Genomic DNA, 54765 nt, shown 5'->3' with positions numbered 1-54765 from the left:
GCAGGCCCTAATTACCCAGTCATTTTATTGTAGTAATTCTAGTAATTTCTCAAGAATAAGGTGGTCATTATTTAGTCATGAGTTGGCATTTACCAAGTAATATCTCATAAGTATGGAAACTATCAGAACATGTGCATAGTAATATTGTCTTAGTTACCAAGTCAGTCTTTGTGATGTTGTGGCAGTTCTGTGGTTGTTAGGTGATATTTTAACCTGACCCTAACCCACATTTATTCAGGAAGGACTCACTTTAATTTAGTTGGTCTAGATCAGTGGATCTCAACCTTTTCAGCCCATGACCCCCAAAATAAAGGCGCCAGAGACCAGGGACCCCCACGGTACCTGGAGGTGGTCGAACACAGCCATGAACATTCAAGAATAGTGCAGACAAGGCTGTCTGGGGGGGGGGGGGATCTGGGACCCAGCCAAACCGGGGGACCATGGAGGTCTGCAAAATCAGGCTCTATTGTGAAGTTAAGCTGTGAAAACCATATTTTATGTTTGACCTGAATAATAACCACTCTGATCAAAGAAACAAACCTCTTTATTTATTTATTTGTGTAATAAAAAGCCTTCTTTAAATGAAAAAATGTGTGAAAACATTGTTAAAATGGTTAAAAATTACTAAAATTGGTTAATAATGGCAAAAATGGTAGAAAAGGTGGTGAAATTAGATTTCTAAAGAATATATTTGGGTTAAAGTGGCAAAAACGGGCACAAAAAGGGATAAGAGGGGATTAAAGTGGCTAAAATGGCTTTTAAGTGCAAAAACTGGGGGAAATCAGGTGGAATGGGATGAAAATTTGATATAAACTGGCAAAATGGTTTTGAAATGGGCAAAAAGTAGTTGTAAAAAGTGGTTGATAGAGGCAAGGTTAGGCAGAAAGTGGCAAGAATTGGTTTTGAAGTGGCAAAAACAGGCAGAAAAAAAAGTGATGGAAAGAGTTTAAAATAGACAAAAATGGGTTTTAAGTGGCAAAAATGTTCTAAAATGAGCCAAACTGGTGTTAAAAATGATGAAAATGCGTTAAAATTTGGTAAAATTGATGAAAGTGGCAACAATGTCATTTAAAAAATATTCTTAGTGTCTTTGGAGCCACTGGTTTAGATAAACAGATAACTTTGGAATTATTGAGACATTTTTTATCTTATATCTAAGAATTTACTTGGTAAAATTCCAGCTAATTACTACAGAACTGCCACAGTGTCATGAGCATTTACATACGTTTGTGAAAATGACTTTGACTGTTTTTTGCTTTGCACATGCATAGAACTGGACAGCTGTTTCTATAACCAGCCAACGAGTGAGGTTTAAAAGTGTTACTAACACTGAATGAGGCAGCTGTCTGAGGTTATCAGCACCGCTGCAAGGCTCATGTCTTTACCAATAAAGCAGAAAGTGCTGCTCATGATCTCCTCCCAGTAAGAAGTTGACTTAACAGTGTCATTCAGTGCTGGCTGGGATGTCACAGACTAGTCTGGTGAGCCTAGATGTTGTTGCTAACTGCTAATTTGCCTGGCGTATGGATTGACTAAGATTTGTGTTGCTGCAGTGTTTTACCTAGTTTACTGCACAGCCTACATGACTCATGTCCAACTCCTGACTTCCTGGTCTTTGAAGGAGATATCTTACCGTGCTGATTCTTTTGGCCTCAACAGTTAGAGCGCCTTATTTCTTGTCTTTTGTCTTGTTTCTTGTCTTTTGTCTGGGTTGTTTTTGAAAGTGCTATACAAATAAAGTTAATATAATTATTATTTATATCGTAATGATGCGTAACCATAAAACCCCGAAGGCTAACTTCTCGTGTCTTTACAGGATGATGTTGGAGGGCAGATGACTCTCCAAAAGAAGTGGACGTCCTTCGCCAAAGCCCCCCTGCTCTGTCAGTCTCCTAAACGCCTCCCCTTCAATGTCCTCCAGGATGTGTTCACCCTCCAGCCAGCAGAGGGCGATAATGCCTCGGACACTCTGTTCTACGGAATCTTCAGCTCCCAGTGGTAGGGGAAACCACAAACAGAGCTAAAACTCCTTAGTGGTTCTAAATGATAGCATTTATTTGATCTTTTCATGTCTCTTTCAGGTCCTCAGGTCCAGAGTCTGCTGTCTGTGTCTTTTCGCTCCAGGATGTCAGAAACGTGTTCAGTGGGAACTACATGACCCTCAACGCACAGACCATGGTCTGGAGTCAGAGACCAGGGAGACAGATCCAGGGAAAGGTGAGAGTCCGTCTTAGCTAACAATGTTAAGGTGACTTTAGATGACTGATGAAAAGAAGTTTGAATGTTAGCTCGCTACACTTTGTACACACTTCATACACTCTGGGTTAGTACCAAGGACTCTACCGGCTGTGCTCCAGGCCTGAGTAATCCCCACTGCCCCGCTGGTCTGCTTTGACATCAGTAACATCCATCTCAGAATCATTTCAAACATCAATGTTTTATCAGCTTGAAGGATGACATCATCAAAGGCAGAGGATGGAATGTTTTATCAGCTTAAAGGTTGACATCATCAAATGCAGAGGATGGAATGTTTTATCAGCTTATAGGTTGACATCATCAAAGGCAGAGGATGGAATGTTTTATCAGCTTACATGTTAACATCATCAAAGGCAGAGGAAAGAATGTATTATCAGCTTATAGGTTGACATCATCAAAGGCAGAGGACGGAATGTTTTATCTGCTTAATGGCTGACATCATCAAAGGCAGAGGATGGAATGTTTTATCAGCTTAAAGGTTGACATCATCAAAGGCAGAGGATGGAATGTTTTATCAGCTTAAAGGTTGACATCATCAAAGGCAGAGGATGGAATGTTTTATCAACTTACATGTTAACATCATCAAAGGCAGAGGATGGAATTTTTTATCAGCTTAATGGTTAACATCATCAAAGGCAGAGGATGGAATGTTTTATCAGCTTCTAGGTTGACATCATCAAAGGCAGAGGATGGAATGTTTTATCAACTTACATGTTAACATCATCAAAGGCAGAGGATGGAATGTTTTATCAGCTTAATGGTTAACATCATCAAAGGCGAAGATGGAATGTTTTATCAGCTTACAGGTTAACATCATCAAAGGCAGAGGATGGAATGTTATATCAGCTTACAGGTTAACATCATCAAAGGCAGAGGACGGAATGTTTTATCAGCTTACAGGTTGACATCATCAAAGGCAGAGGATGGAATGTTTTATCAGCTTATAGGTTGACATCATCAAAGGCAGAGGATGGAATGTTTTATCAGCTTCTAGGTTGACATCATCAAAGGCAGAGGATGGAATGTTTTATCAACTTACATGTTAACATCATCAAAGGCAGAGGATGGAATGTATTATCAGCTTACATGTTAACATCATCAAAGGCAGAGGATGGAATGTTTTATCAGCTTACATGTTAACATCATCAAAGGCAGAGGATGGAATTTTTTATCAGCTTAATGGTTAACAGCATCAAAGGCAGAGGAAAGAATGTATTATCAGCTTATAGGTTAACATCATCAAAGGCAGAGGATGGAATTTTTTATCAGCTTAATGGTTAACATCATCAAAGGCAGAGGAAAGAATGTATTATCAGCTTACAGGTTGACATCATCAAAGGCAGAGGAAAGAATGTTTTATCTGCTTAATGGTTGACATCATCAAAGGCAGAGGATGGAATGTTTTATCAGCTTACATGTTAACATCATCAAAGGCAGAGGATGGAATGTTTTATCAGCTTAATGGTTAACATCATCAAAGGCAGAGGAAAGAATGTATTATCAGCTTATAGGTTGACATCATCAAAGGCAGAGGAAGGAATGTTTTATCTGCTTAATGGTTGACATCATCAAAGGCAGAGGATGGAATGTTTTATCAGCTTAAAGGTTGACATCATCAAAGGCAGAGGATGGAATGTTTTATCACCTTAAAGGTTGGCATCATCAAAGGCAGAGGATGGAATGTTTTATCAGCTTACAGGTTAACATCATCAAAGGCAGAGGATGGAATGTTTTATCAGCTTACAGGTTAACATCATCAAAGGCAGAGGATGGAATGTTTTATCAGCTTACAGGTTAACATCATCAAAGGCAGAGGATGGAATGTTTTATCAGCTTACAGGTTAACATCATCAAAGGCAGAGGATGGAATGTTTTATCAGCTTAAAGGTTGACATCATCAAAGGCAGAGGATGGAATGTTTTATCAGCTTTAAGGTTGACATCATCAAAGGCAGAGGACAAAATGTTTTATCAGCTTTAAGGTTGACATCATCAAAGGCAGAGGATGGAATGTTTTATCAGCTTTAAGGTTGACATCATCAAAGGCAGAGGATGGAATGTATTATCAGCTTACAGGTTAACATCATCAAAGGCAGAGGATGGAATGTTTTATCAACTTAAAGGTTGACATCATCAAAGGCAGAGGATGGAATGTTTTATCAGCTTCAAATTCTAACATTAAATGCAAAGTATGGAATGTTTGTGAACCTGTGTTGTTGAGACCTTTTTCATCTATTTTTGCCAAATAGCAGGGCTTTTTGGAAAAATGCTTTGAACTCAACCCATTCCTCTATAATGCTTTATATAAGATAAGTGTTTCCATCTTTGGATTTGAGGGAATGTCAGGTTTATTAAATGTAGTCTAAGTACCCATTTAGTAGCCTTTTTATTCTGCAGTTTAATAGAAATTAAATATTCTGTCTTTTTATTGATGAAATCAACCAGACTTTAGGTCAAGTACACTTGACTTTGTGAGGGCTGTAAACGACGGCATAAATTGATATAAAATATTTGTTGCTTTGACAGTGGCTGGCCCCCAGAAAGCTCTCCCCTATATCCCCCCTTATGAGTGGTCTTTTCCGGGGTCCCTAAAGTGAAACCACTGTTAAAAATCCCAACACTTGTGTCAGAATTTAAAATCTACAAATAAAAGAAAAGTAAAAGTGTATGAGCTCAGGAAGCAGTGGTAGAAAACCAAAGGAATGAGAGAGATGTTTCTGTTACAGAGGGATATGGCGCTCCTCAAGGTTCCAGTCTTGGCCCACTTTTATAGTCCTAAATAATCTCTGACTCTGGTTCTGATTTATTCAAATCATGAATAAATAAATGGTCGTCATGATCGTCTGAAGCTCCTCTTCCTTTATGTCAGTGCGGACTGGAACATGCCTCAGACTCGGACTTAGAGGAAGTGAAGAACAGTTTCCTGACCAGTCAGAGCGTAACACCTGTAGGAAACGCTCCAGTCGTCATCTCTTCAGGGCAGCAGTACAGTCGAGTCGCTGCAATGAAGACGACGGCAGCCAACGGCGACCAGCACACACTCCTGTTCCTTCTAACAGGTGAGACGTCTGAGCCGGGTATACACCAGACAGTTTTAGACTGGATTTACCAACATGGTCTCGCCTCAGCTGATTTTCATCCACGTGATCCTAAAGTGTGTGGTGTCATGGTTATTTATTTTTCATAAAATACATTATTATATATTTATATTTTAAAAAGTCCAAGAATGAACAAAACAACCACTAGATTTAACTCACATGCTGCCACGTGAACTGGTGTCATGGTTAAACTGGTGTTGGATTAACTGGTGACATGAAAGGTTTTGAAATCCTCTCTTGTTCTGCTAGCCTGCTCTTACATTGTCCTTGTCTGCCATGTTTAAATCTGTTTTTTAATAAAGTCAGTGATCATCTCTCTCTGTGCAGAGTCTGGATTTCTACATAAACTGGTTTTGTCTGGCAGCGGCGGTGCCCGGGTCATTGAGGAGATTCAGGTCTTTGAAGAATCTCAGCCGCTGAAAAGCCTCGTCCTCTCCTCTGTGAAGGTAAACCTCACGCCTTTACAGAGCGACCGGATATTACCCTAGACCAGTGTTACTCAACTCTGCTCAAACAACGAGCCAAACTGTTAAAAAATACCTTTGCAAGAGCCAAAATCTAAGCTGTGAAATGTGAAGAAAATGGGTTAAAGTGGCAATAATATAAAGTGGTGAAATGGTCAAAAAAAAATTGGCAAAGTAGTGGCAAAAAATGGGTGAAAGTTGGTAAAAATTTATCAAGAAATAAATTACAGGTGGCAAAAATGGTCCAAAAAAAAAAAAAAAGAAACCTGTGAAAAATGTGGCAAAAAATGAGTAGCTAAAATGGGAAAAAGTGGCATTCAAAAGCAAAATGCAGCTTAAACATGCAAGAAGGGGCAAAAAAATGCAAAAAGGGGGAAACAATTGAAAAAAGCAAGGAAACAATGACAAAAGTGGAGAAAATGGCAAAAATGTATGACAAAAAGGAGTTACAGGTGGCAACATTGGTCAACAATGTGGCAAAAAAGTGAGTGAAAAGAGTAAAATTGACAAAAGTGAAAAAATGGTCAACAACTGGCTAAGAAGTGGCAAAAACAGGTGAAAATTGGCAAAAATCAGTGAAAAGAGAGTAAAATTGATTTAAAAAATGAGTTAGAGGTGACAAAAATGGTCAAAAAACTGTGAAAATGTGGCAAAAACGGGCATGAAAAGTGGCAAAATTGATGAAAAAATAAGTTACACGTGGCAAAAATGGTCAAAAAACTGTGAAAATGTTGCAAAAACTGAGTTAAAAAGACTTAAATGAAAAAAGTGGCAATAATTGGAAAAAGTTGCATTCAATGGAAAAAGGCAGCTTAAATGAGTGAGAAGGGGCAAAGCCTGGCAAAAACATGGAAAAAATACAAAAAGCACAAAGCAGGACAAAAAAGTAAAAAAGTGGTGAAAAGAGGCAAAAGAAGTGTCAAACTTGGGCCTGAAAAGCTTTAAAAACAGATTAAAGGAGGAAACATTTCAAATAGCAGTTATTGATATATAAAAGAAAATAAAGGTTGACAATTTAAGCCGAATGTACAAGAGTGGGAAACAAACTGATTAATGTGATTTGCATTGTGTAATTTCTGAGGTTAAAGTTGACCTTTATGAGGTTTTCTAGGGGGAAATATTTCAAATGCAGACATTAAAGAGACTGAGACCTATCCACTCAGACTCAGAGAATGAGACTGAGACCTATCCACAAAGACTCAGAGACTGAGACCTGAGACCTATCCACACAGACTCAGAGACTGAGACTGAGACCTATCCACTCAGACTCAGAGAATGAGACTGAGACCTATCCACTCAGACTCAGAGAATGAGACTGAGACCTATCCACACAGACTCAGAGACTGAGACTGAGACCTATCCACAAAGACTCAGAGACTGAGACTGAGACCTATCCACACAGACTCAGAGACTGAGACTGAGACCTATCCACACAGACTCAGAGACTGAGACTGAGACCTATCCACACAGACTCAGAGACTGAGACTGAGACCTATCCACTCAGACTCAGAGACTGAGACTGAGACCTATCCACACAGACTCAGAGACTGAGACCTATCCACTCAGACTCAGAGACTGAGACTGAGACCTATCCACAAAGACTCAGAGACTGAGACTGAGACCTATCCACACAGACTCAGAGACTGAGACCTATCCACTCAGACTCAGAGACTGAGACTGAGACCTATCCACAAAGACTCAGAGACTGAGACTGAGACCTATCCACACAGACTCAGAGACTGAGACCTATCCACTCAGACTCAGAGACTGAGACTGAGACCTATCCACTCAGACTCAGAGACTGAGACTGAGACCTATCCACTCAGACTCAGAGACTGAGACCTATCCACTCAGACTCAGAGACTGAGACTGAGACCTATCCACAAAGACTCAGAGACTGAGACCTATCCACTCAGACTCAGAGACTGAGACTGAGACCTATCCACAAAGACTCAGAGACTGAGACTGAGACTTATCCACAAAGACTCAGAGACTGAGACTGAGACCTATCCACTCAGACTCAGAGCTGAGACTGAGACCTATCCACTCAGACTCAGAGACTGAGACTGAGACCTATCCACAAAGACTCAGAGACTGAGACTGAGACCTATCCACTCAGACTCAGAGCTGAGACTGAGACCTATCCACTCAGACTCAGAGACTGAGACTGAGACCTATCCACTCAGACTCAGAGCTGAGACTGCAGACATAGGAGACTCTACTAAAGACTAGAAGGAGGAATATTTAAGCTCTCACTGATTCTACAGTACAGATTTTTATAAACTAACATGACGTTATAAATCTGTCTTTGTTTTGGCATTAAAAAGGTTTAAATGTATTTTTTGTGTCAAAAATCCAGATCTGACCATGACTGCTTTCTGGGTCTTTAGGGCGTTCTTTACGTGGGAACATCAGAGGGGGTGACCGCCGTACCTGTGGCCAGGTGTTCCGTCTACACCACATGCAGCCAGTGCATCCTCGCCAGAGATCCTCTGTGTGGGTGGAGTCGCCGGCGGCGGGTCTGCACGCGTGTTGAAGACGGCCATGATGACACGTGAGGAAAATGACTTTTGCTTTTATTTTGAAATACTAGGTTTATGACTTTTTAGCATGCTAGCAGCGTAGCCTCTGTACAGATTAAAGTCACGGTGCACAGACTGACCGACTGTCGGTTTCCCCCACAGAGCTCAAGACGTGGAGAATGGTGACGTTGGCGAGGCTTGTCTGGGACAAACCAAGACCAGTCCCATCACGGGTAATGGAGCTTGGACATGTTGACAATGATTTTGGACCCTTTAGACAGCATGCAGGAGTTTATCTGCAACCTTTGACGGATGTCTTCCTCTCCTGCACTTCTCTTTTATAAACTGGTTTAACTGGGGAGCTTTAAACCACAGGTGTAAAACTCAAGGCCCGGGGGCCAAATCCGGCCCATGGTACAGTTAAACCCGGCCCACCAGATCAGATCATATTTTGATTAAAACTGGCCCGCCAGTCTGAGGTCTGCAGATTTCCTCCAGTATAAAAATGTGAACTAAACCTGGATGATTTATAACATCCTTGTTGAGTCACAGAAGTTGTAAAAAGTAAAGAGAACAAATAATTAGAAAAAGTCAGGGGTGTGACAAACTAAATAATTTGTGTTTTCAGGTTTCAGGTTTCACAGTGATGACCTAAGCTTATGTTTGTGGCTTTCATTTAACATTTTGACCTTTCTATTCATAATTTTGACTTTTTACCTCATTTCTGACCTTAAAGATTCACAATTTTAAATTTTAGGTCATATTTGGACCTTTTTAAACATATTACTTTAAACTTCATGTCATATTTGGACCTTTTAGATTCACAAGTTAAAAATATAACCCATATTTAGTGGGGATGCTGAGTAAGCATTCACACTATTGATATTTGCGTCGGCCATTTTGTTTATTATTATTCCTCGCTGGCTATCTCCTCCTTCATACTTTGTCGTATCGACGCTGTTCAAACTTTATTATTCCACTATCACACTCTTCAGCTTCTTGTGCTCTTTTCAGCTATTTTAAATACTTTTTTATACTATTTATACTCTTTCACTTTTTGTGGCTCTTTTATGTCTGATTTTTTAATATTATTCCCCCAGAAAACCTTAACAAAGAGAAACTTTTTTGCCACTTTTCACCCATTTAGGCTACCTTTTGACATTAAATACCACCTTTTTCCTACTTTTGTACCCATTTTGACAATTTTTCACAACTTTTTACCCATTCATTGCCATTTCATCTACCCTTTGCTAATAAATTCCACTTGTTTCCTTTTTTTCCCCATTTTTGCCACTCTTGACTGCTTTTTGCCCATTTTAGTCACTTTTCACTCATTTTTGCCACATTTGGACCATTATATGTCACCTATAACTCATTTTTTGTCACTTCTTATCCATTTTTTGCTACTTTCTGACCTCTTTTCCACTGTTCTTCCCCATTCTAACCCCTTTCCCCCATTTTTGTTGCTATTTTAGGCTATTTTCAGCTTTTTTGTGCTATTTTCAGCTATTTCTATCCCTTTTTAGCTACTGAATGCCATTTTTCACCAATTTTAATGCCACTTTATGCTATTTTCACCAATTTTGTGCTTTTGTGGCTTTTTATGTCTGATTTTTGAATATTATTCCCCCAGAAAACCTTAAAAAGGGAAACGTTTTTGCCACTTTTCACCCATTTAAGCTACCTTTTGTCATGAAATACCATTTTTTCCTTGTTTTTGCCCATTTTAGCCACTTCTTGTTGCCATTATATCCCATTTTTGCCCTTTTTTCACCACTTTTTGCCCATTTCATCTACCTTTTGCTAATAATATTTTTATGCTATTTTCACCAGTTTTGTGCTTTTGTGGCTATTTTCAGCAGTTCTTCCACAGTTCAGCCCTCAGCATCGCCACGTGATTTCAGCTGAAATTGTGATTTTGATCTAGTCTTACCTGTTAAATTCTTGATGTCGACTTTTATTTCGTGTTTTGACCTCTAAAACTCATGATTTCAACTCTCTTTCTCATGCAGTTGCCTTTTAAAAACATTTGGACTTGTAATTTTGTGTTTTGGCATTCTGACCTTTTTACCTCAGATTTTGAGCCGTTAAACTCGTCACTTTGATTTCTTCTTTTATCTCAAATCATTTCTCATTATTGCAAACTTTGTTTCCGCTGTAAATTATTACTGGAGAAAATGAGGATGACAGTTTATGGGTAGATGTCGACCCTGTTAGACCCTCAGGTTAGACCTTTATTCAGAATCCGGTCCCTGCTGTAGTTGAGTTTGACACCCCTGCTTTATATGGTGGCCCTGAAGGTCAAATACAGGAACATTTCACTGAATGCAAAACACAAATTCAATTTATGATAATTAATATTTAACGTCACGCTAAAAGTGGACGTAAAGAATTATGGAATCAGAAGTATCAAATAGAATACAAACACTTTTTTAAGGCATGCCTTTCATATTTAGGTAATACAGAAATGTTTTATGGAGTTCATCAAAATGTTGTGAAACATCCTGAGAAATACAAAAATGATTCTGTGACAAACCTGACAGCATTTATAAAAAAATAAAAAAGTGAAATGCTAAAACATGAAATGAAAAATAAAACAAATGTAATGAAAACATGTTTATGTTTTAGCAGAGACTTTGAGGGTCACTGAGTTTCTGATTCTATTGATGGTTAAAAAATAAAAACAGCATTGACTGAAGATCATGGTACTGAAAATTGACCTGACCGACTAAACTCTCTCTCAGGGACGCCGTGATGCTTCAAACATGGATCCTACTGCAGCGTCGCCGTTTAATCTGATCTTCTCTGTCTTCTAGAAATGTCGGTAGAGATGAACACGGCGGTGAGTCTTTCATGTCAGAAACCCTCCAACCCGTCCACTCTGACCTGGACCTCCCCTCAATTTGAAGATCTGCCCCACAAACTCTTCATCCAGTCGTCTGACGGCAGCCTGCTGTTCCACGCCACTGAGGAAACCCAGGGGACCTACCGCTGTGCAGCACAGGAAGGCGGGCACAAGGAAGTGGTGGCCAGGTATCGCGTCAGTCTGACCCCTCCTCCTCGCTCCATGAGACCTTCGCCAAAGAACGACCAGGAACCTGTGCCTGATGATGAGAATTATGAGCTCACCGAGGATCCAGGCATCATTTCGAGAACACCCTCAGGAGACCTGGAGGACGCCACGGTAACGGTCAAGGCTGAAGAACGCGACCCAGCAGAAGAAAGGACTCAGAGCGAGGAAGATCCAAAGATGAGAGAGGACAGCTCGACAGGACCTGGTTCAGACTTCGACTTGGCCTCCACAAGCGACTCCCCGTCCTTTAAGGCGCCACGTGATGGCGCTCCCAAAGAGAAGAGTTACTACAGCGAGCTGGTCGCCGTTTCCCTCCTGTTTTCCTTCATCTGTATCGGCACCCTGGTACTCGGAGCGTTCTACATGTGGCGCCAAACTAAGACGGGAAAAATCAACCCTCTGGTCAGCCTGGATGGTGGCAGCAAAACCGACCAATCAATGGAGAGTGTTCCTTCCCTCAGCAGCCCCGAGGATGACGCACCAGAGCTCAAGGTGGTGGAGTGAAAACAGAATATAAAAATCTACTTTAAATAAAAATATTAAATAACAACATCAATAAACAACAATCCAGTAGTATACAGTAATACAATATACAATAAGATAGAATCTTATGTAATATACTTTATAGTATAATGATACACAATTATATATATACAGTATATATATGATAAATGTTTATATATACAAATACATATATATTTACATAGATACTTATATATATAAATATGAATATATATATATATATATATATATATATATAGTGCTTAACAAATGTATCAGACCACCTGTCATATCTGTCTCAGAGACCATCCAGCATCATGAAGTGCTTTAATGCAGACTCTTTCATTTTCACTCAGCTCTCCATGTTTTACCATTTTGAACAGGAATGAGGAATTTCAAACTGAATTCATCCAAATTTGAGCCGGCTCACTGGGCTTCTCTGAGAAGTCGGAAATGAATCAAGCGTAACATTCAACCACTAAAACTCACATTTCTCTTCAGGAATGACAGTAAATAACTATAATCTGACATATTAATCAGAAATATTAATGTGCTTTACTATTTTTTTGTTTTTTTGTAAATCAGTAAATGTGAAAATTCATGGATAACAATAATAATTCTATTTTAGCATTAAAAATATCATTTGGGTTAAAGAGCTTCTACATATTGGTGTATTAACCATTGCAGAAACATAAACATGATTTTGGTAATTACCAATGCTGTTAATTTAGGGCAGCTGTGGCAGAAACCTGACTGTGGTTAGGGTTAGGGTGGGCTAATACATCTGTTAACACTGTGTATATATATATATATATATATATATATATATATATATATATACATACATTTATATATATGTATGTATGTATATATATATATATTTTAATATATATATACACACATTTCTTACATATATAAATATAGGTATATGAATGTATGTATAAATGTATATTGTATATATGTATATATATATTTATATATATTATATATTTGAAATAAATCTAAATATATATTTATAGATATATATAAATATATATTTACATATGTATATATTATATATGTATCTATATGAAATATATATAAATATATATTAACATGTATATATTATATATGTATCTATATGTAATATATATAAATATATATTAACATGAATATATTATATATGTATCTATATGAAATATATATAAATATATATTTATAGATATTTAGATAAAACTGTATTTTTTGTGTAAGTCAAAACGTTTGTGCTTAAAATCAGGGACAGCTGACTGCTGAATGTTTTTTTTTAATATCTTTCAGTGAAGTTTGTGTAAATGTTTGAAACCTTGTCACCTGGAGATGAACGTTACCACCATGTTTTAAAAAATTCAATTTCAATGGCTGATATAATCAAAACTTTAAAAACGTGTGGGACTGTAGTAAAGACATGAAAACATCAGACAGACTCCATTCTGTCTGAATTTAACAGAAACATCGTCAGTCTTTCTGAATCACGGCCAAATTAAAATAATCATCGTTAGAACTGGTCTTTTTAGCATTGAAAGCATTTTTAATTATTTCACAGGGATTTCCAAACATGGCCGATGTCCTCCATCAGTGTAGTGTGAATAAAGAGCTGCCCAGTGTTGTTGGTCAGGTTGGTATCAGGTATCAGTATTATTGATAGAACCTGATCACAGTTTGAGTCTATCGTGTTTAAAGGTAATTAGCCGTGTGTGATGGCTGAATGGATGTTAACCTGCCGTGAATGTAAAGTAGTGTGAAAAATCTTTATTTTTCTTTATTTAAAAATTAAAGTTTTTCCTTTTTGATGGTCGTCCTTCATTCGTCAGTATGGAGTCATTATGGTTGCAAACTCTAGAGTGCTGATTTTTACATTCAGAGTTTTCTCTGAGCTCTAACCGTATCTCTGCGCTCTGATTCTTTGATGAACCGACCAATAGGAAACAGGTGGAGGATGGACCAATCAGGTTAGCGCTGCCTGTTGTTGCTATGCTGTTCTCCTTTGATCTCACTGAGAGCCCCAACATTCTGTCACACACACACACACATACACACACACACACACACACTCTCAGCCCTAAAACTCCACCCCAGCTCCTCCTACAGACGCATTCAGGCTTTTAAAAGTAGAGAAATATTCACATATTTATGCTACATTCACTTTTTTGCTTTTTATGACAAAATTTTAATAATTAATGTTTTGATTGTCTAACCTCATAAACTCATATTTGATCCTCAGTAGAACAGAAACAACAGATCAGAGTTAAACTGAGACATTTGAACATTTCAGGAAAATATCAGCTCATTTAGAATCTGCCGGCAGCAACGCATCTCATAAAAGTAGGGACAGAGCCATGTCTACCAGCGTGTATCATCCTCTCTTCTTTTAACAACAGTCTGTAAACGCCTGGAAGTGAGGAGACCAGCTGATGGAGAGGACTGTTGTCCCATTCTTGTCTGGTGTAGGATTCTAGCTGCTCTACAGTCCTGGCTCTCCTTCTTTTTCTGATGCTCCAAATGTTTTCTGTTGGTGAAAGGTCTGGACTGCAGGCAGACCAGTTCAGGACCCGGACTCATCTCCTGTGAAGCCATGCTGTTGTGATGGATGTGGTATGTGATGGATTACTCTGCCAAGGTAGCTAGAATAAACTTTTATTGATCCCCCATCAGGGGAAATTTGGTTATAACAACAGTTCAACAGCTAAGAAGCACCAGTACCTAAATATCCACCATGATCATCTCAGCCTGGACCCCACAGACACCCACTGCTCTCCCGGCCTTCGCCTTCTTCACCTCCATTCTCCTGGACTAGTGGATCCCAGCTTACAGCTGGAAGTGCTTTTAAAAAAATAACTCCATCTTAATGATGTAAACCGCTGTCAGCACAGATCCTCAGCTGATGAATGTGTGTACAGAGACGGTTTAAGTCCTAACGCTTCATTAATATGTGAATATATCTAGTCTAGAACAGTTTATATGACAAAATATGAAAGTTTAGAGCTGTACTGTGAGAATTAACCGCATTGAAAATAAAGTCAAAGTTCAGCTGGTGTTAAAATCAAGCTAGATTAAGTCAGAAATCTGGGGTGCGCTGGTCTCGTTTAAAAATAGTCTGCAGCCTGAAGTTTTACGAGCCTGTTAAACAACCACAGAGCGATGTTTTCACAGGTTATCTAAAGTAAGACGTAGATTAATAACTAGTTACAGATGAGAATGAACTGTTCTAAGGCTTCGTATTCACAAAACATCTGCATCGATTTAGTTTCTCATCCATCGTGGACGGATCAGGCTGATGTGAGCCTTTGGGCTCAGCTTTGTGTTCTTAAAATCATCCAGATAAACGTCAGGAAACTGGATTTGTGGCCAGATACCAACATCCACAGACTAGGAAACAGTCTGGATCTCCGTTGAGTCCAGATATTTCCTATTTAGGCAGATATTGGTCCATTTTTCTTCCGTTTTCGCCTCTTCTCACAGCAGACTTCCGTCTTTGAAGCCTGGAGGCGAGCTGCTGAGTCGCGCGCTGACGTGACGTCAGTGCAGCCCCTATTGTTGTGTGTAGCTCCACCTTTTTGGTACGGGGAGGTAAGATTAGCACCCCTAAGGAGGGTGCCGAAAAGTGGGACGTTCAGGTCAGTTTTTTGGGACCCTTTCTCTATGGAAACACCAAAAAAAAAAAAAGGGTACCGCACCGAACTGAACTGAGCCGAACTGCTCGGTGGAAACGACCTATTACTGTGTCTGCAACATCCACTAGGAGCTCCGGACTAGGAGATCTGCTGGATAACAGCAGCAACAACGGGCTTAAACAGGAGCAGGGGCAGAAAATGGGGAAAAGCAGTTAAAAAGATGGGTTAAAGGTGGGAAAATTGGGTTACAGAGGTAAAAATATCCAAAAAAAGTGACTAAGATAGGTTAAAAGTGACAAAAAGGTGGCAAGAAATGTCTGGCCAAAGAGGTGAGAAAGGGTTAAAGAGTAGCATAAATAGGTTAAAAGTGGCAAAGATGGGATAAAAGTGGTAAAAATGTGCAATGAGAGTCAGAAGGGGGCAAAATGGATGTGTAAAGTAGTCAAAAGGGATTAAAAAAAGAAGAACAATGGTTTTGAAATGGTTAAAAAAATGGTTAAAAATGAAAATAAAAAGGAAAAATTGGTGAAACAGTGATGAAGAGGTGTCTATGAAGGACAGAAGGGCCAAAAATGGATGGAAAATGGTGAAAAGTGGCAAAGATGGGTTAAAAGTGGGAAAATTGGGTTACAGGGGTAAAAATAACCCCAAAAAAGTGACTTAAATATGATGAAAGTGGCAAAAAGATGGCAAAATGTCTGGCCAAAGAGGTGAGAAAGGGTTAAAGAGTAGCATAAATAGGTTAAAAGTGGCAAAAATGGAATAAAAGCGGTAAAAATGTGCAATGAGAGTCAGAAAGGAGCAAAATGGGTGGAAAATGTGGTGAAAGTGGTTAAAAGTGGCAAAAATGGGAAGTAAAAATGGGTTTGAAGAAGAAAAAAGGTTAGAAGTGGCAAAAATGAGCAGAAAAGAGCATGTGTAAAAGAGCAGTGATGAAGATCTATGAGAGACAGAAAGAGGCAAAAATGGCGCAAACATGATGAAAAGTAAAAAACTGTTTTCAGCTCCTGAAAGAGGGACTGGTAGGCCGGACTGTTCGGGTTCTGGGGGGCCAGACCAGCCCTTCCTGCTCTCTGCAGGTAAATCCGTGAAGGAGGCGTCACCAGGGGGTGGGGATTCTCGGAAATGTCGCTAAATTTATGCCGCCTTCAGGTACTATCGGAATAAGGGCACTCTTATCTACCATGATGACTGATTAACTTTGAAGTATTTCATGAATATGTAAAAATAATGCTACGACATCCAGAAAACTTTCTAACATTTTAAAAACAAATAAGCATACTGATGGGGACAGCTCATTCACAGCTGTATCTGAGGTCAGATATGCAGCTGAAACACTACAAGGATAGAAAATGACACGTTTTTGAAGAGTTAGTGTTTGATCGGTATTTTTCATTAAATTATTAAGTATAAATTGTGTTTTGTTGTAACATCTGAGATCATTAAAACACATCCCATCCTGTCATGCTGTTTTATAATGACAGTTTTTCGATCTAAAGTACTTTGCTTGATCAGTGTTTAAGATTTACGAGTTCAGATTCAGCACCTAAAGGCATCATAATTCTAAGCTGGAGGAATCGGAAGAAAACTTGAGAAAGAACCAAAAACTGTTGAAGAGAACTCCGGATTTAAGCACAGGTACAGTTATATTTCAACCCTATCATGTTATAATTATACATGTTAACTTATTTAGTCGTAGATTAAAGCTTTAAGCCTCTGTTTGGTCGTTTTGGTGTGAATGTTTTTAGGCCAACGCTTCTGCGTCACCGTCACTTCTTGTGTAAATGAAGGCTGCTTTAGCTGGTTTAGCTAGTTTAGCTGTTAATAAAAGACGAAAAAAACATTTTAAAGTTAAAAATGAAATATTAAAACAATGATAGTTGTGATGTCAAAGAGCTGATATTAAAAACTGCCAATGTAATTGTAATTTTGATGAATTATTGTAACTGTAGTTCATCAAAATCAAAACACTTCCTGGTAGCGCTGAGTCAAACCAGACTCCATCTGGAATTCAGGGAATTTTACATTTTTGATTATTGGGAGGTTTTTATGCGTGTTTGGGTAAATATAAAGATCTGGTATGACTCAGGAAAGATCTCTGCTGAGTTCGGCTAACATTATGTTACCTACTTTATCTATTAAAGTCAGTTTTGAGCCTTAAAATGAACATGTTTGATATCCGGATTTTCAGCCGTGAATCAGGAAAAACTCCGTGTTTCACCTGTTTCTCTGCTGAAGTTTCCTCAGTAATCTCATCAGGTGTACTTCATCTGATTTAATGGCTTTTAAATTTACAGTGACAATATTAAATATGTTTACTTGTTAATTTAATTCCTACACATCAGAGAAAATCGAGCCCTTGAGAATAAGCGCCTTTATAATTGGTGATGTTTTGTATAGGAGTGCCTCAACCAGCCTGTCTATCTCTGTGCGCTGCGTTTTCTTACTGGTTGCGGACCTCTCACTCATCACTGCGACCTTTATGCCAAAGCTGAGTGGCCCTCCTTGAGCTCCCGGAGGTTTACCCACTGGATGCTGTTGATTTATCAGTCTCCTCTGGGTTTAGTACCCTATCTACGTCCGCTACTGCAGGAGTACCTGTGCCTTAGGCTCTTGTGCAGTCTGTCACTTAAATGCGCCCAGAGTCCGACCTGATTTTGGAAAAAGAGCTTTTTGTTATGCTGCTCCCACCACCTGGAACTCGATACAGACTGAACTGGAAATGGCTGAACTGGTTTCATCAGAGATTTAAGTTTTTGCTCACCAGGCAGAGAATCCTGTGGACAATGCCTGTGTTTAACTGTCCTCAAAAATGATCGCTCTTCCATTGTCAGGTTGTTGTTTTTTGATACATTCATTGTTTGTAACTGTATTGCTTAATCCTTTTTAATTTTGTATTGATATTTGACGTGTGCTGCTGACCTCTTGGCCAGGTCGCCCTTGTAAATGAGATCCTGATCTCAGCGGGATTTATCTGGTTAAATAAAGGTTAAATAAAAAAATAAGGGCAGAACTGTAAACTAGACTCCGTTATTAATCCGGTTAAATTATGAAATTCTGACTATAGAGAGATTTAGAAGGATGTTGTAGCACAAATCAAGCACCCTGATGACTCGGAAAGGCCCTCTGCAGAACTCGGCTCATATAAAATAATAGTAATTACTTTAATTTATTCAGTCTTGAAATGAACATAGTGTGTGCATGAAGCTCTAACTGAGACCCTCATGGTTTCATCTCTCTCCAGCCTCACCAGCATCCCTAGAATATGTCTTGGCCTTGTCTCGCTCCATTAACCATGATATCTAGGGATGTACAGGACTGGAGTTTCGCTGATGTTCTGGTATTTACAAAATAATTTTAGTCTATACAGATATTTAAATGTAGGTCAGACCTAAAACTTTAAACCTTCTTAAAACGCTCAGTTTAAAGTTTTAGGATGAACTTATTGATGATGAAGACGTGAAATCAGGCGCTAAAAAGTAAGAACAAAGACAGAGACTCAGCTGATGAAGGTCTGGTGGTCCAGACTGGAACTTTACTAACCTATTTACTGGTACGGCTGATATGGGCAGAGGTTTGAAGCCAGATTATTGAAGTCTACCATTATCACACTGGTTTTAGCGAGCGTCCCTACTAACGACCCCGGTCACAACGATTTCTCCCTCAGATTTCCTTTCAGATAAATTTGGATTTTTAGCACCAGCCGTTCATCTTTATTTTATTTTAGTCTCCGCCATCCCTGTGTTTCCATGGAGACAGTCACGTCAACGCGTCATCATTTTTGCCCTTTAGTCTCCTGTGACCTCTGACCTCCATCATGACGTCCACGTCCATCACCAAAGTGGGAGGAGTCATGGTCGTCACCCAGGTCATCCCTCAGGATGAGAAGGCCATCCCGCTCCAGGATCCTGCCGCCAGCCCTGCACGACCCCCGCCCTCAGCCACACTGGCCCCGCCCTCCCCCCCTCCAACCAAGATGGACGACATGACCGCCACCTTCCTGCGGGGGGAGCCACAGGGTCTGGGGGTGAGGACATAAGGCTTGTTGTTACTTAACATGATCTATGTACTGGTTTTAGGGTGGAGAAAAATCCAGAATAAATGTTTTATTCCAGCAGAAGTAAACGCTGACGGGTAAAAACGTTTTATTTTCTCCGATTTAAAATGTTGAACACCATCAGGGACAGAGCTGTCCCGCTCAGCTTTCATTTTAGGAGCATTTTTGTTTTACAGAAGTGCTGTTGATAAAGACGTCTAGATTTAATGAGAGTTACTTTTAGGCCACTGAATTTAAAGATAAGACCCTAGTCCTGGTCCGGTCTAAGCTTCCTGTTCTTGAACCCTAAATATCAGACATGTGTGGTAACATTTTATATCTGTCAGTGAGGTTATTGGTGTTTTGGATCATTAAATATAAATAAAAATAGGACCTGTGTTTGAGATCAGTGGTTCCCAACCTGGGGTCCGGGGACCCCTGGGGGGGCAGCTCAGATTTCGGGGGGGGGGGGTCTGTCTGCTCAGACATTGTCAAAATTAGATGTACATTTAAAAAAAAAAAAAAAGTCATGATTACAAACCTAATGTACAGTAGAGTATAGGGGCCAACCTGAAAGGTTAAAATATGAGGAGAATCTGTAGATTTCTAATCAAAAAGCTCAAAATTTTGTTTGGAAAAAAATCCAAATTTTTGGAAGTCTTATATTTACAAAATTTCAGAATTTCAAAAGTCAGGAATCTACAAGAAAAAAAAATCAAAATTTCCAAATTTAAAAAGTCTCAAATTGACATTAGAAACTTTTTTTAAGTTTAGAAGTTTTTTTTTTTTTTTTTTTTGCAAATTATGTTTTTCAGTATATCCTTTGATGACTATACAATTGCAGAACAGATAAGTTATTTTTTATATAAATCCAGTGACAATAATAACAACCAATAAAAAAGATTAAAAAAAAGAAAAAAAAGCAAAAAAAAAAGAAAAGAAAAAAATTAAATCCTAATTTTAAAACAGTGTAAAGTAAAAAATTAACAAGAAACCAAACTGAAAACAGTGGTCAGATTTTGGCTTTTGGGCTTTATAATCTTTAAAATTCTTATTCAGATTTCAGGGACTTTTACCGCTTTTAAAGTCATAAAAATGTATTTTTTTAATGAATTAATTTTTAAACCTGATTTTTTTCTTGAAATGAACTTCTTTTTTGTCCAGGAGTGGTCCTAATGCACTGTCATAATAATGGATAGTTTGTAGATAGATCTTTAGTCAAGAGCCAGTCTATACAGCTCTGTTATGTTGGGATTTTGTCAATGAAAATGATTTTGAGGAATAAAGGAATAAAGGTTGGGAACCTCTGTTTGAGAAGACCCTGATACTGTAATGTATGGGTTTGTGCTTCTAAATCAAACTTTGTGTTTCCAGATAGTTCAGATCATCATCGGCGTGCTGTGTGTTCTCTTCAGCCTGACCGCCATCTTCTCCTCCATCCTGCTGGGTCATGCTCCGTTCTGCTTCGGTGTCACTGTACGCCTGCTTCACACACATTAATGATCCTGAAATCCATTAATAATCTATTTAGAATCTGTTAATGATCCTCTAATAATCCGTAAATAATCCTATCTCTGCTGTCCACCAGTTTGTGGTCTCTGGATCTCTGGCTTTGGCTGCATCCAGACGGACTTCAGTCCCCATGGTGAGTCTGTGGACATTAGGGCTGGGCAACACGGGTGATAAAACACACTGATGTTTTATCAGAGAGGATGCCACACATGGTTTTCACAATGACAGGCAAAAAAGCTTCATTCTGATTAAAAAGACGACGTCCTAGAGCAGCAGTGGGTAAAAACAGGAACACCCCCGAACACTCAGGCTGTCAGAATGCTTCTTTAAATTCGGCCTGTTTGATCAGCTCTTAGAGATTTACTGAAGCAGGCTGTGAATAAAACCAGCGTGTAGATTTAAAGACACTTCAATGATTCACTCCACGCTTCTAAATGTTGACTACGTGTTTGTCCAGTAAAGGTTTTCCCTGACTCTTTTCCAAACCTGCCCCCTTTTTTAAAAACTGCCAACACATCAGTAACATTAAGAGTTTCCGGCTCTTCGCCTGTTCCAGTTTTTCCAAACGTTTGCCACATTTTTGTCCAGTTTAGGGCTTCCCTCGCTTTTTTAATTCCACCTGCTTTCTTAAACAAGATTAAAACACATGACAACAGTTTTACCCACTTCTCTGATTGTTTTCATCCATTACCCTTCCACAGTTCTTCCTGTATTACATAAGAAATGGTGCAACTCAGGTTTTTTTCTGGCTTCCTCCAGACTTACTAACTTTTAGAAATGTTGCTGAACTGATGATGCAATGTTAAAGTTTCACTGGCTCTCTCCAGTTCCACGTTTTTCCAGAAACTGTCGATGTATTTGTGAAATTTAGGTTTTCACTCATTTTCCTTCATCAAAAATTCTACATGTTCTCTATTTATTTTTTAGATTATTTACTATATTATTAAATAATATTTATTATGTAACATTTGTTAATATTAAATTTAAATTATTTTATGTTTAATATTTATATTTTATTATTATATATTTTTTTATATTATATTATATTATTTATTTTATGTTTTATTTAATATATTCATTATATTTTATTTTATTTATTTTTATTTTTATTTTTATTTTATTTTATTATATATTATATTATATTAATGCAATTCTTCCTCACCAGTTCCACCATCTTTTCTGTTTGTTGCCAACATATTTGTGCGGTCTAACCTGTGTGTGGTGTTCCCCTGATAATGACATCATTAAACTGCAGCGTTCTGTGTGGACGTAGACGGAGAAAAGGAGGAAATGTTTGTGTTCTGGTGTTCCTGCAGATCCGCGCGTGTCTGACCTGGAACCTGATCGGCCTTGTGTTCGGCGTGGCGGGAATCGTCTACACGTCCTTCCAGCTGGCTGACCGCCCCCCCTCTGTTCGTCTCTGTGAATCGTGCACCAGAGGGATGTGGCTGCTGGATGTAAGTCTATGACTTGTAGTGTTATTGTAGTACGGTGGCCAGGAGGGCTCAGTCGAGGCTAAACCCTGATTGGTTCAAATCTTCCTGTTCTTGTTTCAGATGGTGGTGTACGGACTCCTCGGCCTCCTCATGGTTCTGCTCGTCCTCCACGTGTGTGTCACCATCACCGTCTGTGTTTTCTCTGTGAGAGCCCTCAGACACAGCAACAGCGACCCCCCCATCATAGTAAGACACCCTCCTTCACTCACACAGGAATGATTGGTTTTACTTTGGTAGGCGATGTTTGATAAGTTTCCTGTGACATAATTCAGAATCTCTGATTATTTATTGATGCTCTTATTTTGAAAGGTTTGGTAGTTTTGGCATCAGGTGACATGGTGCTGAGTGTTGATAGGAGAATCCCCATCATTTGGTGGTTGGATTTTCACGGATACATTCATAATCCATCACAAAATCATCCAAGTTAAACACACACTTTTCCAAATGTTTTAACAGTAACGGCGGTTAGATCCTGAAAAATGACCTATAAAGGTCACATATTTTACCCTTAAAGACAAGTTTATATCGGTCTCAGAGGTCCCCTAAACATCCTGTGAAGTTCTTTGGTGTAAAAACACTCCAGTATTGATTTCTGCATGTCTAAAAACCCCTCAGTTTCAGTCCTTATCAGAATCAGCTGTTTCTGTGTCTGTGGCTTTAAATGTTAACGAGCTGTCTGACTCCGCCCCCATAGTCAGCAGGATAACCCACTGAGCCTCAGCTGGTAGCTGAGAGGATCAGGAGAGGAAGCCAGAACTTTCCTCCAAGTGGGGGAGGGCCAACCAAACCTGGGGGCGGAGCTAACTCCCCACATGAGGTCACTAGAGTTAAAATCTGAGAACAGCTTGTTTCAGCACTCATTTTCTGAAAGGTGGAGAATGGGGGGGGGGTTTCTGGTTGTGAGGGGATTGTGGACAGGGACACGTATTTGTGTTAGAAAAGCCTGAAAAAGTGATTTTTGCATCATACACACGTGGACAGAATAGTTGGTACTCCTCTGTTAATGAAAGAAAAACCCACAATGGTCACAGAAATAACTTGAATCTGACAAAAGTGATAATAAATAAAAATTCAATGAAAATTAACCAATGAAAATCAGACATTGCTTTTGAACTGTGGTTCAACAGAATTATTTTAAAAAACAAACTCATGAAACAGGCCTGGACAAAAATGATGGTACCCTTAACTTAATATTTTGTTGCACAACCTTTTGAGGCAATCACTGCAATCAAACGATTTCTGTAACTCTCAGTGAGACTTCTGCTCCTCTCAGCAGGTATTATGGCCCACTCCTCATGAGCAAACTGCTCCAGTTGTCTCAGGTTTGAAGGGTGCCTTCTCCAGACACCATGTTTCAGCTCCTTCCACAGATGTTCATTAGGATTTAGATCAGGGCTCATAGAAGGCCACTTCAGAATAGCCCAGTGTTTTGCTCTTATCCATTCTTGGGTGTTTTTAGCTGTGTGTTTTGGGTCATTATCCTGTTGCAAGACCCATGACCTATGACTGAGACCAAGCTTTCTGACATTGGGCTGCACACTTCTCTCTAGAATACCTTGATAGTCTTGAGATTTCATTGTACCCTGCACAGATTCAAGACACCCTGTGCCAGATGCAGCAAAGCAGCCCCAGAACATAACAGAGCCTCCTCCATGTTTCACAGCAGGGACAGTCTTCTTTTCTTGGTATGCTTCATTTTTGCGTCTGTGAACATAGAGCTGATGTGCCTTGCCAAAAAGTTCCAGTTTTGTCTGGTCTGTCCATGGGACGTTCTCCCAGAAGCTTTGTGGCTGGTCAACATGCAGTTTGGCAAATTCCAGTCTGGCTTTTTTATGACTTGTTTTCGACAGTGGTGTCCTCCTTGGTCGTCTCCCATGAAGTCCACTTTGGCTCAAACAACGACGGATGGTGCGATCTGACACTGATGTACCTTGACCTTGGAGTTCACCTTTAATGTCTTTGGAGGTTGTTCTGGGCTCTTTTGTTACCATTCGTATTATCCGTCTCTTCGATGTGTCATCAATTTTCCTCCTGCGGCCACGTCCAGGGAGGTTGGCTACAGTCCCGTGGATCTTAAATTTCTGAATAATATGGTCAACTGTAGTCACAGGAACATCAAGCTGCTTGGAGATGGTCTTATAGCCTTTACCTTTAACATGCTTGTCTATCATTTTCTTTCTAATCTCCTGAGAAAACTCTCTCCTTGGCTTCCTCTGGTCCATGTTTAGTGTGGTACACACCATGTCACCAAACAGCACAGTTACTTCTTGGCATCCTTCAAATAGGCCGACTGACTGATTACAAGTTTGTAGACACCTGTGATGCTAATTAGAGGACACACCTTGGTTGAACATGTCTCTATGGTCACATTATTTTACATCTTTTCTAGGGGTACCATCATTTTTGTCCAGGCCTGTTTCATGAGTTTGTATTTTTTAAATAATTCTGTTGAACCACAGTTCAAAAGCAATGTCTGATTTTCACTGGTTAATTTTCGTATAATTTTTATTTATTATTACTTTTGTCAGATTCAATTTATTTCTGTGACCATTGTGGGTTTTTCTTTCATTAACAGAGGGGTATAAAACAATTTTGTCCACGTGTGTATGTCCCCCTTAAACATGAAAAATTCACCTTTAGTAAAGTGCTGATCAGCAGCCTCATCAGTTATGGAATAACTCTGGATTCACACGTGTACTGACATTAAGGCTGTAGAAAAGCTGTTCAGATGCATTATGGGAAATGCAGGACCCACAATTACTACTACTACCTTTTAAAATACATCCAACATTTCTGTGACTTTATCATTTGGTATCTCTAAAACAGTGATCCTCAACCCACGGCTCCCGAGCCTCATGTGGCTCTTTAGTGACCAGTGGCGGCTCTTTTAACTGGGAAAAAAAAATCCTCAAACCCTTTATGAAGGTAAACACCGTCATCAGTAAAGATTCATGGTAGGTCACATCAGTAAATCTGTTACCCTACGAAGAAGACAGGCTTTAACTTCCAAATTTAAAGGAACACTTTGATTTTTTAATCTGTATATTTCTACCGTCGGATGCGCTCGACGGAGGAGTGTGTGTAAAGCCGGTTACACACTGCCGCGCGGTAACTACCCTAAAAACCGCCTCCCTGCCAGAGGAGTCCCCCGAAACGCAGAGTGTTTTTCTAAAGCGGCTGCTGCCGCCGCAGTAATGACGTTCAGGTGCTTCAGCGAATGTCACAGCAGAGCCCGTCCACAAGTCCATCACCCCCCCCCCCAAAAAACACGTAGAGTACCTCACAATCTCTGCATGTTAACGTGTATAATGTACTATAGAACGGAGGGAAAAATACGGTTCCGTCATCAAAGTAATTCCCCCCTAGAAAATAACGTTTGGTTCCACAGTTTTTCTTCTGGTTGTCTTTGGACGACAGTAGAGCCGTGTTGTGGAGCTCAGGATAATCTGACACCAACATTATGAGCTCCTCCATTGTTAGCTTAGACCCATGAAGCCTGCTATTTCCGGGTTCTCTCCCTCCTTCAATGTGATTGGCTGCTGCCACCAGAAAGTTCAACACGCTAAACTCCGAGCGGCAGGGCGAAATCTGTGTGCGTTTACGTGGGCGGCAACAGCTTCTGGGTCCTTCCGCCGTGGTTAAAACTGCTTCCCGTCTGCCGCCCTTCCCTCATTAAAATGACTGGAGGCGGAGAGTTGCCGCGCGGCGGTGTGAAAAGGACTTAAAAGAAGAGAGCAGAGGAAGTCCACGGTGGTGCGCCTCTTCAGTAAGATCATTCATTGAGCTGTGCTGTCTTGGGTTCAAACTGAAGCTTCCTATTTCCTCGTTTAACTTTTTCTCCAGTCACTTCCTGCCGATGGTTTCTCACAAGTATTTTATGATGATTATATGCATCATCATCAATGAGCATAACACACACAGATCACATGTGGAGATAACGTCATATCTAGTGAAAGTTGTCCAAACGTGGGTGTTTGATTTGATCTTTAATGCACCAATGATCATAAATACTGTCAAAGAGCAGAAATATAAAACCAAAGCTCTAAAATGAGGCAGGGTGAAATGATGTGTCTGGAGAGCTGCAGGTGTGAGGCAGGGCTGGTTTTAGTCATTTGGAGGCCCAGGGCAAAGACCAGTATGAGGCCCCTCCCCCTTTAGATAATGGCCCTTCCCCCTTTTACTAAAGAATTAATGATAAGTGGGAAAAAATTAGAAAGTATCTCTTTATGTTAATAAAACCACAGAACTCCAGTAAAGGCTCCAGTGTGAGATATAAATATCCAGATATCCAACCATCATTCATCATTTTCTTTGAAAAGCATCTCAGAGCTCAGACTCAGCTCATTCTGATATCTTAGAAATCTTTAGGCCAGGTGGACTTTCATAACACCGGTGTTGGGCCAAAGACTGGTGTCTTTAAAATGACCACTTTTCAGGGAATGGAAAAAAAAAATGTATCTTTTTTGACATATTTATTTGATTTAAAATTAGTTAAACCCACTGACAGATGTAAAGACTGACCAATGGCACCGATTTATAAAAACAAATTAAAGTCCTGAAAAACTGAGATACAAGGTTTCAGCCTGATGTCAGTGATAAATAAAATAAATATATGCTCATTATCAGTGACATTTGTATCCCATTAACCTCATAATTATCCACCAATCCACTGTTTTAGTTCATTTCAACTACAGATTAGCATGAATTTTTGCAGGAACGTTTCTTTCTAGTTACATTTTTGAAATCTAACATGTTTTACTCTTAAATGTCGTTCATACTCTCTCAGTGAATAGGGGGTTACAATTCTGAGAATTATTGAATTTTTTGTGGTTTTGAGCAGGTCTGAAGTTCTTAAGAGATTTATGAAAAAAAAGTAGAAAAAATATTGACCTATGGTGATTTAATGGCAATTTTTCTGTATGTGTACATTTTTGCCTTGAAGGTGTAGTAAATTTGAGGAGGACACAAGGGTTAAACTCCTCCGGGTTACTGGTTAGAATGAGGAGGAGGGAATGTTCATGAAGCTGGGGATGTTGGGGGCTTTTCCAGTGTTGCCAGATGGTTGGAGTGTTCCCTTACTTCACGCTTCCACCGACTTTCGTCCACATACGTTAGCTTTTACTCCTCCCCATTCTAAACACTTTCCTGAATGAGCTCTGCTGTGAAGTTCTTCCTCACTCCTCGCCACTTCTTCTTCTCTAGAAGGTTCCAACGGAGGAGAGTGGGCGTGAAGGAGAGGTGGAACAGGCCCATTAGTCCTACCTGTCTTTAATCGCGCTGACTGGTTGAACCTCTGATTGTTGATGAGTTTCTGGTTTTGACCTCCAGGTGACCGTCGATGGTGGGAAAACACCGCTGCTCGCTGCAGCTTCACTGGCGGACAGCGATGTCGCTCTGTTGGACAGCGAAGGCGAGGAACCGTGCTGTCGCCTTCAGACTCACCCTGAGGAGTGAGACTGGGAAAACAACGAGTCATACTACAGTTATACTGCAGTAATACTACAGTTACACTTCAATAATACTATAATAATGATTAAATGATTAAACCATGATAAAAAACAAGAGTACTCGCATACTCTACCCTCTGATCATCCATACAATCTCTCCTCCTTTTCTCAGTTTCTCTGCTGCTTATCAGTTTGTTTTGATGCTTAGGTTACACTGCATTGTGGGTAATTTCGGGGTTTTTTAGTTAAACTGATTGTGTGTAAAATAATTTTGGATGGTACGGACAGTCAGCTGTCATCAGAGAGGGTAACGTCCCAACAAACAACTCCAGGATGTTCATGCACATTACCCCAGATAGCACTTACAGGACAACTGAGCCTGGACAACTGGAGGGTCTGGACCAGGAAAGCCGTTTTCAGTGGGACTCTGGAACATATGAAGTGCTTTTATTTTGAAGGACATGTCTCCATCCGTGTTCAGACTGTGGCATTGTTGGCTCAATCATTCAGTCATGGCTGAGTATGTAAATAAATCTGGGCTGCGATTGGTCAATAAGGTGACGGTGGAGGCTGGACTGGTAGAGGATTCCTGATCCAGTGTGCAGGCGGTCTATGTAGCCACGTTAAGGTCCCGTTGGTTGCAGCTGATTGTTGCCTTAATGTTGACGTGGTTTTCCTTTATGAATGTGTTTGTGAGGAGCTGATAAGTCCTCGTTCCTATGAGGGTGAAATCAAGACGCCAAAGTTACTGATGGTTTTATTTTTGTCCACATCGGCCTCGTCACAGACGTCCTGGAGACTTCTTTAAATGTCAATCATTAAAATTAGTGTGGTGTGAGTTTTAGACACAGTACCGTACACTAACAAGGTTTGGGGTCAACCACTCAGGACTGCAGGGGCGCTGCAGAGGATGTATGAGCTGCACAAAAAGAAGCAGATCTGGTTGAAAAACCGCTGATTCGTAGATTTTAATAAAACTGTAAACCAGTGATACTCAACATGTGGCCCCTTTATGTCTTTATTTTGAATATTATTCCATCAGAAAACCTTAAAAAATGGAAACTTTTTGCAGTTTTTTCACCATTTTTTGCCACTTTTCATCCATTAAGCTACCATTTCCTCATTTTTGGCCATTTTAGCCACTTCTTTTTGCTACTTTTATCCCATTTTTTAATTTCATGCCCTTTTTCACAATTTTTTGACATTCTCGCCAATTTAGGCTACCTTTTGCCATTAAATACCCATTTTGTTTTCTACTTTTTTGCCCATCTTGACACTTTTTTGCAACTTCAATCCCATTTTTGCCATTTTCCACCATTTTTTCTCCCACTTTTCACCCATTTAAGCTACTTTTTGCCATTAAATACCATTTGTTTCCTATTTTTTGCCCATTTTTGCAACTCTCTTGACTGCTTTTTGCCCATTTTAGTCACTTTTCACTTTTTTTGCCACATTTGGACCATTTTTTGCCATTTGTAACTCATTTTTTTTGTCATTTCACTCATTTTTTGTTACTTTCTGACCCCCTTTCCACTTTTCTTTTCCATTTTCACCCATTTTTGTTGCTTTTTGGCCATTTTAGCCACCTTTAACTTATTCTTACTGATACTTAAAGCTTTTTTTGCCACTTTTCACCGTTTAGATTGTGGCTCTTGTAAAGGTATTTTTTAACAACTTGGCTCTTTGGTTGAGTAACACTGGTTTAAAGAGACGAGTGATAAAAAGGGAAGATGAGATATTTTATATTTTGGTTTTAGCACTTAAAGCAGTGTTCTTCTTTTGTTTCCATATAAAAACATATTTTTTATCACCACTAACACCTGTATATCAACAACCATCCACATGAGGCTGTAAAAATGACAACAAAGCCACACCACTAAGTTTAGATCTGAGATGTGAATGTTTGCACTGTGAGAGGCGTCTGTCTGTTTCTGGAGCGTTTCTGTCTTTTCTCTGTTATTTTTAATAAACTGAAGGGTTTTTTTCCACATTATTTGTCTTTATTTATCGACTAAAATCACCACGTCATCAGTAAAAGACACATCTGGTTGGTGTTTTATCTGAATTATTGAAATAAAAGTTATTTCTAGTGCTCACACATTTTTAAAGTACGATGAAGTTCTAAACCTGAAGAAAAGGAGAATCAGGTTTGAGACTGAAGTTGTGAGATTATTGGATGCTGAGTTTTTTCCACCCTGCACGGTTTCTGGGGCAGCTTAGAGCAGTGGTTCTCAACCTTGGGGTCACGAGACACTGAGAGGGGTCACCAGTTGTCCTAAACAATCTAAGAATATTTTTTAAACGACACTGATGCCGCTTTTCACCACTTTTGTCAGATTTTTACCCCTTTTCATTATTTTTTTCCCACCAATTTTAACACATTTTTACCATTTAGTACCCATTTTTGTCAGTTTTAAACTCTTTCCATCACTTTTTCCCTTTTTTGCCCCTTCTAAACCAATTCTTACCACTGAAGCTTAATGTTATCTCTGCTGACCCATTACTGCCACTCTTAACCCTTTTTTAACGCCCAATTTTCTCTTTCTAACCACATTTCACCCTTTGATATGCCTATTTTGCTAGTTTAACCAATCTCAGTTAACAATTTGGCCAGTTTATATCAATTTTTCATCCTATTTGACCAGATTTCCACACATTTTTGCCAATTTAAAGCAATTTGTCCACTTTTTAACTCCCGATTACCACTATTTATGCTCACTTTTGCCTCTCTAACCTATTTCTGCCACTTTTAAAATCCAATTTCACCACTTTTTTTCCACCTTTTTTGCCAAAATAAACCCATTATAGGTTTGATTAAAGAGAGAACTTATTTTGTTTTAAAGTTGTCATTATTTCGTTCTTGTGTGTGTTTGCTGACTTTTGACGCTCTTATGTCAGAAATGATGTTTTTTTTATCATTAAACCAGCGGTGGAAGGTCACTCAGGTATTTCTATAACTAAGCAGCTTTTTAGTGAACTTTATTTAAAGACTCTTTAACAATCAGTGATTTTAATGTCCCTTTATTGTTCTTTTCTGGGTTTTATTTTGAACAGCATCAGTCACTGGCGTTTGGATGAGGGTCAGACTGTCTTCCTACATAAATAACATCAATGTTTCACTGCGGTTTATCAAACATGTCTGTCTGTGGTTAAAGAATAGTGTTCATACTCTTGTTCTCCTCATAAAGGAAAAATAATGTTTTCATTTTCAGCCCCTTAGATATTAAATATAAGTGTTCAGTATTTCTAGTGAAGGGCTGAAAAAAAAGGTTTAGTCCAGCAAATTATTGTCTAAAAAACTGCATCAGTCCTTTAAAATCGAGGCACACTGTGGATTTACCTCCCTGCCTCCTCACATTACTGTACCTTTTTACCTTCTGAAAAGTGACACGCCCCTTTTTTTGGACCAATGGGCTCACACTTCCAGTGCAGCTCTCTCAGGTGTGCCAGCCTCTGCAGGTAAAGGTCCTGATGAAGACCCGAGTAGGTCAGCATGTTAAAAATGTGTATTTTAAAAATATACACTGGGCCTTGGATAGCTTTTTAAAGGACAGATGCCGGGTTTTTTTTGTTTTTGTGTTGTTTTGTTTTTTTATGAACATGAACTGAGAAAAGCGACCCTGGAACCACAGAGACCCAGCAGCACTTCCTCTCTAGGTAAGGACTCTGTACTTTATGAAAACGTTGAAGTCATTATTCTTTATTTCTATCTTAATTTGAGGTTTATGGAGCCTCGACTTAAGTGAATTTATATTAAAGTAACTGTATTTTGACTCGAGCACGATGATTCTTCTTCCGGTTGCCTTTTAATTTGAAGGTTGTGACCGGATGTTGTAGCGGGCTACACTGACTGTTAGCCTGTTAGCTGATGTCTCCTCTCAGTTAGTAGGTGTCAGCTCTTCTTACCGGGTTTCTGCTTGCTTTTATTGAACGTTAAGGACTAAAATAGAAATGTAACATTATGCTGAAGTTATTGAAGATAAATTTAAAGTTCAGAAAGTTAAACTGAGGCTAACAGACGGGGTTAGCATCGTTAGCTGTTCGTGTTAGCTTTAGTTCAGGGGCCCTGTGTGTTTAAAGCTCTTTCTAGTTTATTTATAAGGTTAGTATGGATCTTTAACTACAGCAACACGAACACCGGTGTGTCTTCAGCTAAATAAACTCTCTGCTGATGTAGAAGCTAGTCTTTGGCCACAGGTAGCAGGGTTTTACTGTGAAACTATCCAGCTAAGAGGGCTTTATTTAGGTTATTCTAATAAAGCAGAGGTAATTATGTCCAGACTGTATGAATGTAAAACATTTAAATAATCTGGTGAACACTGAGGACACAAGAGACGAGGGTTTAACAATGTTAGAGGAAATTATAGTGTTATCATCTAATTACAGGCAATAATGTCCAGATACTTCACATAAAACCGTCATTATTGGAAAATATGAACTTTTATTCTTTACACGGTTCTTTTAAATATGTCTGTTATACTGTGAAAAAGTTTGAGAATTACTTTAAACAAAAAAACTCAAAACTTTCAGAGTTTAAACCATGAATCAGTCATAAATGAGAGCTTATATCACTTTAAAATATCACCCAATATCTGGTTTAAATATCTGCCTTTATCCTCGTTAAATATCCACCTGTATGTGCTGTAAATATCAGTCTATATCTGCTGTAAATATCAGACTATATCTGCTGTAAATATCAGACTATATCTCCTGTAAATATCAGACTATATCTCCTGTAAATATCAGACTATATCTCCTGTAAATATCAGACTATATCTCCTGTAAATATCAGCCTATATCTGCTGTAAATATCAGTCTATATCTCCTGTAAATATCAGACTATATCTGCTGTAAATCTCAGTCTATATCTCCTGTAAATATCAGACTATATCTCCTGTAAATATCAGCCTATATCTGCTGTAAATATCAGACTATATCTGCTGTAAATATCAGACTATATCTGCTGTAAATATCAGACTATATCTGCTGTAAATCTCAGTCTATATCTCCTGTAAATATCAGACTATATCTCCTGTAAATATCAGCCTATATCTGCTGTAAATATCAGACTATATCTGCTGTAAATATCAGACTATATCTGCTGTAAATCTCAGTCTATATCTCCTGTAAATATCAGACTATATCTCCTGTAAATATCAGCCTATATCTGCTGTAAATATCAGACTATATCTCCTGTAAATATCAGACTATATCTCCTGTAAATATCAGACTATATCTCCTGTAAATATCAGCCTATATCTGCTGTAAATATCAGTCTATATCTCCTGTAAATATCAGACTATATCTGCTGTAAATCTCAGTCTATATCTCCTGTAAATATCAGACTATATCTCCTGTAAATATCAGCCTATATCTGCTGTAAATATCAGACTATATCTGCTGTAAATATCAGACTATATCTGCTGTAAATATCAGACTATATCTGCTGTAAATCTCAGTCTATATCTCCTGTAAATATCAGACTATATCTCCTGTAAATATCAGCCTATATCTGCTGTAAATATCAGTCTATATCTCCTGTAAATATCAGACTATATCTGCTGTAAATATCAGACTATATCTGCTGTAAATATCAGACTATATCTCCTGTAAATATCAGTCTATATCTGCTGTAAATATCAGTCTATATCTCCTGTAAATATCAGACTATATCTGCTGTAAATCTCAGTCTATATCTCCTGTAAATATCAGACTATATCTCCTGTAAATATCAGCCTATATCTGCTGTAAATATCAGTCTATATCTCCTGTAAATATCAGCCTATATCTGCTGTAAATATCAGTCTATATCTCCTGTAAATATCAGACTATATCTCCTGTAAATATCAGACTATATCTCCTATAAATATCAGACTATATCTCCTGTAAATATCAGCCTATATCTGCTGTAAATATCAGTCTATATCTCCTGTAAATATCAGACTATATCTGCTGTAAATATCAGTCTATATCTCCTGTAAATATCAGACTATATCTCCTGTAAATATCAGTCTATATCTCCTATAAATATCAGTCTATATCTCCTGTAAATATCAGTCTGTACCTCCTGTAAATATCAGACTATATCTGCTGTAAATATCAGTCTATATCTCCTGTAAATATCAGCCTATATCTCCTGTAAATATCAGTCTGTACCTCCTGTAAATATCAGACTATATCTCCTGTAAATATCAGTCTGTATCTCCTGTAAATATCAGACTATATCTCCTATAAATATCAGACTATATCTCCTATAAATATCAGACTATATCTCCTTTAAATATCAGACTATATCTCCTATAAATATCAGACTATATCTCCTGTAAATATCAGACTATATCTCCTGTAAATATCAGACTATATCTCCTGTAAATATCAGACTATATCTCCTTTAAATATCAGTCTGTATCTCCTGTAAATATCAGACTATGTCTCCTTTAAATATCAGTCTGTATCTCCTGTAAATATCAGTCTGTATCTCCTGTAAATATCAGACTATATCTCCTGTAAATATCAGACTATATCTCCTTTAAATATCAGTCTGTATCTCCTGTAAATATCAGACTATGTCTCCTTTAAATATCAGTCTGTATCTCCTGTAAATATCAGTCTGTATCTCCTGTAAATATCAGACTATATCTCCTGTAAATATCAGCCTATATCTCCTGTAAATATCAGACTATATCTCCTGTAAATATCAGTCTGTATCTCCTGTAAATATCAGCCTATATCTCCTGTAAATATCAGCCTATATCTCCTGTAAATATCAGACTATATCTCCTTTAAATATCAGTCTGTATCTCCTGTAAATATCAGACTATGTCTCCTTTAAATATCAGTCTGTATCTCCTGTAAATATCAGTCTGTATCTCCTGTAAATATCAGACTATATCTCCTGTAAATATCAGACTATATCTCCTTTAAATATCAGTCTGTATCTCCTGAAAATATCAGTCTGTATCTCCTGTAAATATCAGACTATATCTCCTGTAAATATCAGCCTATATCTCCTGTAAATATCAGACTATATCTCCTGTAAATATCAGTCTGTATCTCCTGTAAATATCAGACTATGTCTCCTTTAAATATCAGTCTGTATCTCCTGAAAATATCAGTCTGTATCTCCTGTAAATATCAGACTATATCTCCTGTAAATATCAGCCTATATCTCCTGTAAATATCAGACTATATCTCCTGTAAATATCAGTCTGTATCTCCTGTAAATATCAGCCTATATCTCCTGTAAATATCAGCCTATATCTCCTGTAAATATCAGCCTATATCTCCTGTAAATATCAGCCTATATCTCCTGTAAATATCAGCCTATATCTCCTGTAAATATCAGACTATATCTCCTGTAAATATCAGCCTATATCTCCTGTAAATATCAGTTTATATCCCCTGTAAATATCAGCCTATATCTCCTGTAAATATCAGCCTATATCTCCTGTAAATATCAGTCTGTATCTCCTGTAATTATCAGTCTATAATAGCTGTAAATTTCAGTCAATTTCAGCTGTAAATATCAGTCAGCAGACTTTTTTTGTTGCTAGCAACAATAATTGAGCTAATTCAGGGTCTCTGCTGTTTCAGATAGGTTTTAGTATCATTAGATATTTACCAAATGTTAAAATGTTCAATCAACCACTAGTGTAGTGGGGTATTATTCTGGTTCCAGTCATAGTTTTGTCCTCTCACAGTCATGAGAATGGGACAGTCAACTTAAATGATGACTGTGTTTAAACAGTCCCTGCAGTAAAAGTTCCACTGTTGGCATATTTATGTGTTTCCTCATATATTTTTCACTGATGTAGATGTTTTTAAATCACTGAGTTTAATAATGATCTCACTATGAATCAGCATGAATGTGATGATTTCTCTGTCGTCCAGTGGTACTCAACATGTGGCTCTTTTATGTCTTCATTTTAGATATTCTTCCCCAGAAAACCTTAAAGGGAAACCTTTTTTGCCCTTTTTCACCATTTTTTGCCACTTTTCACCCATTTCATCTACATTTTGCCATGAAATACCACTTGTTTCCTATTTTTTTGCCCATTTTTTGCCACTCTTGACTGCTTTTTGCCCCTTTTAGTCAATTTCCATTAATTTTTTGCCACGTTTTTGCCATTTTTTTTAATCATTTTTTGACACCTGTAACTAATTTTTTTCTCACCTATTTTTGCTATTTTCTGACCCTTTTCCACTTGTCTCCCCATTTTAACCCCTTCTCACTCAGTTTTGCTGCTTTTTGACCATTTTTGCCACCTTTAACTTATTTGTAATTCTACTTAAGCCATTTTTGCCTATTTTCACCTCTTAGATTGTGGCTCTTGCAAAGGTATTTTTCAACTATTTAGCTCTTTGGTTGAGCAGGGTTGAGTAACACTGGGCTAATCCATCAGCCAAACTGAGACTACTCAGGGTAGTCTCTACTTTTAGAAATAAAAGCCTCACTGGATGTCCCGTTTCTCTCTCCTTCTCCTCCAGCTCGGCTGAGGCAACGCAGCGATATGGACAAAGTGCGGAGGATCCTGGTTCATGTTTGTAAAGACCGAGCGGCTCCACAGCGAGCCCACTTCATCCAGGTCAGGACCCAGACCATGAGAAATCCCCGTACATGACCCAGAGAGGGTGTCATCTTACCTGAGATAATGACTGCATTTCTGATCCTCGTCTTTTTTTTTTCAAATTAATCTCAAAAACAGCTCAAAAGCAAAATATCCAAATTAGAACTGTGGATCAGAACATAGTGGATCATCAGAAACAAGAGGTGGTTGGTTCAATCCCCAGCTCCTGCAGTCACCCGTCCATGTGTCCTTATCCCAGTCTGCTCTGGTGCTGGTCCTTATCCCAGTCTGCTCTGGTGCTGGTCCTTATCCCAGTCTGCTCTGGTGCTGGTCCTTATCCCCAGTCTGCTCTGGTGCTGGTCCTTATCCCAGTCTGCTCTGGTGCTGGTCCTTAACCCCAGTCTGCTCTGGTGCTGGTCCTTATCCCAGTCTGCTCTGGTGCTAGTCCTTATCCCAGTCTGCTCTGGTGCTGGTCCTTATCCCAGTCTGCTCTGGTGCTGGTCCTTAACCCAGTCTGCTCTGGTGCTGGTCCTTATCCCAGTCTGCTCTGGTGCTGGTCCTTATCCCAGTCTGCTCTGGTGCTGGTCCTTATCCCCAGTCTGCTCTGGTGCTGGTCCTTAACCCCAGTCTGCTCTGGTGCTGGTCCTTATCCCAGTCTGCTCTGGTGCTGGTCCTTATCCCAGTCTGCTCTGGTGCTGGTCCTTAACCCAGTCTGCTCTGGTGCTGGTTCTTATCCCAGTCTGCTCTGGTGCTGGTCCTTATCCCAGTCTGCTCTGGTGCTGGTCCTTATCCCCAGTCTGCTCTGGTGCTGGTCCTTATCCCAGTCTGCTCTGGTGCTGGTCCTTATCCCAGTCTGCTCTGGTGCTGGTCCTTATCCCAGTCTGCTCTGGTGCTGGTCCTTATCCCAGTCTGCTCTGGTGCTGGTCCTTATCCCAGTCTGCTCTGGTGCTGGTCCTTATCCCCAGTCTGCTCTGGTGCTGGTCCTTATCCCCAGTCTGCTCTGGTGCTGGTCCTTATCCCAGTCTGCTCTGGTGCTGGTCCTTAACCCCAGTCTGCTCTGGTGCTGGTCCTTATCCCAGTCTGCTCTGGTGCTGGTCCTTATCCCAGTCTGCTCTGGTGCTGGTGCTTATCCCCAGTCTGCTCTGGTGCTGGTCCCTCTGGTGCTGGTCCTTATCCCAGTCTGCTCTGGTGCTGGTCCTTATCCCAGTCTGCTCTGGTGCTGGTCCTTATCCCAGTCTGCTCTGGTGCTGGTCCTTATCCCAGTCTGCTCTGGTGCTGGTCCTTATCCCAGTCTGCTCTGGTGCTGGTCCTTATCCCAGTCTGCTCTGGTGCTGGTCCTTATCCCAGTCTGCTCTGGTGCTGGTCCTTATCCCAGTCTGCTCTGGTGCTGGTCCTTATCCCAGTCTGCTCTGGTGCTGGTCCTTATCCCAGAAAGATTTCATAAAAAGAATGAGGGGAAATAAATTAGTTTTTTTATTTCATATTTTCAATTTTTTATCTCAAGATTACGACTCAAACTTATGATTTGACTTTATATTTCATACTTTGACCTTTTCAACTCATAATTGGACTTTATACGTCACATTTTTATCTTTTAGATTCACAATTTTACATTTTAAGTCATATTTTGACCTTTTCATCTCCTTACTTTGGCTTTTTAATCCCATATTTTGACTTTTAAACTCATGACTAATTTTTTTTCTCACATTTTGAAATTTTGAATGAATGTTTTTTACTTTTTATATCATATTTTGACCTTTTACACTCCCATTTTTAAATTAAAGTCATATTTTGAAGTTTTTAAGTCATTAGTTTTAATTCTAGCCCATATTTTGACATTTTGAACTCCTAGTTTTGGCTTTTTAACCCCATATTTGGCCTGTCGGACACAATTTAAAATTTGAAGTCATATTTTGACTTTTAAACTCATGTTTTCGAATTCGATCTTATATTTTGACCTTTCAAACGTATGAATTTAACTTTCTCCTCATTATTTTACTCTTTAAAAACATGATTTTTCTATTTTTGATAATGTGTTCTGATCTTTTGAACTAATAAGTTGGACTTTTATCTCAGATTTGACCCTGTTAGGCCCTCAGGTTAGACCTCAATCCAGAATCCGGCCCCTGCTGTGACTGAGTCTGACACCCCTGCTCTCGATGAAAGTCTGAAAGAAATGAGGGGAACCGTGGTGGAGGAAGGCCATCAGGAAAAGTGCTCAAACATGTTTATATGAGTTTGATTTAAACTGAATTTTTTAGAGTGTGAAAGTTACCACAGTTCAGTTTAACTTATCCAAGTCATGTCAGTCAGTGGAACAGGCCCGGTGGATCTGGCAGGAGAGAGGGAGATCTGAAGAAGCTGTTTCTAGAGGAGAGCGGGGCACAGCCAGCACTTCTTAGATTTGGCTCAATAATAGAACAGATATTTGAGTTACAGTGATCGAACTGTTCTGACACCAACAAACACATCCCTGCCACAGATCCACCTCTCTGTATGTTCGAACCGTTTTTGGAAAACTGGGCTGAAAGTGACTGAAAAGTTTTAAATGTGGGGACCAGTTAATGAGCTGATCAGCTCTGTGAGGCTGCCAGCATCACTCCCTCTGCTGTCAGGGTTAAAGGTCAGCTGTCAGTCCGGTTTCTAAAGAGCAGATAAATTCATGTACAGCAGAATGAGCTGAATCAGTCTAACTCTGAGTTTCTTCTTTCTACTGTTTCAGAGTTTAACGGGTCATTTCAGTGATGGCGGTGATGATGAGGTGGAGGTTACCTACTCGCTGGAGAAAAACCAGTTCCTCCTGAGCAGAGGAGAGACGGGACGCCGGGTCCCTCTGAAGGTACAACACACACGCTAAAATGTGGAAATATCCTGAATAGACTGATGTTATTGGTCTTTGATTACCCTGATGAGAACATCCCATATCCCTCTATGGCAGGGGTTCTCAACCTTTTCAGCCCGTGACCCCCCAAATAAAGGTGCCAATGACCGGGGACCCCCACTGTACCTGAAGGAGGCTGAACCGCCAGGAACATTCTAGAAAAGTCATGTGGGGACAAGGCCGTCCATGAGGGGGGATAAAGGGGGAGGTTTCTGGGGCCCAGCCAAACTGGGGGAACATGGAGGTCATCAAAACCATGGTCTACTGTGAAGTTAAGCTGTGGTTTCCATATTTTATATTTGACCTGAATAATAATCACTCTTATCAAAGACACAAATATCTTTATTTATTTATTCATTTAGCCTTCTTTAGATGAAAAAACTTTTGTTACAAACATAATTTTAATAGGTTTAAAATAGCTAAAATTGGTTAATAATGGCAAAATAGTGTAAAAGGTGGTGAAATTGGATTCTAAAGATTATTAATGGGTTAAAAGTGGGAAAAAAATAACCAAAAATGGGTTAAAGTAGCAAAAATGGGCACAAAAAGTGGTAAAAGCGGATTAAAAAGTGGCTGAAATAGCTTTAAAGTGCAAAACATTGGTGGAAATTAGGTGGAAAACGATGACAAATTGATATAAACTGGGAAAATTGGGCCATTATTAACCCATTTGAGCTATTTTTAACACATCTAATTCTGTGTTTAACAAAAGGATTTACATTTTTAAGAGGGCTACTTACTACACAAATGAATTGTTTCTTTGATAAACATATACCACAGTTTAACTTCACAATAGACCATGATTTTGCTAGCCCCCAGTTTGGCTGGGCCCCAGAAAGCTCTCCCCTTTATCCCCCTCATGGACGGCCTTGTCTCCACATGGCCATTCTAGAATGTTCCTGGCTGTGTGCAGCCACCTTCAGGTCCAGTGGGGGTCCCTGGTCTCTGGTACCTTTATTTTGGGGGTCGTGGGCTGAAAAGGCTGGGGACCCCTGCCATAGAGGGATGTTCTCAGTCTGAAATGTTCTCTCCTCCCTCCAGCAGGTGGCAGTGTTCTCTGTTGATGGGTTTAACAGGATGAAGATAATCCTGATTATTTTAACCATGCTGAAAGAACCAAACTCACAGTTTCACCACCGTGCAGTAAAACTCTGAAGTTTCCTGAAAACCTGCTCTAATGATTCATAATAATATGGTCTACATGTGCTGTGTTAGTGCCACAGTCAGGATCTTTAAAGATTCCACTTGTGTTTTTATGAATCAAGATCTATTATATTTAAATCTTTATTGATTTTATGTGGAAATGGAATAATAAATATTAGAAAAATAAACTATAATATTAATATTAATATAATAACACATAAAAATTAAAATAATATAACAGTGATCATGATAATAATAAATAATTATTTACTGAATATTGTTATTTATTATTTATCATTATCGGGGCCAGAATTACAATTAACCTCTTAAAGCCTGTTGTATCATATCTGATACCTCTATCTAATCAAAATGACCAATAAATAATTACTAAAAAAATCAGAATACTATCTGATAAATGATAAAAATGCCCTCAAGTGGATTATCAGTTACTAAAAACACCTCATGTATCAAATGAGATACAAAAAAATATAAATGTTAAATGTTATGGAAGTCTGGATTTTTCAGATTTGAGTGGAAAGTGAAGTAAACATTTCATTTCCAAAAAAGGAGAATTTTTTGGCTATAGTTTGTGTATTCAGGCTTTAAAGGGTTAATCGCACCTTTTTATATCACATTCTTAAATGCCAGTAGTTGTAATCATGACTGTTTTTGTGTCACTGAGGATTTTTCTACGGCCTTAAATTCAGGGTGACTGACTTCCTGTTTGGAAACAGACCTGCTTTTACGTCCAAGATTTGAACGTGAACTTTACCACAGAGAAAGGAGCGTGTCCTGATCTAATAAGGAATTAAGTGGACAGTAGAAAGGTAAATGTTTGCTAGCTCTAGCTTCAGGTGACTCTGTCTGCTGAGCTGTCTGAGGCTTTTAAAGGTAAATCAGACATTAAGGAGCAGAGGTGGATTTATTTTACAACACTGTGGTTTAACCAAAGAGTGCTGAAAGAGACAATAAAGCATGAGATTAATCGTGATTTAAAACAATTATTGTGGGCCTTGATTAATCCCAATTAACTTGATTAATCTTAACATCCTTAATTATAATTTAATCAATGATATGTACTGTTAGAATAATGATGTTATAATAATCATCATAACACTGAACGATAAAAATACTGATAAAAGAATTAAAAACTGAAGTAAAAGCTCGTCCTGAAATTTGTCAAACAGGAAGTAGCTTAGTAACGGTTTCCATGGAGGCGGTCTTCACAGAGGGTCAGTCAGCCCTGTGTTTCTGAGATTAACCCTTCATTCTTGATAACTCAACCCGTCTTTACAACTTCCTGTCCAGAGGCCCGCCTTCTGTCCCATCAAGCACCTGTCAGCCAAAGAGGCCACTGCAATCCCATTGGACATCCAGGAGCGTGGCGTAGATGTGGGCGTGGCAATCCTCCTTCAGACAACCAATCAGAGAGTGTTACTAACACGGCGAGCGAATGAGCTTCGGATATTTCCCAACGTTTGGGTTCCACCAGGTAACCCACCTCCCTGTGATGTCACAAAGGGCAGACCCTTTCAAAATAAAAGCTGGGAGGGTGATCGTTCCGTCTGCCACATTCGTTGTCAGAGCTGAAACACGAGTTGCATTATGGGAAATTTAGGGTTGAACTTCCTGGAAGTGAATAACAGAATAAATGGAGTGTGTTTAGATACTTTAAAAGCTTGTGTTTCATTTTTTTCCCAGGCGGCCATGTCGAGCCAGATGAGACGGTACGTCCTTTAGTTTCTCAAGCCTGGATGACTTCAGTACAGAGGTTGCTCTCATGTACAGACTGAAAGTCTCTGATGTGTTTGGTTCTCTTGGGTAGCTGCTGGATGCCGGCCTCCGGGAGTTACAGGAAGAAACAGGACTCAAACTGGAACCAGAGGAAGTTTCTCCAAAGATACTGGGGCTGTGGGAGGTGAGACACTCAGGCAGGTTAGAAGAAAATCTGAAAAATCAACAAGTTATTATCTCAGAAAGCAGCTGTAGAATTTTGTAACAATAATGACTCCATACTGAAGGTCTTGTCATGGTAGTAGTAGGCTATGTCAGACCTCCGTCTCCCCAGTGATGCCAATCAAGAAGGATGTACAGCTCCTTCAGCAAGATGAAAACGTGCTTCAGTGAACCATCATGTACGTGTTTAAAGGTTTACGTGACTGAAATCCTTCCTGTCTGTCAGTCGGTGTATCCTCCCATGCTGTCCAGAGGACTTCCTCAGAGACATCACATTGTCATCTACATGCTGCTGCACTCTTCCCTCTCTCACCTGCAGCTACAGGTAGGCTGAGACACGTGACCTCTAAATGACCTCTGTAGATCGAGCTAATATCACTCTAGAGAACCTGAAATCTGCTAAAAGCTCCAGACATGCAGATAGATGGATGGATGGATGGATTGGATGGATGACTAAATGGTGTCACATTAAGTGGTTTTTCAGACATGTATTATCACAAATTAACAATCCCAGTGCCTCTTTAACAGCTTTTCTCCCTCATGTTGACATAAACATGCTTTTAAAGGACACAGCTATGCAACTAGGGGCCTAGACTGGCCTGCATGTAAAAGGATGGAATATTTTGCTTTGATGATGTCATCTTTATAGACTTGGATGGTGTTGACATCATCAAAGGTAGAGGATGGAATGTTTATAGCTTTAAAGGATGATATCATCAAAGGTAGAGGACAGAATGTTTATAAACTTTAAAAGATGACATCATCAAAGGCAGAGGATGGAATGTTTATAGCTTTAAAGGATGACATCATCAAAGGCAGAGGATGGAATATTTATAATTTTAAAGGATGACATCATCAAAGGCAGAGGATGGAATATTTATAAACTTTAAAGGATGACATCATCAAAGGCAGAGGATGGAATGTTTATAGCTTTAAAGGATGACATCATCAAAGGTAAAGGACAGAATGTTTCTAAACTTTAAAGGATGACATCATCAAAGGCAGAGGATGGAATGTTTATAGCTTTAAAGGATGACATCATCAAAGGCAGAGGATGGAATTTTTATAATTTTAAAGGATGGCATCATCAAAGGCAGAGGATGGAATATTTATAAACTTTAAAGGATGACATCATCAAAGGCAGAGGATGGAATATTTATAAACTTTAAAGGATGACATCATCAAAGGCAGAGGATGGAATATTTATAAACTTTAAAGGATGACATCATCATGGGCAGAGGATGGAATATTTAAAAACTTTAAAGGATGACATCATCAAAGGCAGAGGATGGAATATTTATAAACTTTAAAGGATGGCATCATCAAAGGCAGAGGATGGAATATTTATAAACTTTAAAGGATGATAGCATCAAAGGCAGAGGACGGATTGTTTATAACTTTAAAGGCAGAGGAGGGAATTTTCATGAAGTGGGGATATTTGGGATCTTTTATCTCCATTTTTGGCAGCTAGCAGGACATGGTTGGTGACCTGTGAAAAGGGGGTCGAGGTGGTGGGAACTCCTCGCCAGTTCTTTACCAAAACAAAGAACAGTGAACATGAGGGAAAGAGTGTTGGTTTATCTGTGTTTTAATATTGATAGGGATGTGTTATGTAGAATCATTCCAATCATCATAATTCTCATCCTGTAGGCGAGTCTGAGCCCATCTCCTGCAGAGGTCAGCGCCTGTCTCTGGGCCGATGATCAGCTGGTCAGAGCCATTGTGTCCGCTGTGGATGGAGAGGATGCAGAGGTTCCTGTGGACCACCTACCAAGCAGTGTCAGGTATAAATGAAGGTCTATAAAGAATAGATGGTTAACACACTGTCGTTAGATAGCTGAGAGAGTAATTCATGATTGAACCCCACCTTAAGATGGATGTTTGGAGGCCATCAGAGGCCCACAGACAGCCTGGTCAAAGACAGGAACCTTTTTGAAAGTTTTTAGCACATTTGTTTAAAGTTGGTTTGAGTTTTAAACCAGACTTTCTGTCCAGATCACCTCTCTAAGATGACAGGCTTCTCCAAGTTCTCCAGACATGCAGCTCAGGTTCATGACCAGCTCTCTTTGGTCCCTGTTCCTCTAACATCCACTGTCCTGTTTCTGTTATAAAGGCAGAAAAACAGCTAAAATGAAATAAAATAACAGTGATGGATAACACCAGGCTTTATTTAGGAGAACTTGTGTTTCACCAGAATGAAAAAATTAAGTATAGTCAGTCTAAAAACTTAAAATAGAGTAAACCTGATTCAGACCTGGACCTCCTGCTGTGCTCAGTGTGTCTCAGGTTTCATCAGACGGCGTTCTGTGCGACTCCTCCCTCCCTCTGACTGTGTTCATCAGCCGGGCACCGTCCAGCGGCCCTGACTTGGAACGAGTCAGCACCGGGACCAAGTACGCCCTGGAGCTATGGCTGAAGAGCCTGGAGACCCCTGACCTCTGACCCCTCCTCGTCCTGCAGGCATCAGAGATTAATTTCATGTTTAATTCTGCCTTATTTTTTAATAAAACTCTGAAACTGAAGTGCATGTGGCTGACTGCAGGATTCTGACCACTAGATGGCAGCACTGTGATGGTTATCTTCCTCAGCAGGTAAACATGGGCCTCACCTTCACCAGTGAAATTTACACTACAGATCAGGGGCAGAGACAAATCTGAGGTTTAGCCTGAATGAAGGAGGCTCCACCTCTCCTCTTTTCTTCAAGCTTTATGTCAGAGCGGCAAAAATGATGCAGTTAAACTTCCTGTAGAGACATTTTAGCATGAAGCTGTTCTCAAGTGTCATTATTTGAAAATCTTTAGGCATAATCAGATAGATCAGTGGTTCCCTTAGACCCCCTCCTCCTATCTAAGATAAGCTGAGCCCCCCAGGACCAATCAGAAAAATTAAACATCAAATTTAATCGGTTTTAGTGACACTCTAACAAAGGGATGAATCTTCAAGTTTAACTCAAAATTTTCAAGTTTAAAGAGTCATTAATGTACGAGAAAAAAATATTGCAAAGTTGTAAATGTAAGTGAACCAAAGCGTAGAATTTTTGAGATTATAAAGTCTAAATCCAGCCGCTTTTTACCTCCGCCAGGAAGGATATGTGATCGGTGGGTTTGTTGATAGTTGGTTTGTTTGTTAGCAACAAAACTCAAAAAGTTGTGGACGGATTTTGATGGAATTTTCAGGAAATGTCAGAAATGGCATAAGGAAGAACTGATTAGATTTTGGGAGTGATCCGGATCACCGTCTGGATCCAGGAATGTTTTAAAGGATTCTGTACTATTGGGAGATAGGGCTAATGGCGGAGGTCTGCGCTCTCCGAGTGCTTTGCTAGTTTCAGTTTGGTTTCTTTCTTTAATTTACACTTTTGTAAATGTATGATTTCAAGAACTTGACATTTTTGAGTTTCTAGTGTCAAAATTTAAGACTTTAAATTCTGAAATCCTGACTTTGATTTCTTTGAAACATATTATCTCGGCGCGCCGGTAGTCAAGTGGTTAAGGCACATGCCATATACACAGGCGACCCGGGTTCGAATCCGGCCCGTGGCACTATTTCCTGCCAGTCTCTTCCCCGTTTCCAACTCTATCCACTGTCCTATCCAATAAAGGCCAAAAAATAAATATATTATCTCAAAAAATGCCCCCCTCCCAACACACACACTTTTTTTTTTTTAACTTTTTTTTTTGTTGCTCCTAACTGAAATAGTTCTCTTATCTTTTAGGTTGACAATAATAAACTGTTTCTCATTGTGGTTTAAACAAATTGATCTAATTTTGACAACGTCAGAGCGGACAGGGCCCTGCGGCCCCCCAGTGGGGCCTGGACCCTAGGTTGGGAACCTCTGAGTTCACTCAGCACGTCTCACCTCCACCTCTGAGGTTTATTTTCAGGAATTTAGGGTTTTTGTGAATCAGAAATGTCTGGCTCCAGATAAAGACCAACACATTTAAATGTTAACAGGAATTTATTTTATTTATTTACGAGATTGTGTCTCCAAAAAACAGGAAAATCTTAAATAAATAAATTCCTGTTTTTATGAGATAGTTATGTCGTAAAACTGGAGAATTTTTTTATTTTCAAGTGAATGCAGTAGGCCACCGTAGTAGAGGACTTCCATGAGAGGGTAAGTCTACCTGGGACCAGGTCTCTGATGAAGGGGAACTGTGGTCTGTACTTGGAGCAGAACATGGACCTGAGGCCTCCAGCTCTCCTCTTAGCTCAGGGTGTCCTGGCTAATTAGCATTAGCAGTGAAGGACTAGCCAGAGGAGGACTGGACCGGAGCTCTAAACCAGGATGGCTGGATTTACTGCTGTAATGGGGGTTACAGTGAGACCGCCATGAGGACTGGACACCTGGGGTAAGACTCAGCGGCTAATGCTAACAGGCTAACAGTGCTAATGTGAAGCTAACTGTTGTTTAACCTTGGTGTGTAACTGACTGCAGACAGCTCACAGCCTTTACTGTGTGTTTAAACCACTAACACACACACAAACATGATTATTATTATTATTATTTATTTATTTATTTATTTCTCAGCTCTGCTGTGTGTCTCTGTCTACCAGGCTAACAGAACAAGCTAACAGTTAGCCTGGTTTACCGGGATCCTGCTGTCCTGGTTTGGGGTCAGGTTCAGGAATAAACACGTGTCCCCAGTTTTAGTGCAGACTTTAGATCTGTTAACCCAGACTGAGGCGTTTTTCTGCAGTCAAAATGTTGAAGCTAACGTCCGGGAGGTCTAAAGGGGCTAACGGTGATTGTGACCGCAGACAGAGCTGTTCATCTAGAACCAGAGACATTCATCTAGAACCAGAGCTGTTCATCTAGAACCAGAGACATTCATCTAGAACCAGAGACGTTCATCTAGAACCAGAGCTGTTCATCTAGAACCAGAGACGTTCATCTAGAACCAGAGACGTTCATCTAGAACCAGAGCTGTTCATCTAGAACCAGAGACGTTCATCTAGAACCAGAGCTGTTCATCTAGAACCAGAGACGTTCATCTAGAACCAGAGACATTCATCTAGAACCAGAGACGTTCATCTAGAACCAGAGCTGTTCATCTAGAACCAGAGACGTTCATCTAGAACCAGAGACGTTCATCTAGAACCAGAGACGTTCATCTAGAACCAGAGCTGTTCATCTAGAACCAGAGACGTTCATCTAGAACCAGAGACGTTCATCTAGAACCAGAGACGTTCATCTAGAACCAGAGCTGTTCATCTAGAACCAGAGCTGTTCATCTAGAACCAGAGACGTTCATCTAGAACCAGAGACGTTCATCTAGAACCAGAGCTGTTCATCTAGAACCAGAGCTGTTCATCTAGAACCAGAGACGTTCATCTAGAACCAGAGCTGTTCATCTAGAACCAGAGACGTTCATCTAGAACCAGAGCTGTTCATCTAGAACCAGAGACGTTCATCTAGAACCAGAGACATTCATCTAGAACCAGAGCTGTTCATCTAGAACCAGAGACGTTCATCTAGAACCAGAGCTGTTCATCTAGAACCAGAGACGTTCATCTAGAACCAGAGACGTTCATCTAGAACCAGAGCTGTTCATCTAGAACCAGAGACATTCATCTAGAACCAGAGACGTTCATCTAGAACCAGAGACGTTCATCTAGAACCAGAGCTGAGCAGCTCGCTCTTCTCCTGGTTCTAGACTGCTCTGATAGGACCAACCACATCCAGATCACTGGAACAGGGGCTCAGACTCAGACACAGCAGGGACCAGGTTCTGGATTCAGGACTAACCTGAGGGCCTAACAGGGTCACATGTTAAACCAGAAACTGTCAACCTCATTTCACCAGAAATAAAATATGAAAAAACTGCACTGATGAAGGATTTTGACCTTTAACAAGTTAAAGAGGTCAGTTTAAAGACTCACAATCTGACAAAGTAAATTTATTAGTTCAAAAAGGTCAAAACATGAAATTTAAATAGAAAAATGATGTTTTTAAAGGCAAATATACTAGAAAGAAGTCAAAAATATGAAATAAAATGTGTTATCATGAAATTAAAAGTCAAAATATGATTCAGAATTTAAATTGTGAGTCTAAAACAGCGTTACTCAACCCTGTTCAACCAGAGAGTCAAATAGTTGAAAAATACCGTTAAAGAGCCACAATGTAAGACGTGAAAAGAGGATAAAAAGGTTAAAGTGGCAGTAAAAAAAAGTTAAAGGTGGAAAAAAACGGGCAAAAACTGGAGGAAAGGCATGAAAAACGGACAGAAACAGGCAAAAATGGGAGAGAAGTGACAGAAAGATGAGTTATGGAGGACAAACATGGTCAAAAGTGGAAAAATGCAGCAAAAAATCAGTGGAATAGTGACTGAAATGGGCAAAAAAGCAACATTGAGGAGGAAAAATGGGAGGAAAAAGTGGCAAAAATGGCATTTTATGGCAAAAGGGAGCTTATATGGGTGAAAAGTGGCAGAAAACGGCAAAAAAGGGGGGAAAATAGCAAACAGCATCACAAAAGTAGCAAAAAGAAGTGGCAAAAAATGGGCTAAAAGCAACAAAAAAGCATTAGAAATGGGTGTAAAGGGGCAAAAATGGGGAGGAAAAGTAGGAACACCGGGCAGAAACATGCAAACATGGGAGAGAAGTGAAAAAAAAAGAGTTACGGGGGCAAACATGGTCAAAAGTGGAAAAAATGCAGCCAAAAATCAGTGAAAAGTGACTGAAATGGGCAAAAAAGGAACATTAAGGTGGAAAAATGGAAAAAAAAACTGTAAAAAGGCTGGAAAAAATGGCATTTAATGGCAACAGGTAGCTTTTATGGGTGAAAAGTGGCAGAATATGTCAAAAAAGGGGGGAACAGCAAAAAGCAGGACAAAAGTGGCAAATATAGGCAAAAACAAGTGGCAAAATGGGCTAAAAGCAGTGGCAAAAATGGAGAGAAAAAGTAGGAAAAACGGGCAGAAACAAGCAAAAATGGGAAAGAAGTGACAGAAAGATGAGTTACAAAGGACAAACATGGTCAGAAGTGGAAAAATGCAGCAAAAAATCAGTGAAAAGTGACTAAAATGGGGAAAAAAAGCTGTAAACATGAGGCAAAACTTAGAAAAATGGCATTGAATGGCAAAAGGGGGCTTATATGGGCAAAAAGGGTTACCCCGGAAAAAATGGGCTAAAGCAGCAAGGATGGATTTAAAGTGGCCAATTAAAGCTAATTAAATTAATTAAACAAGTGTGTGAAACAAACTGATCAGTGTGACCTGCACTGGATCATTTCTGAGGTCAAAGTTTCCTTTTTAAGGTTTTCTGGGGGAAAATGTTTCAGATTTAGACATAAAAGAGCCACATGAGGCTGTAGAGCCACCTAGTCACAGTCAGGAGGTAAAAATCTAAAATAAAATACAAAATAACTGGTTTAAAAGGTCAAAATATGACTGAAAATGTAGAATTATGATTCTTAAAGCTCAAAATATTAAATAAGAAGTCAAAATGAGTGTAAATGCTCAAAGTATGACATTAAAAGTCAGAATCCTAAGTTTGAGTTGTGAGATGCTCCTCTCCCACATCCCTGACTTCTTATCGAAATATTTTTACTCCTTTCTTTTTCAGATTTTGTGATTTAACGAGGAAATCTTCAATCATCAGGATAAGTTCACATTTTTAGACTTGAGGAGATCTGCAGACCTCAGACTGATGGGACAGTTAGGAAAGAACGATCAGATCATACTGAGGGCCGGATTTAACTGTTCCAAGGGCCGGATTCGGCCCTCGGGCCTTGAGTTTGACGCCTGTGGATGCAGCTGTAGAAAAACATCAGTTTTATCAGGATGTTTAGTCAAACGTGAGCTCAGAGTGGCGCTGAGAGCTCCTCTGGGCTGAGCAGACGTTTAATCCCCGCCACATCCATCGATCACAACCATCGGCAGCGCTCACCTGCATGCCTACCACCTCATTTTGTGTCGTCGCTCTGATTGGCCCGTCATGAATGTGACAGAATGTTTATCCAGTCACCTTCCAAGAACCGTCTGAAACGTTCTCTGCAGGGGCGGTCCCAGATGAATGTGAGACAGATCCATGCAGCAGAGAGCTGAACAGTCCATCAGGTGTCGGGACGTCCTACCAGCAGACAGGTAAACCACAGGTGGGTCTAAGTGGGAGAGTCTCAGTAACACTGGTGACTCAGTCCCTCACGATACCAACCCTGAAAAACCAATACTGATCAGTTAGTTCTGCATCCTGTCCAGGTGGTTCTCCAGGTAAAGGTGTGATGTCACTCTAAGGTGAGAGTTTCAAGTAAAAACCATCAGAGTGTTGACAGAGCCCAGCCCTGTGGTTGGTCAAACACTGATTTACCTTTGATCACACACCTGAGTCACTCCACAGCCTTCACTCATTACCCAGCAGGCTGTCAATCACCCTGAAGCCCCGCCCCTCTCCCCCATTCATCATCCTTTATTTCCTCTGTGACGTCTGCGTGTTTACGGGATTAGTGAGGAGGGTAAAGGAGAGCTTTCTGAGGCCCGGCCATGGGGGCCCAAAGAGGTCAGCAAAATCCTGGTCCATTTTAATGTGAAGCTGTGATAACTTTTTTTTTTTTTACCTAAAGAATAACCACTCCATCAGAGCAACAGATATGTTTGTATTAATTTAGGCTGTAAATATCGCCTTCTTCAAAATATTAACCACTTCAATAAAGACAATTAACACAGGTTATAGGTGTCAAAGATGGGAATCAGGGTCCATCCTCTGGGTTTATCAGGGTCCATCCTCTGGGTTTATCAGGGTCCGTTCTCTGGGTTTATCAGGGTCCATCCTCTGGGTTTATCAGGGTCCGTTCTCTGGGTTTATCAGGGTCCATCCTCTGGGTTTATCAGGGTCCGTTCTCTGGGTTTATCAGGGTCCGTTCTCTGGGTTTATCAGGGTCCATCCTCTGGGTTTATCAGGGTCCATCCTCTGGGTCTATCAGGGTCCATCCTCTGGGTTTATCAGGGTCCGTTCTCTGGGTTTATCAGGGTCCATCCTCTGGGTTTATCAGGGTCCAGTCTCTGGGTTTATCAGGGTCCATCCTCTGGGTTTACCAGGGTCCGTTCTCTGGGTTTATCAGGGTCCATCCTCTGGGTTATCAGGGTCCGTTCTCTGGGTTTATCAGGGTCCATCCTCTGGGTTTACCAGGGTCCGTTCTCTGGGTTTATCAGGGTCCATCCTCTGGGTCTATCAGGGTCCATCCTCTGGGTTTACCAGGGTCCGTTCTCTGGGTTTATCAGGGTCCATCCTCTGGGTCTATCAGGGTCCATCCTCTGGGTTTACCAGGGTCCGTTCTCTGGGTTTATCAGGGTCCATCCTCTGGGTTTATCAGGGTCCGTTCTCTGGGTTATCAGGGTCCGTTCTCTGGGTTTATCAGGGTCCATCCTCTGGGTTTACCAGGGTCCGTTCTCTGGGTTTATCAGGGTCCATCCTCTGGGTCTATCAGGGTCCATCCTCTGGGTTTACCAGGGTCCGTTCTCTGGGTTTATCAGGGTCCATCCTCTGGGTCTATCAGGGTCCATCCTCTGGGTTTACCAGGGTCCGTTCTCTGGGTTTATCAGGGTCCATCCTCTGGGTTTATCAGGGTCCAGTCTCTGGGTTTATCAGGGTCCATCCTCTGGGTCTATCAGGGTCCGTTCTCTGGGTTTATCAGGGTCCATCCTCTGGGTTTATCAGGGTCCGTTCTCTGGGTTTATCAGGGTCCATCCTCTGGGTTTACCAGGGTCCGTTCTCTGGGTTTATCAGGGTCCATCCTCTGGGTTTACCAGGGTCCGTTCTCTGGGTTTATCAGGGTCCATCCTCTGGGTTTACCAGGGTCCATCCTCTGGGTCTATCGGGGTCTATTCTCTTCTGTGTTTTCTTTTTGGTTTCAGTGAGTCTGTGTTCTTCAGGAGGAAGTGTGTTTATCTCTGTGTAATGTTGGTTGGGCTTCTCTCTTCTTAATGCTGTCTGTATTGAATGGCCTGCTCTTCTCTGTGTCTCCACAGGGTGCTTCCCCAGTCTTAATAGTCATATTTCAGCTTGGCAGCAGCCTTGCTGACCCAGTTTGGTCTTTATTGTTCACTGAAGAGGAAGTCCAGTCTGAAAGAGGATCCTCTTTGTCAAAGGTCTGATTCCTCTTTCTGAACCAAAGTTCTGGTTTATTTCTCAAAAGCAAAGATTTGGGCAAAGAGAGAGAAGCAGAGGGTGGAGCGAGGAAAGTCTGATAAGATGATAGGAGCATAGAGAGACAGGCACGGCCCAACAAAGACAGAAACACTCCACATGAATGACACAGAGCCGTATGCTTCTGTTAGTGGACGTGTAACTTTGTACGGAGTCATTATTGCTGCAAACTCAGAGCTCAGTACAACACTGTAAACACCTGAGAGCCAGCGTCTGTAGGAGGAACTGAGGTTCAGATCATGGTTGTGTCTGTGACACCAGAGAATGGCCCCTGTCTGGCCTAAACTAGGCCCAATGATACGAGGATGAAAAGGTGTCACAGAGGACTGGGACCTGGTGACAGGACTACCCTCTGATTAATCTGGCCCCTAATAAACCAAGGATCATCATGTAGACCCTGGTAGTTCTAAAGGGGGTCATCGTCAGAGTTTCCTCTCTACAGACCCTGAGGCTGATCTCTGATGGTTCAAACAGGATTTAGTTCAGGGTGGGTATACCTGGTCAGGTGTTTGGACTCATTTGACTTGGACTCCTGCAGGCTTAACAGGATTGTCATCCACAGTCTAATTTAGAGCAGGAATAATATGAACAGTCATATTTCAGCACCAGAGTTTAACAGGAAGCAGTCCAGACATGATCTGATTCTTATAAATGTTTTATTCAGGTATCATTTAGAATCTCAATCATGTTTCATCAATCAGAAAGGCACAGTGAATTACAGACAATAAATTAAATTTAAAAAATTAGGATTTGTGAGTTGTTGTTTTTCTCCATGATAATCAATCAGACATGGATCAATCTGATTGGTTGATCGTGAAAACACTGGCTGTCTTCTCTGTTGGCTTCTCTGCTTCATCCTGTAAAACACAAATGAATGGATCAATATCCTGGATAGTTTTTATTTCACCTACAGCAGAATCTTTAGCTGAACATAACAACTGATCTGACAACCACAATTCCAAAAAAGTTGGTTCGCTGTGTTAAATTGTTGACAATTAACCTAAATAGTCGCTTCATGCTCCTTCAGTTCTTAGCACCACTTAGTTTTCCAGCCTTTTGTTGCCCCGTCCCTACTTTTTTGAGATGTGTTGCTGTCATCAGTTTCAAAAAGAGCTAATATTTTCCTGAAATGGTAAAATGTCTCAGTTTCAGCGTCTGTTAGGTTGTTTCTGTTCTATAGAGAATCAAATATGAGTTTATGAGGTTTGACAATCATTACCTTTAGTTTATTTACATCTTACACGGCGTCCCAACTTTTTTGGAATTGGAGCAGTAGATAGAACATAATAAAAAATTTACAAATAAGTTGTAAGACATGTTAGATTAAGATTTGAAATCAACAGAGATAGTGTTTTCTACATGTGGCTCATACATGTGACGTCTGTCAGTAATAATTTACTCAGGTATGAGATACTTTAAGCCACACCCACTCATGCCTTTGTTTGTTCCCCTGTCGTCATGGTGACATTAATCATATCACCCATATCAGCCACTCAGTGTCAGGGTTATTAGTCTGGAGCTGGGTAAATGTTGACTCATTAAAACATGAACGCCGGGTTAAAACCATTACAGTAACACGCCATCACCTCAGGATTCTACATGCCTCAGACACGCCCCACACACACACAGGGCTATGATAGGGGGATCACAGTGGTTTTAACATTGATTTTTGGGCATGGGAGAGCATAAAGACGTGGACTGGATGGGTTCAGGGGAGTCTGGAGTCCTCTTTGACAGAGTAGACCTGGTCCGTCTGTCATCGGGTAATCTGACATGAAATTCTGAAATTAAATACTAAATAATGAAAAAAAAGAGCAATTTATTTTAATCGTAAATTTAAACAAGTTGAGGAAAAGCTTTAGTCTATAAAGGAGGAGGCTGGGGTGGAGGAGGTGGAGCTTTAGCCTATGAAGGAGGAGGCTGGGGTGGAGGAGGTGGAGCTTTAGTCCATGAAGGAGGAGGCTGGGGGGGAGGAGGTGGAGCTTTAGTCTATAAAGGAGGAGGCTGGGGTGGAGGAGGTGGAGCTTTAGTCCATG

General features: G+C 39.9%; 3 protein-coding genes across 6 annotated transcripts in view; all 3 read left to right on the top strand.

Annotated features, from left to right (window-relative positions):
• Nucleotides 1–12115, top strand: part of LOC121513818 (semaphorin-4A) — a 33578-nt gene extending 21463 nt beyond the window's left edge. Inside the window, exons 8-14 of the mRNA XM_041793802.1 lie at nt 1817–1998; nt 2082–2217; nt 5125–5314; nt 5681–5799; nt 8208–8371; nt 8502–8572; nt 11156–12115. Coding sequence (XP_041649736.1) covers nt 1817–1998; nt 2082–2217; nt 5125–5314; nt 5681–5799; nt 8208–8371; nt 8502–8572; nt 11156–11916 — 1623 coding nt within the window. The 3' untranslated portion in view covers nt 11917–12115. The remainder of the gene's footprint in view (nt 1–1816; nt 1999–2081; nt 2218–5124; nt 5315–5680; nt 5800–8207; nt 8372–8501; nt 8573–11155) is intronic.
• Nucleotides 12116–17083: 4968 nt separating this feature from the next.
• si:dkey-7j14.6 (uncharacterized protein LOC556585 homolog) lies at nt 17084–28151 on the top strand. The gene is made up of 7 exons (XM_041794175.1): nt 17084–17183; nt 19338–19572; nt 20956–21057; nt 21170–21226; nt 22410–22550; nt 22650–22775; nt 27918–28151. The coding sequence occupies exons 2-7, from the start codon at nt 19363–19365 to the stop codon at nt 28041–28043; spliced, it is 762 nt and encodes a 253-aa protein (XP_041650109.1). The 5' UTR covers nt 17084–17183; nt 19338–19362; the 3' UTR covers nt 28044–28151.
• A 3360-nt stretch (nt 28152–31511) lies between these two features.
• Nucleotides 31512–45105, top strand: nudt17 (nudix (nucleoside diphosphate linked moiety X)-type motif 17). Of its 4 annotated transcripts, none has more exons than XM_041794385.1 (9): nt 31512–31693; nt 36524–36621; nt 39326–39442; nt 41936–42119; nt 42329–42354; nt 42453–42545; nt 42810–42908; nt 44234–44367; nt 44860–45105. In XM_041794385.1, the coding sequence occupies exons 1-9, from the start codon at nt 31591–31593 to the stop codon at nt 45023–45025; spliced, it is 1020 nt and encodes a 339-aa protein (XP_041650319.1). In that variant the 5' UTR covers nt 31512–31590; the 3' UTR covers nt 45026–45105. The 4 variants fall into 4 exon arrangements, with proteins under 4 accessions (XP_041650319.1, XP_041650320.1, XP_041650321.1 ...); XM_041794386.1 differs by lacking the exon at nt 31512–31693 and adding an exon at nt 31830–31921; XM_041794387.1 differs by lacking the exon at nt 31512–31693 and adding an exon at nt 31950–32138.
• Nucleotides 45106–54765: the final 9660 nt, after the last annotated feature.

This window comes from Cheilinus undulatus, linkage group 8 (assembly GCF_018320785.1).
Source record: "Cheilinus undulatus linkage group 8, ASM1832078v1, whole genome shotgun sequence".
Taxonomy (NCBI): Eukaryota; Metazoa; Chordata; class Actinopteri; order Labriformes; family Labridae; genus Cheilinus; species Cheilinus undulatus.
This window is presented reverse-complemented; position numbering and strand designations above follow the sequence as displayed.

Bases quoted from the DNA above. Each gene is read 5' to 3' on its own strand.
- nudt17 (XM_041794385.1), top strand. From the start codon at position 31,591: ATGCCGGGTTTTTTTTGTTTTTGTGTTGTTTTGTTTTTTTATGAACAT. The intron at 42,355-42,452 runs GTACGTCCTTTA...TCTCTTGGGTAG, and splicing joins ATGTCGAGCCAGATGAGACG to CTGCTGGATGCCGGCCTCCG. The intron at 42,546-42,809 runs GTGAGACACTCA...CCTGTCTGTCAG, and splicing joins AGATACTGGGGCTGTGGGAG to TCGGTGTATCCTCCCATGCT.
- si:dkey-7j14.6 (XM_041794175.1), top strand. From the start codon at position 19,363: ATGACGTCCACGTCCATCACCAAAGTGGGAGGAGTCATGGTCGTCACC. The intron at 21,058-21,169 runs GTACGCCTGCTT...GCTGTCCACCAG, and splicing joins CGTTCTGCTTCGGTGTCACT to TTTGTGGTCTCTGGATCTCT. The intron at 22,776-27,917 runs GTAAGACACCCT...TTTGACCTCCAG, and splicing joins ACAGCGACCCCCCCATCATA to GTGACCGTCGATGGTGGGAA.